This window comes from Perca fluviatilis, chromosome 20, assembly GCF_010015445.1.
Source record: "Perca fluviatilis chromosome 20, GENO_Pfluv_1.0, whole genome shotgun sequence".
Taxonomy (NCBI): domain Eukaryota; kingdom Metazoa; phylum Chordata; class Actinopteri; order Perciformes; family Percidae; genus Perca; species Perca fluviatilis.
In genome coordinates, this window is record NC_053131.1 from 11,182,434 (window position 1) to 11,254,522 (window position 72,089).

At 40.1% G+C, this 72,089-nt stretch overlaps 2 protein-coding genes and 1 long non-coding RNA gene across 4 annotated transcripts in view; 2 read left to right on the forward strand and 1 right to left on the reverse strand.

Annotated features, from left to right (window-relative positions):
- Window positions 1-1,042: 1,042 nt before the first annotated feature.
- Window positions 1,043-15,783, reverse strand: LOC120548860. Of its 2 annotated transcripts, none has more exons than XR_005637292.1 (3): window positions 15,712-15,783; window positions 11,274-11,446; window positions 1,043-1,126 (listed from the first exon to the last, which is right to left on the reverse strand). It is a non-coding gene; the product is annotated as an uncharacterized LOC120548860 (long non-coding RNA). The 2 variants fall into 2 exon arrangements; XR_005637291.1 differs by lacking the exon at window positions 1,043-1,126 and adding an exon at window positions 8,430-8,489.
- Window positions 15,784-17,122: 1,339 nt separating this feature from the next.
- tmx1 (thioredoxin-related transmembrane protein 1) lies at window positions 17,123-25,863 on the forward strand. Its single transcript, XM_039786434.1, has 8 exons — window positions 17,123-17,499; window positions 17,929-18,044; window positions 19,172-19,217; window positions 19,970-20,098; window positions 20,528-20,573; window positions 21,764-21,865; window positions 21,988-22,054; window positions 22,211-25,863. Exons 1-8 carry the CDS (start codon window positions 17,294-17,296, stop codon window positions 22,456-22,458), a joined length of 960 nt encoding a protein of 319 aa, XP_039642368.1. The 5' UTR covers window positions 17,123-17,293; the 3' UTR covers window positions 22,459-25,863.
- A 44,252-nt stretch (window positions 25,864-70,115) lies between these two features.
- Window positions 70,116-72,089, forward strand: part of frmd6 (FERM domain containing 6) — a 31,365-nt gene continuing 29,391 nt past the window's right edge. Inside the window, exon 1 of the mRNA XM_039786412.1 lies at window positions 70,116-70,283. The gene's annotated coding sequence lies outside the window, so the exon portion shown is untranslated. The remainder of the gene's footprint in view (window positions 70,284-72,089) is intronic.

Sequence of the window (72,089 nt, forward strand, 5' to 3'; positions counted from 1 at the left end):
AGAACCCTCCCACTGTACTGCAGGGAGATACTGGAGAACAAGAAATAACAAGTATATTCCTCTAATGGCTATTGATGGGGGTTTATTTTCAATGGGAGAAAACTATTGTCATTCATATGACTGTATACAACTGTTTACTTTATGTTTATTTAAAGTTATTTTAGACTCAACTTCTTGTCTTTATTGAGACAGAAAAGTGTAAAGGAAAAGTTTATTTATAAAGTCCATTCTTACTTGCGCACATAAATTCCTAGATAGTATACTGTATATGTATGTGTACATTGTCCTTCAGCATCAAAAAGCAAAGTGATTTGGCAAAAGCTACCTAGACAACACAGTCCATCATGGTTTTAAGTTGATATTCAAAACTTTTACAGTTAAGGTTCGTGTGTCTGTGATCTGAACTACGATTGCAGCAGATTGCAGCAAAGGGAGAAAAGAGAAAAATGACAGACTGCAGCAGCTTCATGTTGGCTTTCATGTTGGCTTTGGCTCAACCATTGCTTTCTTTTTGTTGTACTGAATGAAGGTGAAGTGTAGATTGCAGGGAGACGCTGCATGTCCAGTAAAAAGAAAAGAATAGAAGTATTAAACCAACACAGTGTATGTTTCTTATGTTGTGATAATAATATTAAGACCCCAAGGCTGAGAAGAAATGATTGAAAATTGGTTAAAAACTACAGCACTGCCCACAATCTTCAGTAAATTCCTAAAAACATAAATGTTACTTGTGCTCCAAAACTGTAAATGGTTAAGTAGACCAGTATAATTTATGTTTCTTTTTCAAGAAAATGGTATTTCAGGCTGTCTGAAAAAATCATGGCATCATAGCATATTTTATTTACAATAGCATCACAGAGGGTACTTCAGCTGGATTTTATTTGATTTTTTTCAAAAATAATCATCCCCAAACAAACGACTTTTGTGTTGGCGAAATTTGAAATGTTTGTTATTTTGAGCAGACAAATGAAAGTACACACACACACACACAAACACCCACACATACACATACACACACACTTGTGTGAGACGGGGTACCTCAGGCGGGGTTTAAACCTGTGTCTCGACATCACTGGCCGGTGTCCTTTACCACTGGTCCATCTCCAGCGCCAGCATCTTCACCAACCTGCAGAGAAAGGTTTACAGACTGAATCAGAATTACACTGAAACATGTTCCCACTGACAAACTGGCAAAGTCTAATTCTTCTCTGTGTGAGTTCATCTCACAGACTCCTGACAGAAAGTTGTGAGTTAAATCCCACCTGCATTGTTTGTTTTTCTTCTGTCAACTCTCAGAGATCTATTACATAAAGGTGAGATCATGAGGTCATGTCTGATTTAATCCATTTTAATGAAGGTGAAAGTTTTATGGTGGCTTTGATACTATCTAGTACATCTTAAGTGGATTGTTGTAAAAAAAAACTTAAACCATGCAGATAATCCATTAAAATACCCTTACCAGTAAATATATGATTGTCATTTTGAATTTTGAATTGAAAGCCAGAAAAACTAGTCTTTGACGGTAAACCTGAATATAATGCATAAATGTATCCCTTAATTAATCTCAAAATTGACAAACTCAAACACTCCTGATTCCGGAAAAATCAGCAGGTTGAGAAAGAGCTTCACAGTCTGAAGGTGTTGTGTTGGAATTCCACCTAGGATTTCCTTCCGTCAGCCCCCAGAGGGCTGCTTCAGAAAAAGCGTGACAAGAAGCCTGTCTTGAGCTAAGGTCAGAGGTGACGAAAGAAAGGTGTGTCTGAAGCATTCTATGGTCTAAAGTCATCCCTTGGTTGGTATCTGTTAGCTGCCGCCTTGGCATCTACTTTTGTTAGAATGGGGAAGTACTTTTATTTAGCTTATTGTATGCGATCTACCAAAACAATAGATATAGTGCACTACAGTGAGTATAGAGAATCGTCTTGTCTGTTTTGGTCTTCATAAATTATTCCTGAATCTTTATATACAAGCTCAGAATTAATTTGGAAGCCGATTGGCTCATTTCAAATCATCAAAGTCTTTATTTTGTGGGATTTTTTGAAAATTCTTTGGAGGGAAATATATGTGCAATTTTCTTCCATAAAGCCAGTGTCTGAAGAAGTGGGTGGACATGTTTCCGGCAGAAAAAGGGCTCCTAACCGCTGCACCACAGACTATAGCTTTGATCATTCAATGAGGCATCTTCATGAATCAGTGAATTATTTAATGTGAATGCATTTGGCATCTTCACAGCAACGTTAACGCTCAGTATACTAAGAGGTACGTTATCAAAAGAGAAACCTTTTACGTCACATGCGAAAGAGGAGTCTGTTTCATGTTTATTTTTGTAAAGGAATAGGATCTACTCATGTACTTTGCTCTGGGCAGGAAGCTTGTTACGTAAATCTATATTTTTAAGGGTTCTGATGAGTGTGTGTCTGTGTGGGTGTCTGTCCGTGAATGATACGCCATTGTGTGCCTCCCACCTCTTGCTATTCATTCGTTTCCTCGCATTTTTTTTGTCCTGTCCTCCCACAGCTTCCGACAATCCTTCCTGCCTCTCAGACACCAGTAGCGCCCTGTGTGAGCATCATTTGAGACATGAATGATTTTACTTACATGGGCATTGAGAAATCTTAGCAACAAGGGAATCCACCTTATGTAAACGTCTCCTGTTATGGATGAATATGAGCAGGATTGAGGCCTGCAGATTGTACAAACAGCGTAGGTTGTTGCGTCTGTGTTTACCCAACAGTGAGAGCATAGAGATCTGAAAAAGCAGTATTTTTAATGGTGCTACTCAGATCGTTTACTTAAAGGGATAGTTTAGATCTTTTGAAGTGGGATTGTATGAGGTATATATTTATAGTCAGTGTATTAGCGATACTAGATGACGGTCGGAACACCCCCAGTTTAGAGAAACAAACCAGAGTACTGACACGGGAGCTTAAAGGACCACACCGACTTATTGGGACTTAAGTCTGGAGCTTATTCACCGTATCCCCCAGAGTTAGATAAGTCCATACATACCCTTCTCATCTCCACCACTAGCCTAGCTTAGCACAGATCCTGGAGGTAACCGGTAACATTTTCCTATTTACATGTAGTGATTTGTATAGTCACAGGGTGTACAAATAACAAGGTCATATGAGACACAGCCATCTTCTAACCGTATACAAACTGGGAACTATATTCTCAGAAGGCGAAGCACTGCTACTTCTGCTACTTGGGCGGAGTGATTTGCACCCGTGGTGAGGAGCAGAGAGTAACATCAGTGCTTTTCAGGTGTTGCGCTAATCACTCCGCCCAAGTAGCAGAAGTAGCAGTGCTTCGCCTTCTGAGAATATAGTTCCCAGTATGTATACGGTTAGAAGATGGCTGTGTCTCACGTGACCTTGTTATTTGTACACACTGTGACTATACAAATCACAACATGTAAATAGGAACATGATGGCGTTATTTTGTCACTTATTGGGAGCAGTAGGCTAGATGGAGCCGGTTACCTCCAGGATCTGTGCTAAAGTAGGCTAGTCGTAAGACAGAGTTACGACACACATGGAGATGAGAAGGGTACGTATGGACTTATCTAACTCTGGGGGATATGGTGAATAAGCTAAAGTCCCAATAAGTCGGTGTGTTCCTTTAACAATGTAATGCTGTGGACGGGGGCGGCAGCTAAACGTATTTTAGCCACCTAAAAAAAGACCACCTAAAAAACACAATATCAGTTTAAGTGTACGCTTTATTTAGAATATTTTCACCGCTTTATCTTGCCTTCAGGCAGCCCTTTCCTTTGGCACTACATTTTCTCAATCGTAGAACTTACGTATTTCTACGCATAAGCACAACCGTGCTGCAAACTGTATTACATTTGGTTCAGACTCTATGCGGTTTATAGAATAAACAAATACAAGAATATAAAAACGAGTGATTAGGACAGGGACGACGAAATGACGTTCACTGTGGAGACAAGAGATGCCTTTACGAGCCAGAGTGTACGGAAGAAGAAAATCCGAACTATAGGTTTAAGCTTTAACTTAATTTCCCTCTGAAATGTAGTACAAGTAAATAGTAGCATAAAATGAAAATGTAATTACTATTACTTGAGTAAATGTACTTCATATTTTCCACCATTGATTACTCCTGAAATATGAACTTTGAAGTCACTGCACTGCAGGATCTGGAAGATATCATCCACGAATTCAATTTTGCTCAAGGAATGCAGAGCCTGTGCGCACAGATCCAGGTATAAATGTCTGACCAATCAAATAACCTGACAGACTTTAGGAGCAGAAATGTAATTAAATCAATAGACTAGAATCTAGTCTAAATCATGCACCGCGGCCTTTGTCCTGGTGTACACACACATTACAGTAATCCTTCACAGACACATAGCAGCATCTTTTTGTAAACTGATTTTGAAGGAGACCGAGTTTGTCAGCTCCATTATGCCTCGACAGATCAAACAGTCTTCTGTGTGTTTCAGATGTCTCGCCATTAAATATGCCATTAGCAGCAAATGAGATACCAGAAGATGTCATTTGTTTCGCTGTTTATTAATGTCGCACATGTTTAACAACCTCTCGTCTTCACCTTTAGATCTGCACAGAGGAGTGCCAGCGTTAATGTGAGCATGTGTGCACGTTAATGGCCTCGTGTTACTGCATTTCAACTGAAGGTTAAGCGAGGGCAGGGAGCTGTGTTCCTTCATATTTGGATGAGGGTGAATCATCTGCATTGAGTCACAAAACAGAGAGTTTTTGTTGTAGTCATTGCTGCTTAGAAATTAGATTTAAAATTAGTTATTTTATGTTTCCTCTGGGGATCACAGAGTATTCAGGAAAAAAAACAGCTTTTTACTAAAATATGAGGCTGTGAAATGGTGGGGAGAGTTGAAGCATGGCACGTTCACAATAAACCCTACTGTGTATGCGCTGAACTCTACTGTGTATGCCAGAAAGCAGCGGGGGAGTGGTAATGTTTTTATGATGTTTTTTTTTTTAAATGGTTCTTGTTTCTTGTTCTGTGCAATCCTTTGAGAGAATCTAAATGTTGTTTTAGACAGAAAGAGAATACAAAATATCAAAAGACTAAGGGCTAGATTTACTAACACTAGCGCAGTTTGCGCTGCGTCCGTTTATGCGAGTTCGGTAATAGCGCACGCTATGCTTCCACATTTTGCGTAGCATTTATCAACCCTGACACCCATCAGGCAAGCAGCGTCTTTCTCCGCCCACTATACCGTAAATTGCGCTGTAGCAAAGCGGTACTTGTGCTATGATATGGCTGAGTGCAGACTGCGATATTCCCACTGCTGATGCTATGACTGTTTGAAATGATCCTGATGCCAATATTTGTAATGTAGGGAGGAATTTAACAACTGGTGGAATGGGATGTGAACGCTGAGTGGGAGATTCAATTTCATCTTTGATTTCTTCCAGTAACTCTAATATTGCATGGCTGCTTGATCCGTAACGCTAAATGATGTTGTGTTCACTGACAAAGTGTGATTCTTGTGTTTAAAAATATTTTCAGTCTCGCCTATGTCTTTGTCTTGCTCAAATTACTGTTGCCATTTGACCAGCGGCATAAAGGTCTACGAGGAAACTCGATTGCTGCTGGTTTAAAGAGGCGGAGAATTTCCCCCGCAGAATAGAGGCGCGCTCTTACTGACAGTCTTTGTAAATACCACGGAATATATAATTAGGGGCACTTTGCGCTTATCCTCCCACCTTTTTGGGTGGAACTCCCACTTTCCCCACGACCCTCCCACGAACGCATATTGAAAGCGCAACTTGTCTCTTCTCGCTCATGTGGCAGACAATCTGCGATTTTACCCAAGTGCGCCCTGTTTGTAAATAGCCCGCATCGGTTACGTCCGTCTTTGCGACCAATTAGCGCCTGGAAACAGGCGCAAATGGCTTGATAAATCTAGCCCTAAGAGTCTACAGCTGTGCTTGCAGCTCTGTGAGGCTATACGTAGACACAGTGGTGCTTTGAGCTAAATGCTAACAGCAGCATGCTAACATGCTCACAGCGGCATCGCTCATATGCTGATGTTTAGCCGGTAGTATTTACCAGGTTCAACATTTTGCGTGTTAGCATTTGCTAATTAGCACTAAGTGATGGTAATGACATGTAGCTTTGCAGGTATTTGGTCATAAACCAAAGTATTGGGCAAATTACATTTTTGACCTGCTGGTGGCACTAGAGAAAAGAGTAAGGGATCACCAAAGTTATAACAATCCCCCCTGAGGGGGACATGAATGTCGGTACCAAATTGAATGCCAATCGATCTAATAGTTGTTATAAGATATTTGGACCAAAGTGCAGACCATCCTTTCAACCATAACGCTAGCGTGGCTAAAGTGGCTACAGTTTCTACACTGTCCATGGATGTAACCACCCCTTTAAATGTAAGCTGAGAGTCTGCACTTGTTTCATTCTAAAATGACTGTGCAGGCACAGAGCCAACGCAATAAATAGTCAGTTTTGATTGCATGAGGATGCTCTGACAGCTTCTATAGCACAGTGGAGGTTTGTCATTCTTTATGCACAAACTTAATAATATAAACTTACTGTGGGTTGTAAACACAAACTGGCTTGTATTCGTACAAACAACAATGCCATCTCTAATTTGGCTGTTTGTACAAAATATGTTGATTTTTCCTTCATGCTGCAGAGTTTACTACACTGTGCACTTCCTAACCTGTTAATCATAACGAGCTGAGCCGATTCTTGGCTGCACTTTTGGTTTTACTCCAGCGTGGAAGTCAAGGAATTGAAAATGTTGAACAATAGGATGGACTGTTTAGAATAAAGTCTTTTGTTCCAAATGAATCCAGGCCTTCTTCCTCACATGCAAATCCAATTAGAGGAACCAGAGGAGTTGGCTTCCCCCTGCTGCTGCCTGACACATTTACAGAGCCTTATAAAGAGGCATCCCAGGCAGCACACTATTAACCACTCCTGAACTAATCGACAGCATGTCAAACCCCAGTGAACCTGTCCCTGATGGTTTGCAAAAACCAAACAGAATATGCAAACAAATGTAATTGTATGTTCTCCATTAAATGAATAGACACCACTGCAGATTTTCTTTAAAGGTCCAATGACATGGTGCTCTTTGGATGCTTTTATATAGACCTTAGTGGTCCCCTAATACTGTATCTGAAGTCTCTTTTATATAGACCTTAGTGGTCCCCTAATACTGTATCTGAAGTCTCTTTTATATAGACCTTAGTGGTCCCCTAATACTGTATCTGAAGTCTCTTTTATATAGACCTTAGTGGTCCCCTAATACTGTATCTGAAGTCTCTTTTATATAGACCTTAGTGGTCCCCTAATACTGTATCTGAAGTCTCTTTTATATAGACCTTAGTGGTCCGCTAATACTGTATCTGAAGTCTCTTTCCCGAAATTCAGCCTTGATGCAGAATTACAGCCACTAGAGCCAGTCCTTAGGATGTGCCATTTCTGTGTCTGTAGCTATTGAGGAGGAGAGAGAGGGGGGCAAGGTGGAGGGTGGGGGTGTGGCTTTGACCAACTGCCACTTTGCTCGTTTGAGAGCCATGAGGTCTCTCTCTCATGGGTGGGACAAATTTTCTGGGCGGGCAAAGCAGAGAAAGGGGAGGTAACCTTGCTCCTTATGACCTCATAAGGAGAAGATTCCAGATCAGCCCATCTGAGCTTTCATTTTCTCAAAGGCAGAGCAGGATACCCAGGGCTCGGTTTACATCTATCGCCATTTCTAGCCACTGGGGGGCAATAGGCAGGCTGGGGGAACGCATATTAATGTTAAAAAACCTCATAAAGTGACATTTTCATGCCATGGGACCTTTTAAAGTGCTCATATTATGCTTTTTCCCTTATTGTGTCATATATCTTTTTTGTGCACGTTATAGGTTTACAAAGTTAAAAAGCCCAAAGTCCACCCCAAAGGGACTTACCATCTCCAACAGAAAACACTGTTCACAAACTGCTCCAAACAGCTCTATTGTAGTCCAGCCTTCACTTCAGAGACAAACGTGCGTCACTTTGTAACACACGTTATAATGCTCGCCTAGCTGCTAGCATGGTACACCCTCATACTCTGCTTCTGACTGGCTAGTAGTCCTTACCTAGCTACTGCACATGTGCAACTCCCAACAAAGATGGAATAGAAATGAGATGCCTCACTCTGTAGCTAAAACAGAGAGCTCAACACACAGGGTGAAAAGAGGAGCTGCAGCAATGTGCAGTACAACAAAAATAATGGTGTTTTTTGAAAATTAAACCATGTAAACCTATTCTGATATAACCTCTAAATACAATTTTGAATCTGAAAATGAACATAATATCAGCACTTTAAAGTCCGCACACTCACAGTCTACACACAGTAAAATAAAACAAACACAAGCAGAGCAACAGATAAAGTCATTCTCATTTAAATATCGCTGACCTCTTGTGCTCCCCTGCTAGACATGTCTGTAAGGTGTTCTTCAGCACTGCGTGGGCTCTGTGTCCCCCAACTATAGCAGAAACATAATTGCAGAGAGACATTAAGGAGGTCTTATTTTAAAAGTCTGCTAATGGAAAGAACTGTGAAAATTAAGCTGGCATCAAAAATGGGATCACAGATGATTCAAGCTGTCAAACATAATGGAATAAAAGTTCATCCAGTCCAAAGAACCCTTGATGAATTAATCTTGAGGCACTGATACATTTCATTACTTTTGAAGCAGTAATTTATGCCCTTCCACGGCCTTAGTGGAAGTCATGTCAATAAAGATTAGGACTCTTAAATCTGAAAACTGTTTCTTCCATGATGAATCAAGGTGTCTGATCGTAAGCTGAGCTCAGCAGAAACAGCCATGCTTCCCCGGCCCAGTGACCCACTGTCCGACTGATCCACTTTCAACCGCACCTCCTCCTCTTATGTCACTCAATGCATCACCCCTTCCTTTCCTCTCCCTTGCACGCCACACTGCGACACAGCAGAAACCTCAGAGCACTGCAGTGACAAGCTGGGAGAATCACTGGACTCAGACACACACACACACACACACAAAACCACTATTTATATGATGATTAATGACATTAATGACTATGTATGGAAAATGCACACACAAAGAGAAAAACGTGAAAACAGCCTAAAGGAGATTCAATAACATGTGAGAAAGCATTTATTGGCATTTAGAAAGCAAATATTGTTGGGGAGGATTAAACTAAACCCTATTAAGGAAATCAAATTTAACACTGACCTATGTTCAGCTGCAGCGTTCTCAGCTAATATTACTGTGGCCAAAATGATGCGTGAGTAGGTGATGGATTTCTCCATCCTTGTCTCTGCCTGGGTTTCTGGCAGTGTAATATATATTTTTTCCACATATTGAACTGGAGCGTCACCATTTTGTTCGGTTCTTTAGCTCCTGAATTTATGGTCGTACATCACATTTAGGAACAGTTTCCTTACTGTTCAAGATTGGGTTGCACCAGCTATTTGTAAATCCATCCTTACGTTTGTGTGTCAAGTTGTTTCCTAAGTTCTTATAACTACTATTTAACTTCAAACAATTAAAGGCAGACTTATAAAACTAACTTCCTGTCATATTTGCTGAAACTGACCCTATGTTCCAGTAAAACTACAAGAAGCAGGTCATTTAAAGCTCCTCTGGCACCACCTACAGCCTGTAGTGCGATTTGCAAAAATCCACAGCTCCCTGTTCAGATGCACCAATCAGGGCCGGGGGGGTGCTCAGGCACACGTATTCATTCTCCCTTGTGGGGGGAGGGGCTTACGAGAGCGTTTAGGGCTTTAGCAGAAAGGGGGGAGGGACTGAGAAGTTGTCGATGTTCACATTTTTTGGCTAAGTCCTGGATCTTCACAATCCTACCTACGGCACCTTTAATTTACTAAACTGTGTTGCACCATTAAAACTTAAGGTATGTTTTAGCTAGTAAAGACTTTGGGGTTGAAAGCACATCAATAATTCTCATCCATTTTTTAAGACCTTTTGCAGTTGGAAAAATGTGATTAACTGTCACAAATCCAACACTTAACTTATTAATTAAACATGTACACATTTGCTGCATTTAAGAGCATTTTTAGGGGTGTTGGCATTGATGAATTCTACATTTTGCTGCATCTGAGCAAAGATTGTTTTTCAGAGAAATGTTTGGTAATTAGCTGTGTCTATCTAAGTGCCTATCTGAGGAGCGTAATTAATGCATTCGATCAGGAAATAAACTATTTATCATCGAGTGTGCAACACATCGAAATGTGGCATATGGGTTGAATCCAAAATCGTCCCCTCAGGTGACTCCGACATGAAAACTAATGACAACCCAGTGGCACCTTTAAGAGGGCTGAGGGAGGAGAGAGACTCATTAATCAATGGCCAGAGGGTTCAATAGCTTGACACTCTGACACTTCTGCAGGCTGCCGAGCTGAAGACTGCAGATACTGTTTGTACTGACTTCACAAATGAGAAAAGGCATTTTGTTGCAGAATCCCTAATGTGGTTTGGGGATGCCGAGTGATTTATAGTCTTTTAGGAGACGAGGGGAGGCAATTACTGTAGTTTGGCTTTTACACTAGAGACAAAACTCATAACAGTGTAATAAAAGGAGAGAAGATTGGTAGAAAGCAATAAAATACTAAATATTTCTGTTAAGATCAACTTTTTTCATCCTTACTCCCATTTTACACATGGCTCACTAATGGTACAGTACATAAACAAATGAGAGACTAATCATTTAGTGTCTGGAGCTTTTTAGAAGCTTAAGATTTTGATGGCTTTTTAAAGCAAGTCATAATAAAACCAGAGACATTTCACGGCATGAATTAACCTCATATATGGAAAACAAAATCTTGCTTGCAAAGTTTGCCAAAACCCTTAAAAGGACATTTTAAACTTCAAACTGAATCTGGATTTACTCTTAAAGAGTTTGGATTTAAATAATTATTAAGTGGTTAGCAAGGTCCAGGTGTCCTTGCTTTAATTGAAACTGTCCCAGAAAAGACTTCAAATAAATTAACACCTTAAAATGCATTCCTCAACAAGACATATTGTCACATAATTAATACCAAATGTATTTATCCATTATATATCCATATATTTAGTACACTAAATGATGTTGGTATGATGTTGTGTGTTACAGCAACAGCTGGAGTGTAACCACGCTGCCTGAAGCTTGTAATGTGTGAGCAGTTGGCAGTGAATCCCTCCAGAGAGTGTGAACCACAGGAAGTCCTCATTGTAAGAATAAGTAAGATGTATGAGAGGAAAAAGGGGGAAAAAATGAAATCTCACAGGTAATGAGGACTGCTCCAGTGGCTCCAGATGTTGATGGGAATCCTGGAACAGCTGATATTTAGTTGTAATTGCCACACTTGGCTTTTCTGCTCTCAGGTGCATCTGGTGTTGTTCGTCGCTCCACTGGGAAACATCTTGTCTGTGTCACACAGCTTCCTCACCTGATTCTGCTGGCACAACACCATTTTAAAGAGAAGATATCATACATCGAGTTCATAGCTTTTACACTGAAAACAACTGCCGGCTGCTGGGGGAAACAAGGTTGACGAGAGCATCTTATCACTTGGTTACCACAAAAAAATGGAAGGAAAGAACAATAAACTGCACAGGATTTGAGAAAGAGTGAGATAACTACAGTATGTGTGTCTGAGGGAGATATTATGGGACAGAAGAAGTGGACAACCCAGAGAAAGTGATTGTAAAGTGTTGTGTTGTGCAGCCACTGTTGGAGAGACTCCACTGTGATTGGAGTACATGCTCCACCTCCTCACTCCCACGCTGTACCACTTCTCACTCATCACTCTTGAAATTTCCATCAGCTGTCACATGGATAATAACTGTGTGACAATAAAGCAGTACATCAAATGAAAACTGCCCACTGATGGCCTTCAGATTCATGCAGAGATACAGCTGTAGGCCTACAGTGAGTAAGTGTGTTGGGTCTCTCAGATGTGGTGACGTAAGTTACCTTGAAAAAATTGAAAAAGAAAAGATGACAGAATGAAAAGATGTATGGCTTCAGGAAAAACTCATTAACATTTACACCTGCTTGTGCTGCAAAGAGGGTAGTTTTTATAGGCACTTAAGTTACTTCTTTTACATTCAACATTTACATCACATTCAGATTACATGTTGAAGTGTTTTGCTCGCTTCGATGAGCATCTTTTACGGCCTGCAACTTTACTATTTTTGGTTTGCAATAGAAACGTTACAATTGGCCAAATAAAATCAACAAATGACGCTTTAATAAGGTAGAAGTCTCACTTTCAAGGCACTTACATTGTCGCAAATTAACTCCCCTACAGTATAATAAATGTGCACACCATCCTTGTTAGAGAGCTGAATCCTTTTACATAAAGTATCAATAATTCAACATCCAGGTTTCCCACAGTGAATAGGTCACACCAGCTGCTCGTACTCTTATGCAACCCATATGAATACACAACACTAAATTATCTTTTCACTTGGGAGAGACCCATATAGGATCTTGCTTTAAAGGCAAATCAATACTGATTCTTTAAAGAGCACAAAAGCACTGCTGTACTGCTCTGTTTGGGGTGAGACTTCCAAGCATTCTGGCTCACAGCTTAATCAGGGAAGTCACCACAGGTGTGTTGCCAAAGACCTCCAATAGAAAACGACCCTGCTGTGGCATTGATGAGGTGCAGCAATCTACACAAACCCTTGCTATACTTTGTGCTTCTACAATAATTACCCTGATGGATTTTATTTTGCAGTAATTATTGTATATCTCAATAATGATCCCACTTATGGCTACACACCAAAGCACAACTTATATAAACTTATAAAGTGGACATTGGATTTAATTCACTGGACTCATTTCTTGGACTTATTCTACTGAACATCTTGTGTTGGATTTGCTATATTAGTATTGGGCCAACTGTAGTGTAATCCTATTGATATATATTGCAATTCCGTTGTTATATTTTCTACCTCCAGCTGTCCGAGGAGAAGGGGTCTTTCTTTAAATTTGTCTTTTAGGAAAACTTTAGTGGAATGTTTTTTGTTGCACCAGCAACTAGTTTCAAACTAGAAATTTGCTAAATTGGGTTGCACCATTAAAACCTAAGAAATTTCTTCGCAAAGACGTAAAAAATGTGTAAATAGGTTGCTACAAAAAATCTGTAGTTCTGCACAATCAAAAGCAATAAAATATGTAAACGGTAAATCCTTGTAGCACTGTGAACTGCAACAGAAACTTTTAATATAACAATTTTAAGGGCAAATCACTTCCTTACTTGCCAATTTAAATTGACAAATTTGTTAGCAACCTAACACTTCTTTTATCAGCTGATTAGCTAGCTACGTAGCAGTTGGAACTAATTTCTGCATAAAAAGTTTGTGTGGGCAACTCGTTTAAATGTAGTGGTGCGAGGATCTCCACTCCATAAACACTTGGGTAATAACTAGGCTAAGTTGGAACTGAAGCACAGCTGGTGCAACCTGCTCCTGGAATGTCCAATTACTGACTAGGCTATACCATGCTATCTACATCAGCACCTGGACTTTAATAGTGTCATGATTGTACTTGTTTAAATACTTCTTTCTTCTAATAACACTAGAAACTGAGGTTCAAAGTTCAGTCTTGACCTTAGAAACAGCAGCTGACAATACAAGGTCCATATAGTGGGTTAAGTAATGTATAAACTCATGCTCACAGAAAAATTGTTAAACATTACTGTCTCTAACTGGCATCCGCAGGCTGCACTGAACCAGAGCAGTAACCATGGCAACAATCAGCCTCTGGCCAGCCATCAACAGTTTAATCAGCAGCAAATTAAATGTAAAATTAGAAAAATCTTCCACAGCCAAGTGCATGTTTGTTGGTGGGAGTAACATCTCATCACAACAGATAAACTCTTAACACAAGCCCACATGAAGGCACCATCAGTGAGATAAGTCAGTACCAATGTAAAGTTAGTGCAGGACTGTGAATGTTTTTGCCGAATTTCATGGCAATAAACGCAATGGTTATCGAGAATTTTTTCTTTGGACTCAAGTGTTGGACGACCAATCGACCAATGAACATCTAACTATAAAATTGAGGAACCTCTGTGTGAGCGTGTGTGTGTATGTGTGTCTTTCAAGTATCTCAAGAAGCGTTCATGCGATCTACTTCACACTTGGCTTCCTGGGTACCCAGCAAACTTGGGGTTTGGAATTTGGAGCAGTTTGGAACAGCGTTGGATATTAGCCTAATAAACTGTAAATAAAACTAAACGCTGTCATAACGCTTGCTCTTCTGTGTCTACCCTTCACAGTAAAAGCCCAGCTTAAATTCAGTCAGAGCATTACGCTAAGAGGAAACCAGGCCCCCCCCCCCCTCCCACATATAGCGCTCAGCCATTTTTGCTGATCGGTTCTCATAGCGAGACGGATAGGTGGCGCATGGCGCACCGCCATGAGTCCATGAGGCAAATGTCTGCAATAACTCCACATTTTAATTGTAATAATTTGTGAGTAAAATCTGAATCTGCAAAGTAACCAGTAACATTTCTTCGTCAAGTAAATAGTATTACAATGTCTTCCTCTGAAGAAGAAGTACACAGTAAGTCAGTGGTATACAGTGGGGTTGCATATTAAGTACTTTGGGGTCATTCAGTAAGTAATTTTGGGGTTAAAATGGTTCTGGAGAAAGCAACGAGCAGCAGTACCACAGGCCAAGTAATCGTACCGTTCCAAACAGGCACGTCTTGAACGAGCACAGCACTAGTGGCTACAAAAGAGAGAAAATGCCACAGTTTTCCTGCCTCCAGCCAGCAGCAGCCCAAGCCCTGTAATGGAGTTTGAAAGAACAACACAAAAACAGCACTACAACTCCCCAATCTGCCACTTATTTTCCTCACTGCCACATTAAGGTGAAGGAGGAGAGCAGATGACTGCCGAGCAGGAGGGAGATTCATTTTGCTCTGTAAGTGGAGCAGAGCTGATGGCTGGAGAAAGGGTGCGAGGGTAGGGGCACAAAAGGATGTCATCTGGAGGGTATTTTTAGAGCGTGAGGTGCACTGATAACTGGCTCCCACTGCAATCTGCCTGCAGGTTCCCAGCAATAATAACTGCTCTCATTCTGCAGATTCACTCAGACTGAAACCTTCTCATGCAGGGAAACACAGGCAGGGATGATTGACTCTCTCACTCTCTTACACACATACTATCTTGCACAAAAATATGAAAGTTTATAAGTGACCGAACTAAGTGAGCACAAAAAAAAAAAAAACGTTATGCTGTCAATCTGCAGGTCAAGATTTGAGAGTGAAGGACAGATTTGTAGGTTCAGAACATGTGGGTGTCAAATGTTGTCCTGCTCTGTGCTCAGATTGAAATCTGCTGCCAGTATTTTCTCCATAAAAGACCCTAAGATACCCTGAGACCTCCCACAGAAGAAGAGTATTGAGGTTTCCAGTCAGTTTTAGTTTCAGCCACCAGTTATGTGCATGATCTTTAGTCTGTGTGTCTGGGATCACCCTCAGGGACATGTCTTAGCTTTTTTTTCCGGTAAATGACTGAGTAATTCTACTTCTTTGGAACTCTAAAATTATTCTAATAAAACTTTTTTTTGGTTGAACGGGTTACAAGTGGTAGACATTTGCAACCAATGAGAGGTGTTGCAAGTATACATGGTTTGGTTTAAAGGGGTCACAAGCCAGAAAGATTGGGAACAACTGGGTTAAAGGATAGGTTATGATTCACATACCATGCTATGAAGGTTGAAAGGGTTGCTGTGGTCATTCTTCCACTGTAGCCACCAAGTGATCCTTCCCTCCCTACAAAAAAATGGAGGACAAAATTCAGTCATCATTCTGTACAAAATGCATTCAAAGCTAACATGAGGCTTCAAAAAGCTAACTCAGACTGCTGTATTAAGATAGAAATAACAAACAAAAATAACCTATCCTTTAAGATCTTGTATAGTCTATCTGGTAAAAGCACAACTAGAACCACTGCTCCTTCACATTTTAAGAGTACAAGTGGTTCAGGCATCCAGAAATGTGACAGGAAATGAATGGATCGAAGTACCAGCCTGGAACAGGACATTTAAAAATCTGGCAGTGAGGGTTTTTACTTAACAGTTGAAATTAAACAAAAACAAATGAAAATGCTGAATGAAAAAAACTGAAAATACCGCTTGACATTACTTAGAAGGCAAGGTCTTAACAGGATTGCATTTCACCTCCGGGTCAAATCTAATGGATTTAACTCTGCTCTCAGTGGGGTTTTGCATCATATGCAGATGGAAAATGCAAAACACTTTGATCATGCAGCTTTGAAGATACTGAACGAAGAACACAGTTCCTTTTTGATCAAAACATTGATTATTTGCTATCAGAATTCATCAGGTGCATAAACCAATTAATCTGCACTTCGAAAACATTGATTTACGGATCAATTAAAGCTCAAAATTGATTTTCAGTTACAGCTTCTCAGTGTAGATTTGGTGATTTTCTCTGTTTCATTGTGACCTCAATATCTTTAGGTTTTGGACTGTTGATTGGATTAAAATAAAAGACATTTAAAGAAGCTCAGAACTGGCATCAACCTATTTTTTTTTTTTGTTCCAGACATATTCTTGTTTCTCACATATACTATATATACACTTTCACTACAGCATGCTAGGTGAATATACCTGGATATATACAGTCTGATCCATGGTCCACAACATTTATTTGACAGTTTTAGCGACTAGTTACTTTGCAGATTTAGAAGATTAAATCAACTAATAACAAAAAGAAAAAAACTAAAACAATAACATAATGTACAAATCGGCCACATATTGAGTTACTTTACTTTTGGCACTTCATAATTCTGATACTTTTGTACTTTACGAGTTTGAATATTTTTACACTATATTATTGCTACTCTTCCATCACTGTCCACATAGAAATCATATCTACCTCCTTTCTGAGTTATTTTAGAGACAATAACACCACCTGCTGGTCATAAACGTTTACAATAAATGAGAATGAAATAAAGTAATGCTTATTCTTATTTAAAAGACGTAACAAGCTGCTTTACTTTACTGCATTTGGTTCGTTGTAGACGTCTGCTGTTATCTACTTGCCCTCCTTTATGCTAACATTTGCACTGCTAACGTTGCTTCCTTTGTTGTTTTACGACTAAGCAAACAACACCTGATGACTGCTCATTTTATCTGTATTTTTCTAAAGATAGTTTCAGACTTTCACATGACATGTATGTATAGAACACACCGCCCACCTCTCGGACGTTAGGGCGCACAACGGAAGTGAGCGGGTTGTCTCAAACAGATCAGACACGACATGGCGTGTTTGCTAGCGAGCAGTAGCAACATAGGCTCAACAATGTTTTTTTTAACACGGCAAAGAAATCAACGCTCGTGGATATGCTGCTTGTTTCTGGTGATTTATTTAACGTCGCTACCCGTTTCGGCAAAGCGGGACGGCCTCAGAGAAGTGACTGACGGAACCTGGGAGGAAATCCTGACAGGAGAATGGATGATTGAATTGTCAGTGCCTTGCTAACAGCTACTGCTAACAGCTAACCGGCTAGCTAGCTTGTCAGTTACTTAGCTAGCTAGCTATTTTGAGTTCATAGAAACGGGGCATGGTTTCCGGTGTCATATGCAAGCCTGAATGTTCTGTCTTATCTGATTAGTATTGTAACAGTCTCCATTTAGTCCTGACAAGTTGCTAAAGTGTCCTTAACTAACGTAGCTAAGCTAACAACTGCAATCTTTATTCAACGTTAGCTAGCTAACCAGCTTACCACAGAGTTGAATGCTAGCCATTTGGCTATGTAACACGCAAATAAAGTACACACTCCGGTCAACAGTACATTTCAGCTTGTACTCAGTGATGATCTACCGTTACACTTTGATGCAAGTGATTGTGCAGTTTATCAGAGGCTTTGATTGTGAAACTTGATACCCCTTCAGCTACGCACCCTGGTGTCCAGCATGCCAGCAGCTCCAGCCGGCGTGGAAGGAGTTCGCGGACTGGGGAGAGGACATGGGGGTCAACATAGCCAAGGTGGACGTCACCGAACAACCCGGTAGGCTTGAATGACCTTTGCCAGCTGGCAGCTCATTGTGACTCCTACATGCATAACAAAACAGAGCTGTCAAGCCAGTGCAGCATGTCCTATATAGCAGGACAAAATAGCTGAAACATCTAACAACAGCTCTGCAGTAAACAGCCTTCAGTTAAGGTTGAGGCAAAGGTAAGACATTACTCCTTGTAATAACATACAACTGGATAATATAGGCGGTGTTTCTAGCTCTTGGTCCACTCAATTATTGTTGATGATCAGCATAGACAGAAATATTATAAACACCTCTTTGTATTTGTCAACATAATTCAACAGCACTACAAACTATAGCCTCCAAAATGACCTTAAAGTTGAGTCAACACCTTAGCTAAAACAGTAAGCAAAAAATCGTTCTGGAAAATCTACAGAGATTAATCAGTCAGGAAAGCCCAGCAAATTGAAGGCCTGACTAATCAGGTTTCTAGTTTCAAACATCCAATATTGCTATATAACAGTCCTGCTCATTGGTTTTGCAACATTGTCCACATTGATCAAAAACCAACCAGAACTATCAAGGACAGTTACCACTGACTTGATAGTATGGCAAAATGTCAAAAAATGTGTATAATGTCAGTATGGGTCAGGTGTTACTGGCCATTTCATGTGAGTTTTGCCGGCAACATAAGGCCACTAATTGAGGTACAAAGACGGCAGATAGTTGGTACCAGATGTGTAGATGCATCACTTTACATCACTGCAAAATTGTGATTCATTTGACAAGTTGAATCGTCTAAAAATTCCTGCCAGCATGCATGTTCATAGAAAACTGCACTAGTAAAAAAGGAACACATGCACACTCTCAAAATGCTGGTTATTTATAACACAACAAATTACAACCTGAAAAATGACACTTAAGATCTGTATGAGCTTTAACAACGTGGTATTAAACTAATGGATTCTTTATTTCACTGTATTATGTGTTAATGTTTTTCCCAGCACTGTATGCAATTTAAGTAATCATGTTAGCAAGTGGTGCAGTGGAGCTGCTATCAAACATTAATTTGGCCCCTCTGTTAATTCCTTTCAGTATAGTTATGAGTCACACTGTTCCTTCCTGCTCACTGACAGTACTGTTTCTTCTGTTCTGTAAGGTCTGAGTGGGCGATTCATCATTACTTCACTTCCTACTATTTACCAGTAAGTTGAGTTCTAAGTTATTCTGCGGTTTTTATTGCTTCCTCTTGATTGTGGCTGCTTGTGATGTGTGTAATGCTAACGTGCATTATCTTGAAAGAAAATAACCTAGTGGGTTTAACTAAGTTTAGTATCTCATGTGCTTTTAGCTCATCAGATCTCTGTTCTCCTTCTATAATGTCACATTAACATTTTGAAAAGACTATATCTCGGTGTTTGCATAATTTCTTTAATATAATCATCAGTAAGGGGGGGATAAACAAACTTTTTTTTTCTTTGAGAAATACAGTATGTGTTTCTGAAATGTGCATGGATTTAAACCATTGAATCACTTTTAGTCAATACCATCAAAAGCCTTTACATCAAATTTTGCATTGGCAGAGTTTTATTTTTGATTGTTGAAGTAAGTTTTGGTCTTAAAAATGCATATTCAAGTCAAAACCCCCACATTAACAAGTGTCAGATTGGGGCGATATACTTTGCAAAATTCACAGTTGTTCCCTAATTCATATAATGCTTCATTGCGGATAAAAATCGCACAGATATTTTTGCAGTTATACCACTGGCCTGTCTCCCATTTGCTGTATTATTTTTTTAGGCTGCCATTCAAAATTAACTGTCACTGCCACACTGTCAGGATCACAGCCGCTAAATGCATAATTTTTTTTTGAAAATGTGTCAGTCCATGAGACTTTTCTCACTGAAAATGTGGGTCAAAACACTGCACTGTTCCTAAACCTTTGTATCTGTGTCAGCTGTAAGGACGGCGTCTTCAGGAAGTACCAGGGAGCTCGCACTAAAGACGACTTCCTCAGCTTTGTCGATGAGCAGAAATGGAGAGCAGTCGAGCCAATTTCCTCTTGGTTCGGGCCATCTTCATTTCTGTGAGTATTTACAGCTTTACACAATGATGATCATGATAAAGTGTGAGGATGTGGTTACATAGGGCTGATTTTTCATTTCCCTACAAGCATTATGGCATATATTATACATCAATACCAAAAGATGCTGTTGTGGTTATTGTAAAATGTATTTTAATTTAGATTATTGCCCAGCCCTAAGGGCAGCGATAACAAAACAACTGGAATTTTGCATCACAGTGGCTATCCAGTGCTTTGTATCATTGCTGTACCTCTTTAGTTAAAATATCAGTAAAACAACATCAGATACCCGTTAGCTCTATTCTTAGTCTTTTCTGTTGGTTTAAATTAAGAACCACAAACAACCCCTTTTTTATGTTCAGGCTTTGTAGTGATGTTACAGTTTGACAAATCCGTGTTAAATCATACTGTCGTTTGCTCCTCTTTTGGCAGAATGAATTCAATGTCTGCTTTGTTCAAGCTCTCCATGTTTATCCGGGTAAGTGAGGATTTCACTCTTTGGTAGTGCTGTAGGTGTTGTGTGTGTGTGTATATATATATATATATATATATATATATATATATATATATGAAGGGGTTTATTTCATTTCCCACAATCTATTCAAAGAAGAATGTGCTGCTCAGTGTGAAATTGAATGAGGGGAACCAGGCTGTCTTTTTACGTGGCAAACCTATTGGGTGTAAAATCAAACCAACGACAAATCCAGTTGCACAGGATACACGGCTGACACATTAGACACAGAAACCTACCTCTTCGGGTAGATAACTTGTTATTTCCATTGTTAAAGGTTAAGGATGGCATTGCTTTTTAGATTTTTCTTTTATTGTCAACAAATCCCATGAAAAGGCCAAACATCAGTAGTGTCATGCTACGTTTACACGTGGCCTGCTATTTTCATAAAATAAAAAATAACAATGTGCACAGCTTTCAGTTTTCAGAAAAGTGATTGTTTACATGTACCCGTGTATATATGCCGTCAAGAGCATGCCAAAACTGTAGGTGGCAGTGTAACGAGAAGCTCAAGCCCACGTCAGCCAATCGGAGTCCCAAAAATGGCAACAACAGCAACCAATCACTTCCTCTCTCTTCTCTTCCAAACTTCCTGGGCTGCCTAAAGCTCCGTTTGTCTCAGTTTACATGCAAAAGTACAAACAAAGTTTTCCAAAATCTCCACTCAGGCCGGAGGTTTTAGAAAGACTCGTTTTCAGAGGCGAATTCTCGTGTGTAAACGAAGGGAAATATCTCAGTTTTTCAAAATAACCATGTACGTGTAAACATGGCCTTAGTCTCGCAATGCTTTGTCTTCCCCTGCCTGCCTGTGGCTCTCAGCACCAAGCCCATTAAAACAGAAGGCTTTAAAAACCTGTTCATAACTAAATAGTTTCATTTTTCTTTCAGCAAACATTACTCAAAACAGGAGCTAATTATTGGGGACTATTTTCAGCTGCAGATGAATACACATTTGCTGAGTTAGTATTTCTGGCAGCTGGATAGTGCATGTAAGATTGAGTCAAAGTACACTACAGTGCCCTTGTTTTTCATAATGACTTATGATATAATGACTGACACAATGACTTATTGATGTACTTTGTAGTATATTTTGGCTATTGACGTTGACGTCCATTTACAGCCTCAAGTAAAAATGTTTTTGTGTGTGTGTTTTCCAGCGTTGTCATAACTACATGACAGAGCAGCTGGGGATTCCTGTTTGGGGGTCTTATGTTATCTTTGGCTTGGCCACCCTGTTCTCTGGCCTTGCATTGGGACTGGTGAGTACTTGTGCAGCACTTCTTTATGATTTTTAATAACCGTGAAGTTATAGTGAACGCTCTGACAAGAACGAATGCCCGCGTTGCCAGTGAATTAATGGTTTATTGTTTTGTCTTTGCAGTTACTGGTGTTCATAGCAGATTTTGCCTTCCCCTCACGACGCTTCTCTTCTTCAGATTACTACCAGAGTGAGTTTCATATGAGATCATACTAAATGCTGCTTTTCCTATACAATTATCTTACATACATAAATGACAGAAACCGTAGCACAGATCGATTTCAAATGTACTGGTAATCAGGTTTTGTTTGTAACTTGGCTCCTGTTCAAAACTGTTATTCTGCAGAAAAACAGACCATGGAGCAGGCGAGGTTAATCCAACGGCAAGAGGACGAACACGAGGCTGACGGCGAGGAAGACGACGACGAAGAGGAAGAAGAGGACGATCAGGATGACGTCTGGAGGAGGAGGAGGAGAGGGTCCCCAGAGGGCCACCCAGAACCTAGGGGACAGGGTTTCTCTGATGAAGCTCTGAGGAAGAGGGTGGTGGCCAACCGCGAGGAGGTCGACGACGACGACGAGGAGGACGCCTAAAGAGTCCCACGGTTCCTACTCCTTTTTAGAGAAGAGCGTCATGGCGTCGGCCGAGTCGGAGGAGCTTTGGTCCCGAGCTGCAGTGTTTACAGCTAACCTCCCCTTCTCCTCCTCCTCCTCCTCCTCCTCCTCCTCCTCCTCCAGGCCCCCAGAAACGCCTCGCTTCTATTCTTCTCCCTCCCTTGTTTTTTAACGGGAGCGCTTGAGACTCTCTCTGTCTGAGCAGCAGGCTCCACCTGGAAAAAAAAAAGAAAAAAGAAAAAACACTGCTGACACCTGTTTCCACTTGTGGAGACAAATCGCCTGGCTGAGGTTTAGGTATGAAGTGCAGTAGAGCTGGATTTTGCAACATTGTTTATGCTATGCATCGTTATTTTTTTTTTTAAAGTGTGTTTATTATGTTTGTTTGAGAATCATTATACCAAGCTTACGTTTGAAGTTTCTTTAGCTAAATTTTATTACTACTCAGCTTATGTACATAAGGTATGTATTTTACAAACCCTGACGGTTTGACCCAACCAAAACTCACTCCTCATTTTTAGTGTACTATGGAGGAAAGAGGGGGGGGGGGGGGAGAAATGGCTCCAAAGTGTTCAAATCCTGAAGATTTCATGCCTAGTTGATTAGGCGACAACCGTGGTTATCGTGGCAACAACAAGCTCACTTCTTGTTTGATCACTTACTGTAATATTTACTGATCTCCTGCTGAAAAATGATGGTTGTATTGTAGACCTATTTTCCCTGAAACAGCTGTCAGTGCTAACCTCGACAAATACATCCCGTTTCCTGTAACGCCTTCACAATAAAGCCACTCTGTGTTTCACCAGTTGAATGCTTTTAATGTGAAGCAGCAGTAGGAAATGTTTTGATGCTAGCAGCAACTTAATACACCTCTGATACTGTGTAAGGAGAATCGAGAGTGAACAGTGAGGCTGATATCAATAAAGGCAATTTAAATCTAGCGTGGAAATGGCGGACTACTCCACAAACAGTGGAAACTATAGAGAGCCTGCATGATAGGAGGAAAATCTGCGCCGTACGATAACCTTTATCAACATTGCGATGGCGACATGACTTGCGATAAACAGTTATTGAAGTATGCATATTAGCTCTACGTTTCCTATGTCAGCCTGGTTGTCTTTAAATTCAGAACCGGATTTGGAATTGAATATTTTAATTAAAACTAGGCTAAATGTTTGTAGAGCAGCAACAGTATTGTTTACAACAGCAAAGTCACGTTAACACTTTACTTAAAGGTATCTACATAAGAGTGACATGACACTGTCATGAACACGTGACACTGTCATGACACATGAACTCTAACTCTAACCTTAACCCTAACCATAACTTGTCATGACAAAAAACGAATGACACTTATTCAAAGAAGAGTTATGTCATAAACGTTTATGACTTGTTTATAATGTTTATGACACGTTCATGACAGTGTCATGTCACTCTTGTATAGATGCCTCCCTTCAAGTAAAGGGTAACCAAAGTCACTGTATGTAATCATTGAAATCTCACTGCAAACAATCTAAAAAATGTCAATAAAATAAATAATATTCCGGACATCAAAATACTGAGTGAAGTTTAGAAAGAATGAAGATTTTCGAGATTTATTTGTCACGGACAGTATCAGTCAGTATTAGTCATTCATCCTGTCCTCTGTCCTCCCTCTCCTGAGGCACCATCACCGCATATTAATTAGCCATGTGGGTTTATCTGAAAGAGTAGGGGCTGGTTTGTCTCGGTCAGCAGCTAAGTTTACAAGAATTTGCCAAATTTTAAGATACGTGGCAAACTAAGATAAACGGACTTAAAACGGCTTTTGTTTTTGCTTGTCACAATTCGCTATTGTAAGACGTAACGGCAGTGGATGAGAGACTGCGAGAGAGATTAATATCTTGTTTTCTACATGTTTTTGCTTGTTGAACAGGTGTGTTGATAAAGTAAAGCTTTAGCTCAAGCTTCAGCTTGAGCTATCTTCACTTTACTTCCCGGTCTCCTCTGCGGCCTCTCTGACCTGCTGCCCGCTGACTTAGCTCTGTGTGTGTTTGTGTGTGTTAGCCTATGTGTGGAGGAGTTCGGCCCCGACGCAGAGGAGAGGCTGCAGCGTGATGACAAATCCTACAATTTTTAGCCCCTGGGCCCGTTTAATACAGGGTTTTGGTACTCCTCCATAAATAAAAAAAGTTTTTTCTTATTCCCCTGCGTTTCAGGCAATCTTTTGCTGTGTTTGCCGTGCATGTTCATATTGCGATGACGATGAAAATACGATTTATCGGTCAGCACTAATCGAGAAGTCTTGACTGAATGTAAATACATTGAATTGTTATTGCAGAAAAAAAATAGCCAACAATTTCATGAAAATTGTGAGGATTATACCTTTAAATCTCAGCCCGATCGTTTTCCCTCAGTCTGTGTAAAGTGTGTATTCTCTTGGTACAGGTATGTTATGGGGCAGGAACCCTTCATATGGCCAAAATGTAGACTTTGTTGCACTGCCCGTTTGCAGAAACGCTAGGTAGATGCTGATTTTTAAAAAGGAAATATATACACTCCAAATACAGTAAATGGCGCGGTGAATGTTGTTCTGTAGATAGTACCGGTATATGTCCCCATAATGTATCATGCAATCAACCAATGGGATGCGTTATTTAATTTTGTGTTACTAATGTTTACTTGTGATTCTAATTATTAAAGGACATTTGCTTAAAGAACCCATATGTGTTATCAACCTGTCAGCAGGTCTACAGAACAGTATTTGCATGCCGTATTAAAGAGAGGAACAACTAAATATGGAGAGAAGTCTGGCATATCTGTCCTAGCGCTACTCTGCTTTGTGGAACAGTAAGAGGACCAGAAGGAAGCGGTCTGCTCGACAAAGGGAGACATAATACACCCCACTGTAATCTTGTTTTTAACCACTTTTTATTGGACAAATTAAACATGAACTTCTGATGTTAAATGAGTGCTATTTTGTGTACTTGAATTTGTCATTGAAATTTTGAACAAATTGGAACTTTTATGTGTATGTGTTTTTATGTGTGAGATATTATTGCCACTATTCATTTCAGTCTTGTAAAGGTGTGTGTGTGTGTGTGTGTGTGTGTGTGTGTGTGTGTGTGTGTGTGTGTGTGTGTGTGTGTGTGTGTGTGTGTGTGTGTGTGTGTGTGTGTGTGTGTGTGTGTGTGTGTGTGCGCGTGTGCGTATTTCTGTTGTTTTGATTAGGCTAATATAATAATGACTGGTATAAATGTTTATTTTATCATTCATTTTGGTGATGGTTGTAATTTTTTACCCAACCTTTATTAACAGCTTGTAGCATTCACACTTTACTCTGAGCTGGCTGTGCTCCTTTTATTGTTTAAACATTTCTTTTAAATAAAGGGTTAACTCTGAAAACAACTTTTTTTTTTTTTGCTTCCAATAGTCAACTGGCACAAATATGAACCTCCATGATTTATATTCACTGGTGATGCACAAAGGAAATAGAAGAGTTGCTCACAGCTGGAAAAAATTTAAATTGCAGACGGTTCCGAGAAACATCCTGAAAAATAAACAAGTATGAAATATTTGGAGCAACCGTTGCCAAACACTTCACTATGAAGATTAGTACATGCTGTAGCAGTGGTGGAATAATTTTTCAGGTTCTTTACTGGATAAAAGGACCAATACAACAATGTGAAAATACTCAATTACAAGCAAAAGTCCCATTCAAAATCCTATTTAAGTGAAAGCACAGAAGTATTATCAGAAAAGGTACTTAAAGAATCAAAATATAAGTACTTATTCTGCAGAAAAGTGTCCCTCGTGACTGATATATTATTAAATATGATATTGTTAGATTGTACCTAATACTGACGCATCACTGTGTATCTTACTGTAGTAGCTACTGAGGTGGAGCTATTGAACTACTTTGTATACAGTTCAGTAGTTTAGTTCAGTGGTTCCAAACCTTGGGGTCGGGCCACTCCCAAGGTCACAAACAATATCTGAGGGGCCAGCAGATGGTTAATGGTGCAGGAAAAAAACAAAAACAAAGTTCTTCCACAAAAATGTGTATTTATTGCCTCAAACAGTTATTTAAAGGTGAACTATGCCATTTTTTTAGCTTAATTTACCTTAACTGAACAGCTTCGGAGTCATTGGAATGGTTATATGACTTTTTTCGGGTTGAATGGTGGTCGTCTTACCCCTAGCGCCTGTGAGTGGAAAAACCACCATTGCAACTTTCGGCCGGCAAGCCACCGGCCTCAGCGTCAGGAAGTATCGCGTGATATCAGGTCTCGCGATGTAACGAATTGCTTCACGGCACTGCACGCATACACGCCCCCATCCAGGAACCGGCTAGTAAGAACAAGGTAGGGATGGAGTTTTTCACACTATCGTCATGGCTGAGCCAGCCAAAAAGAAGCAGAAAGCTAGGAAAGCATTGTCGGAGGAACAGAGAAAGAGGAAATGGTAGACTGACCGAGCAAGGAGTCAGACACGAGTAAACATAGGAGCTGCCAAATATCTATTCCGAAGCTGTAGGGAGAGCTCTATAGAGAAACCTGCGAGCAAAAGGCGGAAAAACATCAAAGAAATGGCCCAAACTGCATAGCGCCCCTTTAAAATAAACTATCTGAGAAGATTAGAGGGAAACTCATATCTGAAACTTGACAAGAAGGCCCAGCTTGACAAAGTAGTTGGGAACCACTGGTTTAATCTTTAACAGTGCATTGTAACTCAAAATACAGAGGACCATCTATTTGGAACAATCTACAGGCATCACTACAATCATCATCTACATTGTCATTGTTCAAAAAACATTTGAAAAGGTCACTAATCAACAGTGACTTTTAAGTCATCCCATTTTTTTTTTACACTTTTTCTAATTTTCTGCTTAGTGTAACTAGTGTTACTTAGAAGGGTTTTGTCTTTATAAGCCTTTTCTTGGCCTATAATCTCCCTTAAACAATATTATACCTTGTATCAAGCCTTTTAATGTGTGAATAGACTAAACTAAATGTGTACAGTTACTGTATACCCCTGCATATAGTGTATGCTTCATAGCGTTTGCATTATACAGTGCAGTATGCTGTGCAGTCTGCACCACATCCTGCAGCCAGAGAATACACCACATTGTTGAGCACACTCAGATTTTGTTTATTAGCATGATATTTAAGTTGTAAGCAGGTTGAACAAGGTGTACAATGTAAGTATGATGATCATGGTTTGTGCATTTCTGCGTAGCATAGTCTTATCACTGAAAAACAAATTGGAGAAATACAAAATAAATGGAAATGCGTTACTAAGAGCTCCGGTCTGTGCCAGCAGGCGTCACTGTTGCACTCATTTTGGAATATGTTCACCCTACTGTATAAACCAAGGCACATTTATTTGTGTAGCACCTTTCAACAACAAGGCAATTCAAAGTGCTTTACAATGGACATAAAAGGCATTAGGAAAAGGAACACAGAAAACAATATAAAAAAGATAAATAGAAGATAAAAAAGAATAAAACAGGTACAGTTCGGGGGCTACCAGTATGACACAGCACTACACTTTAGGGAGCATGTGACAGGAAATTTACCATGGCACTTAATGTTTTAGCCAATGTTATTAGCTACAGTTCACAACATTTCCCTCCATTTGTTCTCCTGTGGCTTCCAATTTCCTGTGTGGGAGTTACTGTACATCCACCCTCTTTAAGAGTGGTGTTACTCCCCCTGGATTAAGCGGGAGCCGGTCTCTAGAGTAGATCTCTAATCAGTCATTGCAGCTCGAGTGGCCTTCTGCACATGCCCTGTTTACCAGGGTTTAATCTCTCCGAGGGAAGAGGAGGAGGTGGAAGGTGTTTGGAGGGATTCCCCCTGCTGTAGCGGCCCGCTGCAGGCCCTTCTGATGTTTAAGTGCAGTGAGATTGTAGTGTGTGTGTGTGTGTGTGTGTGTGTGTGTGTGTGTGTGTGTGTGTGTGTGTGTGTGTGTGTGTGTGTGTGTGTGTGTGTGTGTGTGTGTGTGTGTGTGTATGTGCGCATGCAAGCAGATGCTTGATAAAAAGCTGCCCTGGCTTTGATTTATCAGGCACATACAGTACAGATTCCTCTGCACTGGATGGGCAGTCTGCAATGTAAAGTGAACGCAGATGGCACCGCTGCTGCTTTAGTGCTTTCTGTTCTTGTTCATTTAGCTCGCTCTGGTCGATGTGCTTTTCTATTGTCCTTGTTTTCACTTTAACAGGAACGTTTTAAAAGTTTTCAGCAATGGAGGAAGGCAGCCATTCCCTGTTAAAACACAATTAAGCCTCTTTTATATTATATGTCTCCTCCCTGTTAGCCATGCCAATAGTCTGGATCAATGGAAGTACATTTCCAGGATAATTGCCTGACATTCAGCGTGTCCCTCACTTTCCGCTCTCTGTGCCGTTCTCAAACTCCCTTCACTACGGGAAATAACAACAAACTTCAAGCTTGCAAGCTACACGCTAGAAATGGCAAGTTTTGAAGAAGATTTGGATAGTGCAATAAGGCAGGCCTGCTTGGTTCTTTCGGGGAATGATTGTAAAGATTTACAAATAATATGTTTATTGCATTTACTCTCTAACTGGGATGTTTGGGACTGATTGGTGGGGATTTGCCATGGACAGAATACACACGGTTCACTGGTAAAAGCAAATTAGGTTCACTTCATTTAATATTGTATGTGGCACCTTCCCCCAACCCCCGCCAGTAGAGCGTGCATCCCATGTAGTCTGAGTCCTTGGCAGTGTCCGGGGTATGAATCCGACACATGTCCCTTTGCTGCATGGCCTCCACTTTCCTGTTTTTAAGCTATCCTATCAAATAAAATCCAAAAACTTATTTATATATATATATATATATATATATATATATATATATATATATATATATATATATATATATATATATATATATATATATATATATATTGTATGTGGTGTTTTATTTTCCCCAAGGTTATTTTGCAGAGCCAACATCGCTGCATCCAGAGCTTAGCACAGCCCAAGACGATTGTGATTGGTTTAAAGAAATGCAAACAACCCAGAACGTTTTTCTTTCTCCTATCCCAGAATGTATGTGTGGTGTAGCCAGACCTTACTCCACAGCGCTGTGGAGATAGGTCCGGCAATGCGAGACAAGCCATGCTAGTAGCGTGGCTGTATGTCGGTTGGTCATAATTGGTCCACCACTTTCCTTCAGACTGAAATAGCTCAACAAGTATTTGATGGATTGCCATAAAGTTTTGTATCGACATTAATGTTCCCAAACGATGAATCCTACTGATTTTGGTGATCTCCTGACTTTAACTCTAGCGCCACCGTGAGGTTGACCTTGCTGGTTCAGAGTGAAATAGGTTGACAAGACTTGGATCAACTGCCATAAAATTTGCTTAAGATATTCAACGTCTCTGTAGGATGAATTCTAAGGACTTTGATGATCACTAAGTGTGTGTTTGTTAGCATGTTAGCTCAAGTTAGCATTCAGCAGAGTACTGTACAGTCTCACAGAGTTGCTAGCATGGCTGTTTGGTTGAAAATGAAATTTGTAAAGGTTGTTATGTTGAAATACAACCTACATTAAATGTATGACTGACTTACACAAAGAAGAGTAACATTTAAAAAACCTTTATTAACAAATATTCAAAGATCAAGTTTAGGCACAGCCACCACCACTGCTGCACTAAACCGAGCTGTCTCTATCAACTATACATTTTTGTGCTGCTGCAGATCCGTCTCAAGCCAACTGGCACGCCATCTTGCAGCGTGCAGTGCTGGATTTCATTATTTACCTTCACTCACCTTCCTGTCTGTGTCCACATCAATCATGTGCTGTCGTTCTGACTCTCAAAATGGAAAAATGTTGCTGCACGCTGACAGTTCACTATTTACAATCATTTGTTGGGATCAGAGAAAGTGTGATTGATCACACTTGTAGTCCAAATACATGTTATCCTTTTTTTTTTGTCATTACAAACTCATGCTGTGCAGCTAAACATTGTTTAAACCCACAGAATGTTATATTAAATCCTAGTTTCCAAAGTTTCCAATTATGTCAGGCTGAATTTTGGGAAAACGTGTACAAAATGATGAACAAGATGAATAGATGAATATTTTTGTTTGATGGGATGGTGCCTTGGGTTTGAATATTTCCCTTGGTGGCTTGAGTTTCAAGATACAGAATATATAGCCTATGATGCTGTCAGACAATGTGAATATGATTTATTTTTGAACCACTTTTAAGCTACATGCTGGGAAGAGGAGCAACCATATGTCAAGGAGATAAGATTTATTTGAGGCCTGTGAGATGGAGATATTTCACACCAAGATGAAGAACAATCCGACTACAGAGATGTCTACAGAGGAACTCGATGACAATTCCAGGTATAAATTCCACAGTCAGGAGTTAAAGTATTCAGTATTCTTTACAAGTAAAAGTAGCGATACTGCTATGTAAAAACACTGTGTTATAGGGGGGTGCTCCTTTTCTGCTCACATTCACCCAGCGTACCTGTGCAGGTGTAACCAGTCAACTCAAAACACCTGCGTGGCTATGCAGGTCCTTTAATCTCTTACAATGCATCATAACTGATAAACCGTTCAAATGTTTTGCATGTAAAATAAGGTAACCAGTAACTATAGCTGTAAGTAAAAAGTACAATATTTATCTCTCAATTGTAGCTGTTAATTCCCCTTGTTGATTCTTTAACAATGCATTGTATTTTATATTCTTATTCAATGTTTTTGTAATATAAAATGTAACAATATCTAAAACATATATCTCTGAATGTAGAAAAGAAGGATAAAGTGATATAAAATGGAAATACCAAATACCTTCAAACTGTACCAAAGTCCAGTACTTGAATGGATGTACAGTACTTGGTTACTGTCCACCACTGTCTGTGGTAAAGAAATGACCTGAGAGTCTCTTTATCTGCTGTCATGGCTTCAACCTAAGTCACTTTTTCCACCTTAGTTTTGGGCAGCTAGCTTTCCCACACTCCCTCCACTCTGCTTCCACACTCAAAATCCATCTGATTCTCAACGTAAATCAATTCAATTTCCATTTTGGCAACTCCCATTTTTCATTGAATCTCATAAATATAATGGCAGCATACTCCAACAAATGATGAATTATATCAACTTGATTGGCAAAGTGTCTTTTCTGCCTGAAAATGTAATTATGTGAGAAATGAGCCGTCTTCAGTATGCAGGACGAGGCAGAGGCAGTTCTGGATTGAGGTCTTTCTTTTGGATTGAAATCCCCGGGCCAGTGGCCAGGAGGGTTTTTGCTCAAACCACAAAAATCCATGAGAAAAACAAGGCAGTGTTATATGATCCTGCCTCGCTCACTGAGCTACTGGACGCCAGAGAGGTGCGAGTGTGAGCGCTCAACAAGGCAGCACTTGTTCTCTGAGCTGCTGTGTCCCCTCAGTGTCCTTCATGTGGTTAGACCATTAAAACCTACAGAGGAGATGAAGACATGGAGATTCTTCTGTTTGGGCTTGTAATTATGATTTATTCCTCAATCTGAAATGCTGTGCAAGATAATCAGGAGACTGACACAATGGATTTTGTTCCGTCCGTTCATTCTTTCTAAAACTTGCCTTCTCATGTACAAAACCTCACAACAGTTAGCAGATCAGTCCAGTTGGTCTCACATTAAGTATCCACAATAATGCTATAGCAACTGTCTGAAGTCAAAACCTGAAAAAAAACAATCCTATAACATGCAAAAAAAGTCTAAATATATACATTGCTATAACCATTTTGTTAATTTTAACATTTTATGTGAATCTATACATGGCGTAAATGCTTATTTTTTTGCAAAATATGTGAATTTTGTGCAGATTTAATGATATAAATGGAATAGAAAATGCAGGAGAAAGTGAAACAGCAAAAACATTCAAAACAAATTAAATACAAATGTTTTTTTAACACTATTTGGCACAAGTATGCATTTCTCCAAAACTGAGTTTTCTTTGATAAATTGTGTTTTTAAAATCCTTTTTCCTTTGATTTTTTTTTTTACACATTTTTCAAAAATCAATCAGTCAAACAAAGACTGTATGCCCTCCCACTGGAAATACATTAATCTAATTGAGTCACATTCAAATAGATGCTGAATTTAAGTGTATTTCTATTTTTATTTTTTTCCTGACCAAATTGTAAACCTTTATTTATTTATTCCCCTTCATGACTAATTTGGTAGTCTGGAGCACAGGCGCCATATTGCAGCTGTAATACCTCTTTCTTCATTCAGCCCACATGTGTCCATTGTACCGTTACACGTCCATCAGACAGTAAGGTTGTTCAGTGACTAATTGTTTCTCCACTACTGTATGATTACAGTCCACCAAAATGATTTTTTCTTTTTTCTTACGCAAACACGGCCCTCTGCTCTCCCGTATTTACATCTCTGAGCTGTGTGTCACTTCCTCTCAGGTTAGATAATCACATGGTGGCTCAAACAGAAATCATGAATCAACACAAAGGTTTGTTGTTGTGTCTCGCCTCCAGTCTCCAGCAGGTATATTTTCACGAAACCGTTGCAGTCATGCCAGAGAGAAAACCCACCCTCACCCTTGTCTTCGCCTGGATGCAAAGATCTTTCTTTCCCTGTAGGCAGGTTACTAAAATAGCAGCACATGCTCCCTGAAGTATAAACACAGGGAAATATACTGGCTGGGTTTGCAGTCTGCCGGCCAGTTCAGGATAAGGGCTGAAGCAGAGAAAGATCCCAGCAGGGCAACGCAGAAAAAATACCCACTGAAGTCTATTTAAAGAAATATTTAAATGTAATTGACACCGATTACTGACTCATGCAAGAAGGAAATTCCACAAAAACAGTTGCTCCTAAAAGCAAAAGCAAAAGTTTACCTCTGGTTTAATAAAACCCTCTAAGACTGCCAGCTTTGAAAAGAAAATGAATTCATGATAACTGCATGTTTAAACTATAAAAGGGGCTTTCACAGCTTGCTTAATCATCACCTGCTCATAAATAAAGCCTAATAAATACATTCGTTATCGTTAGAGGTACATCACACTTGGAAAACTTTTTGTAAGAGATGTAAAATGGATGAACGTCAATGTTAATTTAAGTGCGGAGGTGTTGGTGAACTCCTTTATGTGCCTTGAGGTTTGCGTCGGTGTGAAGACAGAGATCCTGTGGTCAGGAGGAGGTCAATGTTTGCTCAAATCTCCAAAACTTTAAACTGAACTCAATGAGCCGTGCAGCTGTTTCCATGGATCTGACCGTTTGAGGCGAAACACACATCTGGTCCTCTTGGTTCATCTGAAAAGTCCCTAAACTAACACATGAAACACACCCAAACATTATCACAGGTCTGGGAGTTTGGGAGTGTGTGTTTAGGCATTTTGCGTTCCAGTTTTGTACGTATAAATCACTTCACAGGAAAAGGACAAAAGGGAAAGGGAAGGGTTTGCCATTTGTCTGAGCCTCAAATGTGACGGGTAATAACTTCATGCTGCAAGTTAATCCTTGTGTACATCTGCACCGCACTGTAGTTTGTCTGTCATGCTGTGAGCTCCAGTGGTGGAAAAAGTACTCAGATTCTTAAAGGAATACGCCACCGTTTGTTGAAAAAGGGTTATTCACCGTCTCCTCTATATTTATATAGGTGGGCAAATGCATTTTTGTATCAGTGCATGTATTGTCTTAGTCCGGCGCCGCCGCTAGCTTAGCTTAGCGTAATGAATGGAATCCTTTGTTGCCGTTTAGCATGTCGTGAGTAAAAGTGACCCAACAACAACAAAAGCAAAACCTAATTACTTCTTGTGGCCTGCGTGTTCACAACGAGTACAAATAGCAATGCAGATTAAGATTAGATGATTTCCTAGGCAGATATTGATTTGGGACTATATTGGGTGGAAGTAGGCTACAGCCGAAGCACTGCTACTCGGGCACAGATATATCGGCAGTGGCGTATTCCTTTAAGTAAGTAAAAGTACCAATACTCTATTACTTAAACATATAAAAGTAGTTTCAGCCAAATGTACTTTAAGTATCAAACTCGTTCTGCAGAAAAATGGTCCCAAGAACTTTTCTCTAATCTTTGCTTCTATTGTGCAATTTTTGGATAGATTTACCTCTGTGGGGCTCCAATAGTTAATTAAAATGAAATCAATTGTAAGTAAAAAAAGAATTAATTGGCAAAGTGCTTGTAACTGTAGCTCTCAGAGTAAAAAGTACAACAATTCTCTCTGAAATGTAGTGGAGTAAAAAGCATACAATGGAAATAGTCCAAAAGTACAATTGTACAATTGTACTTATGTACAGCACTTGAGTAAATGTACTTAGTTACTTTCCATCACTGGTGAGGTCCTCTCATGTCTGAGGAGCTGATGTAGAGACTGACACTGCGTCAGTCTGACAGAAGCTGCATGGCCGAGCCGTAAAAGCTGATATGTGAGGCTGACTACAAACAGCCAGATAAAACCGGGTCAAAGCCTGTTTCTCTGCTGTAGCTCAGGGCTAATATGTTTCCTTTCAGGGTAAGTTTATATGTGTTCGTTAGGCTGTGGAAAGCAGGTCATCATGTGGTAATCAACACAAACTTACTTCACTGCTGCAGAAACAAAATGTCAGAGTATGGATATTTGTTATTTATAAGCATGAATGAGATCGTTCCGAGAAAGTCTTTCCTGGCTGGTGAAGCATACCTTTGAGTCTACATTCTCACTGTATACTGCGGTTACATAATCAGGGGAACGGCAATGGTGATGCCCCAAAGCGCTTTGTGTAAACGGCATGCGTGGTATTATAGTTGCACAGTCAGAGGTGGCATCAAAGCGTTTCCTCTAACCGGTGGGGACAGCTTGTTTTGGCCTTTTGCCGGTACCATTAAATTTACGTCTGCATCTGAGGGCAACTGCTGAGCAGCATCTCCGCTGCAAACATGAATTACAGCGACACAACAATGGAATATGAGACTGCATCAACCATTTAAACAAGCAAAATCCACCAAAAACACAATGTCATTATAGGAAAAGATTGACCAGAAAGTCTACATTCCCCAACAAAGCACCTCCAACCATTGTTGGGAATATACAATAAATTAAAACAGACCAACCAAAATCCATATCTGAAACACATCAGATATGCTGTTCTCATGAAAGGTTATTTAAATTTGATGAGAAGCGGGCAACCATCAGGACATGGATATAAGCTTTAATGAGTACTTCAGCGATTTAGTGTTGCACTTTCATTAAGTTGTGATACTTCATGAAAGAAAAAGAAAAAAAGATAAAAACAAGAATCCATGAAGCAGAGTCTGAGTAATCCTGACTTGTAGTCCCAGCTATAGGAGTACAGTAACTGTTCAAGCTTCCAAAGCCCTGGGTCCTCCACTGCCCATAATGCAACTCTGCGGTGTTTTTTTGGGTCACCCCAGAAAATGGCAAAGATGCTAAACTAATCTGTGCTTTGTGAAAAAGCTATGTGGTTCAAGAAGCTTGGTGATGAATTACAGGGCTAGTTAGCTAGTTAGCTTGTTGGCTAATGGCTAACGACAAAGACTTTTGGTACACTTCACATGTTAATCCATATATATATATATATATATATATATATATATATATATATATATATATATATATATATATATATATATATATATATATATTAGCATCTAGACATCTATAACCATTTAGATGTATTTTAATTAATTCAAAATTGACTTTGCTGCCAGGATCTTTTAGTATGTCCAAACTGGCAACCTTCCAGGTATAAAACCTCCTCTGTAACCTACTGCTGCAACAAATATCAATCAGGCAGGTGCACAGAGCATTTTTCTAACAATCCATGTCTCTTTAGGTGATGTTCAAAGAATGAAAGAGTATAACAACATCTCCATTATCCTCTTATCCAACATGTGGAACAGCCAAATCTTCTGAACCCAACCTCATCGAGGTGGCCTGGACACTTGCCCTAACCCTTCACAACATCCTTCCTGGTGCAGCTCCTACTTCCTGTTTATATTTGAGACAAAGTGTCAGGAAAAGGGCTCAAGGAGGCGCAGAGCAGGATTATGACTCCGGTGTTTCTCTGGAGAGCTGCAGCTGTTGGGGGAGGAGGAGGAGGAGGAGGAGGAGGAGGAGGAGGAGGAGGAGGAGGAGGAGGAGGAGGAGGAGGAGGAGGAGGAGGACAGACTATTATACTATTTCTGTTCAGTCCCGACATCCTCGCAGAAAGAAGACACTTCCATCACCGTGAGCTAATTACAAGGTTTATATGACAGGGGAACAATTACTGAACTTTATCAGCACTGTGTCCCAAAGGCCTTTTAATTGCAGGGCTCGGGTGTTTGTCAACATGTATTTTTAGGGGAAGGCTCAGGAATAATGGAGGGGTTCATGTGACTCTATAGGATGTTTAAATCCATAACCTGTCGACCCCCTACGCATCAGAAGTCACTGTTTGTGTCTTGTTGCGTCTTTATAGAGATGATTTAGCAGATAGTCAGCAGGGTGAGGTCAGATAATGTAATTATGTTATTAAGCGTTGAGGCGCTCATGCATAAAGAGTGCTTTGCTTCTGGTGAACCAGAGACACTTGACGTCGGGTCACTTGACAGCAACACAAACTGCTGTCAGCTGTCAAAAATCTGAATGATTTACAGCGTAACATACACCATCACTTACTTACCTTTAGCTCACGAATGCATTGTATAATTTTTTTTTTAAAAGGGCTAAATCATTTCCTAGGCTTTTTAGATTACACATAGAAAAAGGGGTGTAAAGTTTGTGGCGTCTAGTGGCATTTAAAAAAAGTGGTGTCTGCACAACTTAAAACGCAACATCCTCCAAAAAGTCAATGAGTAATTGTGTTAAATAATTGTGATTCCATCCCCAAAAAAATTGGGATTATGATTTTTTTTCCATAACCGAGCAGCCCAGGAAAGTTGGAGTCCACAGAAGAAGAAAAGCACACCAGGAATCACTCGTCCCTGACCACGAGGGAGGACAGATTTTATGAGCTCCTGATTAGAATTCAGAGGACGAACACGAGTCTTAACTCACCTCAGTAATGAACTCATCAGAGGCTGCACTCATGTTTCATGTTGTCTGGACTCTGCTGCAAGCGGCCTGTGGTCAGCTTATGAATATTAAAATGAACTCATTGTCTTTTGACATGTTCATTACTTTTCCACCTATCAAGTATGGATTGAACCCTGCGCGAACACGAGAATATATCACGCCGTCGTCTTTAAATCTTTCGAGTCATGTTTGCCTCCTGAAGGACGCCTCGTCTCTCAGTTAATAAGTCAGTACATGTATCAAACTGACCGGTGTTACACAGCCTGACGTCCTCTGGAGGATATTACTGTAATGTTCAGGTTAGAGAGCTACTCAATAACGTTCAGAAAGACGAGCAGTGGTGGAAGAAGTATTCACATTCTTTAAAGGAAAGAAAAGGCTACAACAATGCAAAAATACTCTATTACAAGTAAAAGTCCTGCATTTTAAATCCTACTTAAGTACAAAAGTATCATCTGTGAAATGTACTTAAAGTATCAAAATTAAAACTACGTTTTGCAGTAAAACTTTAGTCCAGTGCTTCCCAAGGGGGTCAGGCCCCTCCAAAGGGTCACAAGATAAATCTGAGGGGTCATGAGATGATTAGTCTTGCATTGCTAGACCTATCTCCATAGCATTGTGGAGTAAGGTCTGGCTACACCACAGATGCATTCAGGGATATGAGAAGAAAACATTGTGGGTTGCTATCATTTCTTTAAACCAATCAAAATGGTCTTGGGCGGCACTAAGCTCCGGACGCAGAGACACTTTGGCTCTGCAAAATAGTCTCGGGAAGGAACTTGTTTTGGTGGAACATTTGCACCCCGCAAAAGAAAACGCCACATAAAATATTAAATGAAGTCAACTGTTGACACAATACAGCAACGTGAGCTATTTAAATTAGCTGATACATGGTTAAACCTCATTTGCTCTTACCAGTGTATCGCCGTGTGTACTTTGTCCACAGCAATCCCGCCAATCGATCCCAAAACGTCCCAGTTAGAGAGGAAATGCCGTAAACATATTCTTTGTAAATCTTTACAACCATTCCCCGAAAGAACCAAGCAGGCCTGCCTTGTTGCATTATCCAAATTTTCTTCGAAACTTGCCATTTTCAGCGTGTAGCCCGCTAGCTCGAAGGTTGTTGTTGTTTCCTGAATCAAACGGAGTTAGACAACGGCAACACATCCGGCATCTGAGCCACACAGCGAGTTTTCAATTTTGGGATTATTTTCTAATCTTTGATTTTTAGTGAAATGTTGGATCATCTGAACAGTTATTGAAATGAAACCATCTGAGAAGTTTAGAGGGGGAAATGTGTCTTTGGTGGACCTGCTAACAACCGATAATCTGAAACATGAAGAGGAAGAAACACTGGTTTGATCTTTAATGAAGTATTGTATTTTATAAGCTTATCATGAGTAACTAGTAATTCCAACTGTTTAATGAAGTGGAGTACAAAGTATTAGGCCTATGTGGCATGAAATGAAGTAAGTAAAGTAGTACCTAAAGAACAGTATTTGAGTAAATGTACTTGGTTGCTTTCCACCACTGATGACAATGAAATGTGCTGCTCCAGGAAGATACTTCATCCATACATTATGGATTATATAACACTCTAGGATACTGTACAGTCTGTGCTTATAGAAGAGAGATGGAAGTACACAGTGTGACTGCCAGGAAAGAACTCTCTATTTTTTAAAGTTTGCAAGAAATGAGTCAAATTTTATAACATAGAGGCTTCCTGGCTGAACTTGGCAGAAACCTTCAGTGCAGCAACTGATCAAAGTGCTCACATGACTCTCACAATCATCTGTTTACTCTTCTAGTTGTTAGTCTTTGTGCATGTCTTGTGGTCAACTCAGTGATTTATGACGTTAAGTTAAACAGCTTCTAAATGCTCACACTCCCATCTGCTGCTTTCATCTCTCACCACAGCGACTGTTCTTTATTTTTGTTTATCACCACCACCTTTTCTGGTTTCCTTAGATTACAGTTTTACTCTTTAATCTTCTACACTGGTGCAAAGTGCAAATAAACACGCAACACAATCCCACACAATTATAAATTGTATAAGGTGATGTTTTTGGTGCAATTTTTCCCCTTTAATCCCTTTTAAACCTACACCATTTGATTTTTTTGGCCACTTGGGGTAAGTGCATCAAGCTGTAAGCACTGGTATATTATCAACTTATATAGTTGATATGGTGAACATGTTAGTGGTTCTCCTTTTAGCTCTGTTTTGGTCTCCACCAACTCCTGATGGCAATATCGGACTCTTTCGCTGCTAAATGCTCCACTATGCTCACCAGCTAGTCGCTAACTATGTCTGCTGTTTGGTGATGAGCAGGTAGTGTACATCAGGTTTTTAGAGCTTTTTCCCTGAAAACAGCTGCCTGCGTGTCTCAACTGTTCCTGCAGAGACTTTTTCTTTCTCTGTTGTCATTCATGAGCTGCAGCCATGCTGCTTCAAAGGTTTTGCACACAGAGATTATGAAATGTGACACCAACACGTTGTCTGTGCTGCAGGCACACTTGACACTGATTCAACTGTGCAGCACATCAAAAGAGTCCAGTTTTGTCATCCTGTGAAGTTCACAGACTGTCCCTTTAAATTCCAGGGACTGTTCGCTTAAAAAAATAAATAAATAAATAAATAAAAAGAGCTAGTCAGAGGGTGATAAAACTCTGCTATGATGTTTGCTGATGTCTGGTTTATAAGGTGGATTTCTCAGATCCTGTGTGTTATGTAAAACTTGTGCTTTTCAACTTTCATTCATTTACACTCACATTTATTTATGGACACATAAAACGTTGCATTTCTTCTCTTATAAAATTGTTCCAGACAGAGGTGGAAGCGTAATATAAAATGTTTCACAGCAGTTTAAAATAAAAATAGTTTTAGTGGTTTTTAGCTGTGCTAGTGGCGTGGCTCTCGGGATGGAAATGTCGTTAGGTCGGTACACCACTTTAGTCCAGACTTAAACAACTATTGGATGGATTGTGATGGACAGGCATTCATGGACCCCGGAGGATGAATCAAAATGACATAATCCTGTTTATTTATTTTTTTATTTTAGCGCCACACAGAGGTTGACATTTGTGGCATTTAGTGAAATATCTTAACAAATGTAAAAACTTTGCTGATCCCTTAACTTTTCCTCTATAGCGCCAACATTGTACCTGCTAAACATCAGCATGTAAATGTCATTGTTAGCATGTTAGCATGCTGGTGTTAGCATTGAGCTCAAAGCACCGCTGTGCAATAGTACAGCCTCACAGAGCTGCTAGCATGGCTGTAGATTCTTAGTCTTGTTTGTCTGTGATGCAAGGTGATCAAATCTGAAATCAGCTCTTCTCTTCCTTAGTTACATTCAGATCTAATTCCACTCTGAGTCGCTGTTTTTTATTTTGAACTGAAAGAGACAACTACAAACAGACGGTGAGAAGGTGGTTTCTACAGCTGAAATGGATTTGTCTTTCACTCCCATGAAAGACAAATCAAGCATCTTATCCATTCTCCAGCTGAGGTGCCTGGAGATGCACTTAAAGAAGACTGACCCCCCCCCCCCATCACCACCACTGAAAAGACTAAAGGGAATTTCACAGGTGCCCGAATTCCTTAACTCCCAGGGGGCAACTCCAGTCCGTCTGGACCATGACATTCCTCCTGCAGCATGTGTGGAAGATTCATTTCTCCTGACTAAAGGCGCTTGCCTCCAGCCCTCTGATACCACAACTGACTCCACAGCAGCCAGGAAGGGTCAGTCACAAGGTGAGAGGTCGAGTCTCAGGCAGTGGAGGTCGGGAGTGTTCGCGCCACGATGATTATTGTTCGTCTCCTTGAAGAATTCCCTTCCTGCCGGATGGAAAGAGCTATTCACTTCTGATTATCTTTCGTTTTAATGCCAGAATCTGTTGTCGCTACTGTTCTGTCGATTGTTTCTTTATTGGATTAAATATATTGTCTAAAGCAGCTACTGAAAGTATATGACTTGTGTGTGTTTGTATACATTGTGATGATGTAAAAGATTTGTTGACATTCATAATGCTGGTGAAATGTAACAGCTAAACAAACCTGTAGGCCAACGTTTTCTAAACTAAGCAACACATATAAGCTTTCCAAAGTAGACATAAAAACATGGCAAAAAAATAAATAATCTTAACTCAAGGTCCACTTACTAGCTTTTTCCAGAGCTTTCAACTGCAGCTGACGTAGCAAAAGTAGCAATGATGCTGCAGGTTTAATCTTAAAAATGTATTTAAAAGTATGTTATACTATATTTAACTTAATTCTATTTTCACATACAGATTAAGTTTTTACTGCCTTTTTATGTAATTCAATAATAAATACATTTACATTTGGTTTTGGGCTTGAAAACTCTCTTGTCAAAGGATACTTGATTATGAATTATATATAAATTGTATCTTTGTACTTTTTTGTCATCTGTTTTGGATGTAAAGTGTATTTTAGCACTGTAGCCTCCTTACCTAGTTTAACTTTAATTGTATGCTGTGCATACTGCAATTTCAGACTGTGTAATGCAATTTAGTCTCACTTCAGAATAGTGTATGTGGAGCTTGTGATCACATGATTTGAGTGCTCGATATCACACCTGCAACTTGTTCTCCTGACTGACATGCAGGCCTGATGAAGGCTACACGCATGCCCTTCAACTTGCAGGAAACGTTTTTAGTTGGTCCAGAGGTGAGTTTTTTGGAAAATGAAATCAAATGTAACCATTACCCCATTTGCATTATTGATGTATTGAAATACTTACGTATATAAAATATTGGCAAAAAGGCAAATGAGTAAATCAAGCTCAAAGAACATCATGTGAAGACATCCATCAAACTTGAATCCTGACGAATAACAGCCTGAATCTTTCAGAACCATCTGATTATGTTCTCACACTGGCGTCTGTTTATTGTTCTCTTTCAACATACTTGGAATTTAACTACCACAGTAACACAATAACAGCTTAAATTTGAGCTTTTCACGCCACAAATATCGAGACGTTTTTCACCTTTTGGTTATCATTTTGGAGCATACAGAGCAGATTGGATTGCAGAGATTTCACGCTCTACATGGAGACACATTCCTGCATGTCAGCTTAGATCCAGCCCTCTAATTGCAGGACAGGCCGTAACCTGTTCACTGTTCCCCTGACATCCTGCTCCCTCGCTCACAGCACCGTAACCCAATCACTCACCTATGCTCTTTCTCTTTTTACTGGTCATACTAAACTGGCCTTGGTCCACACACAAAAAAAAAAAAAAAATCAATTATGAAATGCATAAATTCCTCTTTTCGTTATATTTGATCTTGGCTAGTTCTTCAGCATATCAATGTTTTTTTTCTTTTTTTTTTACTTCACAGAGACAGAACCTCAGACTACGTTGTAGGTTTGGCAGAGCGCCTGCGTTCCCTCCTTCTGTAAAAGTCACCTTGCAGGTCCAGACATGTCAAGCCAATATACAGGTTAAACAGAGCGCTGCGTTTGAAAGATGCGCTTTGACAATAGAATGAGTGTTTGAATGACAAATATCAGTCTTATTGTATGTGTGTGAATGACCATTTGCTCTATTTGCAGTTCTCACGTCTTTGCACAAGCATGTTCAGGTACGTTGATCTTAAGCATAGCCTGGGTCTACCCTCATACCACAAGAATGTTCTTCCAAGTTAAGAAACAATTTTGTTTTAGGAGGAGTGTAAATTAGGCATCCACCGCTCCGTCCTACCCTGAGTAATTTGGCATCACTTCAGCAGAGATTGTTATCCCATCAAAATGCTTCATTAGTGGAATAAACAAGTAAAAGATTCCAATTACAGGACGTCTTTTTTTTAAACATTGCATCTGAATAATGCTATAAAAATATACTATTCAGAAAACAGTGTAAACATCATATCAACACAAAAAAATAAAAGGGAAATCTTCCTTTCCAAACCTCTGATTAGTTTTTACCAATGTCAAATGTTTATGTGGAGTTTCCCTACATTCCCACATTAAATGACATGTTGGAAATGAGTGCAAATTTAAACACATCATCTACTTTAACAGCCAGTTATTTTGAGAAAAGGAATCTGGTTCGGTCTCTGCGGGCGACCAAAAACCTACCAAAGCCTCAGCATGCACAACAGATGCATGAGATGTTTGGGGCGCCAAATGACTCTTGTTATTTTTGTTGTTCTGTGGTCCGTGCCAGCGCTTTGAAACGATACTTTTTAGGTTTATTTGAAGATTTCTACGCCAATCAGTTAGGGCTGAGCTTTATCAGAGCACAGTGGTATGTTAAAAAGGCTAATTGTTTTGGCATCACATTTGAATTTTGGCCCTTTAGCTCATTGGCTGTTGACAGACATATTGGCTGTGGTAGGGAACAAACTGATGACCCCTCTTGATGTGGGCCGATGTACAGTATCGGCCCTGCCGCAGCTTTAGGATTTAACGTGAACGTTGTTATTGGTGGTCTGTCTCCTAAACATGAGGGGAGGACATGATGAGGACAAATGGAGGACAGTGAGAAAAAATAAGGGAGGCTCACATTCTTTTACTGCATTTCCAGCTTGGCGTATAGGACTCTCTAGTTGACACCAGATACACCATCAAAAGCTGATTTCCCACATTAACCATAACCATACTTTTTCCTTTCCTTTCATTTCTTTGGTGTCAAACTTCTAACACATTTTACACTTCCTGGAAACTCTTAAAGCTGCTCAATTGTCACATGTCATTCAGATGTCTCTTTCCGTTTGGAAATCTCTGTACATTATACACAAGTTCAGTCTAAGTCTGAGTCTGTTTAGTGAAAACAAGCCTTGGTGACTTTGCCGAACAGTGGCTAATGTGGCTACAGATGCACAGCACAATACAAGCACAGCAGTGTGAAATAAACTTAACTAGATGTACTTACGAGTAGATTTATTAATTTTTAACGGGGCTGTTTCGTTCACCCGTGACTAGCGAACCACCAATCATCGGTACTGTTGGTTCTGTATTTTTTAATACCTCACCCCTTAGTTATACAGAATAAGATATTACAGAGCCAAGATGAAACTGACAGAAGGGCAGGATTACGAAAAAAAGATACAATTACAAATCCGTCTGCTACTTCAGCACCACGGACAGCGCCATGGATTTCTCACTACAGAGCACAGTTACGTAGCCTAGAAATCTAGACGCACCCTAGCGGCAGCAAATGTAATTTGCAGCCAGGGTCAGTCTAGCAACTCTCCGTTGGCTTGCGAGCTGGAAAAACCAAATTCTGATCAGGCCAATCACATCGTGTATAGAGTCGGTGGGCGGGCTTAACATAAGGACGGCAGAGTTGCGACGGTTCCGCGGGAATTCCCTGCTACTTGAAAACAAAGAAGATGGCTGCTGCTGCTGGCGAACAGCGGCCTTTCGAATCGGCTTTGGCCGCGACTCTGGAAGACTCGGAGTTAAAGGGATATGCCACCGTTTGTTGAAATAGGGCTTATCACGGTCTCCCCTAGCTGTAGATAGATGGACCAATGCATTTTTTGTGCATGCATTGTTTTAGTCTGGTGCAACACCGGCAGCGCCGCCGCTAGTTAGCTTAGCGTAGTGAATGGAATCCTATGTTGCCAGTTAGCATGTTGTGAGTAAAATTGAGCCAACAAAAGACAAAAAAACAACCTAATTACTTGCACTGAGACAAAAAATGCGTTGGCCCACCTATCTACAGCCAGGGTAGACCGTGATAAGCCCTATTTCAACAAACGGTGGTGTATTCCTTTAAGCACTGAACTCATTCTTATAAAAGGAAGATGTGTTTGGAGTTTTGACAACCAGATATGGAAAAAGTTTAATCTATCAGCTAGCGTTGCTCTGGTTGGCTATGAGTGCAGAAGGAATTTGAAAGACAACCCCGCAACAATCTCGCCACTCGGATTGAGCCCTGCCAATGGTGAGTTCCCAGACCCAACATCTTGATGTGGGTCTGGCTTGTCAGGCTACAGTTACGTGGCTACTGATATTTCAGAGCCATGGTTGGGGCTGTAGATTCCGATTTGCACCTCTAACTTAAATCTCAGTCTGATATCAGAATCAGGCGGATAGATTAACATATTCTACTAAACAACCCCACAGTTCCATCCATCTGTTCCATATGATTTGAATGTAGCATAAATACGAAACAGAAAAAAACACACATCATAAACTCCAAGAGAGCAGACCATAGCTTATGTATGTGATGCACAGCCTTATGTGAGAGTGTGCATAATAAGTAAGAGTAAGTAGGAGTCACAAGGTTTGGCCTATACTGAGGACAAATTTTTCATCATTTACTGTACCATGACAAAGCTAAAGTATTTATTTATTTATTTATTTATTTTTACTGTAACTCAAATGGAATTCTTTACCACAAGCAATGATCTGCTTCATTTTGAGCCTAATAGATAGTCTATGGGTTTTGAGGCTGTGGTTTGACCTGTGGAAAGTGCTGCGTATGTAGTTAACATCAGCATGCGAGTATGCTGCTCTCCAAACCACTGGTTGTGTAAGAGCAGGCTCGGAGCTGCGGCTCTAAGACTCAATTTAGAGGCAATGGAAGCGGTTTCCTCCCAGAGAACGAGGGTGGATCCAGTCATGTCTGTACAAACTATATGCTTCATCCTGGGAACAGAAAAATATTACAGAACAGAAAAAAACGAGCCTGATTCCACCCAATTTGCATCATCTAATAACGCAAGTCTGAAACCATAATGCTTGTCAGATGAATAAATGATGCTGCGGAATGTGAAAATCTGTTGTTTTCAGTGAAAATATACATGGGCCATGGAGACTAATCCCACAAAGTTGTTGCCTCTCCAAACTTCCCCAGCCCAAGTTTTGAGTTACAACAAAAGCATGTTTCCCCTGCCAAGAGACCCTTCAAGGTTTTCATCTCAAAATTTATGGACTGACATTAGTGCCTCAGGTTCACAGTCTTACAAAATATCAAGGGCCTTGTTGTCTCCTTTCACAAATCTAGATTTCGAACTACTACTAACCCTGTCCCAGAAATTACATTTATAATACGAGGAAACGTTTACTGCCTGGATTATATACATAATAAACAAGTTTTTTCAAGTCCAGAAGGTCTAAGTGCAACTCCACGGTCTTTCCCTTACCTTAACCAAGTACTTTTGAGTTGACTAAACATTAGATTAGATTAGATTCAACTTTATTGTTATCGTGCAGTGTACAAGTACAAAGACGGCGAAATGCAGTTTGCATCTAACCAGAAGTGCAAAAAAAAGCATACAAGTATAGACAGGTGGTGCATAGGCAGGACAAGAAATATATTGCAGTGTTATAAGAGCAGAATAAATATGGCTATGTAATATGAACAATATATGAACAACATGTACATATATGTGCAATGTAGTAGCAGTGACATTATACTAGTAGTAAGAATAATATAGAGATAGATATATGCAGTGTATTAACAGAATATATAATAAGAGAAACAGTATAAATATGGATATACTGAATGAACCATATAGACAGATATGTACAGTATGTACAGCTATGTGCAGTGTGGTAACATAAGAGTAGTAAGAATAAGTGTATGTGCAGATGAATAGTATGAAGAGCAGTAGAATATGGCTATGTATAGGTGTAATTACAGTATGTACATCTGTAAATAAATAAATAAATAGAACAGTATGGGTGGGGTAGAGTTGTACAAATTGTCCGAGGGGGCCTTAGTAGGTTAAATTGTCACCGGACTGCCAGAGCTAGAGTTGGGTAGGGTGACAGCCGCGAGAAAAGCTTCCTCTGAACCTGCTGGTTTCCGGGGCGGAGACCTGTAACGCCTTCCAGAGGGAAGTGGGGTGAACAGGCTGTGGTTGGGGTGAGAACAGTCTTTGATGATGCTGCGCGCCTTACCCAAGCATCGCTTGCCCTGGATGGTCTCGATGGAGGGGAGTGAGGAACCGATGATGCGTTGGGTAGTTTTCACCGCCCTCTGCAGTGCTTTCCGGTCATGGGCAGAGCAGTTGCCATACCAAACTGTGACACATTTGGTGAGGATGCTCTCGATTGTGCAGCAGTAGAAGTTCACCAGGATCTGAGGAGACAGGTGGTCCTTCTTGAGTCTCCTCAAAAAGAAGAGATGCTGGTGAGCCTTCCTGATCAGGGTGGAGGTGTTGAGGGTCCAAGAGAGGTCCTCAGAGATGTGAACACCCAGGAACTTTAAGCAGGTAACACTCTCCACCTCAGTCCCGTTGATGAGGATGGGGGTTGTGTGTGCCAGCTTTAGACTTCCTGAAGTCCACAATGAGCTCTTTGGTCTTCTTGGTGTTGAGAGCCAGGTTGTTTTGTCAGTGCACCACGAGGATAGGTGCTGGACCTCCTCCCTGTAGGCCGTCTCATTGTTGTTGCTGATGAGACCAATCACCGTAGTGTCGTCTGCAAACTTTATAATGGTGTTAGAGCCACGTACAGGTGTGCAGTCATAGGTGAAGAGGGAGTAAACATGCCCATAAACCATAAACATGTAATGCAATGCTTCAGTTGTCATAAGCAGATATTGTATGGAAAAGACATGCATGGCTGTAGACTCTTGTTTCTTTATTATTTGTGCTTTCACTGTGGACGCAGGTTGTAATCTGAGTTTGTCATCCAACAAATATGCTGGTCGGTGTCAAGAAAATGTATTAAGCCACAGCTCAGGCCACTTAAAAGCCTATTTATGCACTTCTACTTGACTAACAGACCTCGTAGTCACCACCTCACTTCAAAGACACCATTTCAGTCGCTCACAGCATTAATATTCTCTAAATGAAATGCATACATTGCTTAATAAAGGATCTCAGGATAGGAATAGTTGCTCCTGTGAGGCACAGGAAGAGACCTGTTTTGCTAAGGCCTAAAGCTGGAGCTGGTTTTCCTCGGTGATGCTGGGGATCAGCCCAACCCAGAGCGGGATCACAGCGCTCTCCGGTTCATAACTGGAGGAACATCTGGTTCTGTTTAGGCGCACTATTTATTCCACGCGTCATTCCAAGGGCTGTTTGTAATGCGTTCCTGTGTCCGTAGAGTCAGCGAGGTCCCAAAGATGGGAGTTCAGCCATGAGATAGCAAAATTGAAGCAGGATTGTCCCTGAGCCCTTGGTTGAAATGGATTTAATCTTCCCTGTCCTTGACCGCCGGTTAAAGCGCTTGTCCATTCTAACCTCAGTCTTGCACTTTCTTCTTATTGTTTTGTGGCTGTGTTGAGCATAAAGGCAGGTGGTTTACTGTTACTCTGCAGTTAGACAGGGAATTTCCTCATTCAGCCAAGCAATTGGGACCACTAGAGCATAACACTACCATTTAAAAGCAGGCCTTTGTTTTAGGAGGAGAAAATTGCACCGTTAAAGCCCTGAAATAGAAAGTGGAGGCCATGACACATCCGTTGCTCAAAGCCTATTTTCTGTTGCTCCAAAACAATAAAGCAGAGCTGTTCGTTTTATTTTTAAGAGAGGTGACTGAAGTGTCGACAGAGAAGCCATCATCATTCCCAATGCTATTACCACCATATTCATCACCGCCATGATTATTTCCAGCTCCACCTCCAGGCCTAACCATATTCCCAGTCCCCCTGTGCCTCCAGCTCCACTCAGCACTCCCGGTCTACCAGTTTCCTGGCCCAGTTTATCACGACTACCACACTGATCTCCCTGACAATTAGCAGGAAGGTGATGACCTCAGCCGGCTTCAGATCAGGCTTTGTGACCTGCGGGCCGATTATCAGCATGTTATTCGTGGAAAAGCTGCAAACATATCTACAGGCGAGGATTGTTTACAGAACCCGGCGGCCTCCACATTTGGTGCCAGACTGGCTGAAGAAAAAAAAACACAACAGGCAGACATCTAGTGTTGCCTGAAGCAAACAAACACTACTCTTTACCACATACTGAGTTGTTGTGATTGAATGGAACAGCAACAGTAGCTAAACTGATTAATTATTAACGGCTCTGTAATTTTGAAATAATCTTCTAAGAAGTTTCCTGGACAGGACGACGTAATCTGGCATATATGATTGCTGGCATAACCTAAAGAGTCTTCTAGTCAACGCATCAGCTAAACACACAAAAATATATTTTTTCTACAGGAAAGCATACAATTTCATATATATAAAAGTGTCCAGTTCTTTTAAGGAAATTCTTCTGGTATTTAACTACAAATTCAACACATCTATCTTTCCTTCTTTTTGACCTTTCTTGTCACGCCTTTCCTTTTCCTTTTCTTCTTTAACTGATCTGAAATCATGGAAATCCAAAACGAAAAGCTAAATGTCACTCCTCTTCACAATGAGTACTTCTACTTTGATACTTCAGTACACGTTACTGCTGAAACGTGTATACTTTTATATTTTGAATGTGTGACTTTTATTTGTAATGTCTTTCACTCTTGTTAAAGGTTAGCACATAAATGGAAGTAGGTTTTAAGAAACATAGCTAGTGTTGAGCAATGAGGCATTACAGTACAGTAGGTATGTTGTTTTTTTAAGACAAAAGGCTTTCATTAATACGCACACTGCACGCTGGTATAAAAAAAAAAAAAGAGTCTGGCAGCCAGTGGGAATCAGTTTTCAGTCGGGACAGGCAGCCTGATGTGGTTGTGTGGAGGGAGGAGTTGGTCTGCAGGTGCTTTGAAGCCGACTGGCTGGCAGTTAGGGGGGCTCAGGGTTTGATCACTGAAGTATTATATTGATGGTGGGAGGGGGGGGAGGGGGGGGGGGGGGGGTAGCGGCCGGCTAAAGGCACAGCACGAGATCACACAGCAACAGCCGGAAGTGAAGTAGCTCAGAGAGGAAACAAGTCACCAGTTAATCATTGCCTAATGTGTCTAAAGAGGAGAAACTACAACAGGTTGTGTGTGTGTGTGTGTGTGTGTGTGTGTGTGTGTGTGTGTGTGTGTGTGTGTGTGTGTGTGTGTGTGTGTGTGTGTGTGTGTGTGTGTGTGTGTGTGTGTGTGTGTGTGTGGGGGGTCCATCTAATGACACAGTGTTGTGTAAGTTATTTCAGGTGTTTAGATTCACTACTGGTTAAATTCAACATGGGAAAAAATGTACCAAAAAAGCCTCTGAAGTCATTTACTTTTGGACAAGAAGAATAAATAGTAAAATATAACCAAAAATCTAATTGTAAATGGTAAATACAAAGACTACTAATCCTTGTGTATTCTGATGGTGAAATTAAACATTGTCACACAGGTAACTGCAAAAATAAAGAAGATTTGACCTCAATTCTTCCAGGATTAGTAAAGTGACAATGATGTTGCAGCAGATGCAAATTGTCAATAATCAACCCATTCACACAGAGATTATCCTTTCCTATTGGCTTATGATTTTTTTTTTTTAACATTACTTACTGGGACATTTAAGTGGAAAAACTTCCACTGACATAATTTGCATTTCATTTAAAAAAAAATAATTCTATAACCTATTCTATAGTTTAAAACAAGATTGCAGTCACAATCTTGCTGCAGCTGCTGCTAATTAATAACACTCATTAACCCATTCACACTGAGATCATCCTTTCTTCTGGCTTATAAAGATGTTTTTTCAAACCTGGCCGAGCCGTTTGTTCCACGTCATTAACATGAAAAAAGGAAACGTCTTTGAACCAGACATCCTAACAGAAACAACAGGTATGGTTCACAGCGCGCACCACACAAGGTGGGTGGCGCTCCCACGGGTTACTGTTCTCCTTAATTAGCCCATTACTGGATGACAGAGAAACAGGCTGACCTGCAGGGGATTAATAGCCCACAAAATTCCCTTTGTTGATCTTTGTATCCCACCAACAACCATCCTGCCAGATACCGTAAAGCACATTTACGATGGAGGACAAAGCTGTAAAAAATAAGCCTTTAAAATGAAACAAACAGTTAACCACTGTAATTACAGCCTGCCACACATTCATACTGGGCTCAGTTTAGATGCTTGTATGATTGATCAGCGGGCAAGCACACACAAGAACAAGGCAGGTAAACATCCTCATGACCCTGCATTGTCATAATGTTGAGAAGAATACGACGCAGGAGTAACTGATTCAAGTTAAGTAGAACAAGGAGGAGTTGTCTTGTCATGTTGATGTAAGTCAGTGGAAAGACACTCAAAGCTTCATCGCTGAGCCAGAAAACACGGAGAGCCAATCATGAGCTAGGAACTCCAGCTCGGTGATAAACACCTGACGAGCCTGCAGCGCCGACTCAGTGCCAGGATGCTGTTGCCAATCACGTACAGGGAATGTACCCGCAGGTGTGGTTTTTTTTTTCTTCTATTTTGAAACCGGGCCCTTCCTTCAGTGTTTTGCTTCATCATAACTCGTGTCGTGTGCCAGGGTTATCCAAAAGTTTAGAATTGTCCTAATGGGAAAGATGAGGATTTACAACTGTAATCAACTCCATTTTGGGGACTCTTAGAAAGTCTTAATGTCTGAGATTATTGCTCAAAATATGGCTCTTAGTACAGGGTTCTCAGGGTTTTTACCTGAGACGTTGATTGTGTTTCATGTGCAGTCCTGCTCTTTGTGGCTAAGCTTTGTTTAAACTCACAGGACTTCTTGTCAACTTTCCATAGTCTGTAAAGTGACCAAATGTCAGACTGAATCACAGGAAAATGTGTAAAGAAATAATACTAAAGAAATACAATACGATACGATATATTTGCCCCAATGATGCAGCCACAGAAAATCCAAATTATTTTCTACAGATATACCTTCAATAAAGCACAGAATGAACAAATAATAATAATATACTATATATGTAATGTCGATATAGTCTGGAATTTTTTTTTTTATTAATAATAAATAAAATGATAATATGCATGTGTAAAGGCTTGTAGTGATGAAACCACAGACAATTATCACACACCTCTGCAGTTCCCCTCTGACCTTTGAGGCATCTTTTAGCTAACTGTTTTAGTTTTACAGCCCACAACTTTCCAGTCCCATTGCTCTCATTACTGTCATATTCAGACCCATTAGGCACTTGTGTTCAGCTAAAAAGATTTTAGAAAAACTAAGTTAGCAGGTGAACACAGTGGGGCATTTAGCAGCTAAAGAGCCAGATATTTCCCTCAGGAGTTGGTGGAGACCTACACTGAGCTTAAAGGAGAGTGAATATTAGACTAACATTTGTCAGGTGGCCAGAAACATAACTTAAAATTAATGCTAGCGTTGCTAATGTGTTTGCTGGATGAACAGTTAATGCAGGTGTAAAGTTACTTATTTAGACATGGAAAATTGAGTTTAGGAGCTTTTGACCATTATTTGCATGTTTTAAAAATCAGGAATTGACATGGACTGAATAGTAGACGATACATGCTTAATTTCAACATTTTTGTTATGAGGATATGTAACTTATGCTATGAAAAGACTGCAAGACAGTTTCCTTCCCCAGGAGTTTTTGGAAAGTTGGAGCTAATCTGCAGGACGACAATATGTCTTCCTGATAGATTTTAAAACATAAGCAGTTTGTGGCTGATATACAGCGTGTTATGGATGTTATTTAGACAGAGACAAGCAGCTGCTGTGCTGGGCGAGCCTCCTGCTGGCTCCACTGAGGGAGGCAGAGTCACAGCATGAGTCACACACAACGCTCATTTCATTCACTTGTATCATTATTGAATCATAACTCTTCACTTTGCTCATTACGTCTGACAAGCAGCCAGGAAACTTCCACTCATGAGTTTCTTAATCGGGCTCTGTTGTCATAAGCGGCTCCTCTCTGGTCTTCCGAAGCCTGTTGCTCATTTGTACGAAGCACAAAACATCTTGGATCAAGTCGATCAATGCGACGGTCTTCAGATGTGACATGACATTGAGTTTCTTTCAAAAAGGCCTCTTGTAAACAGGGTAAAAAAGAGGGTAAGATCTCATGCAATGGTGTGGAAAATGAAGTCCGGATTTATTTCTGAGGTACTTTAAACAAACATCAAGAAGGGTTTTACAAAGAACAAAAGCTACAAAAAAAACCACAAGACAGAACTGGCACATCAAAAACTCTCTAGTAGGATGACCCTGTGTGTGTGTGTGTGTGTGTGTGTGTGTGTGTGTGTGTGTGTGTGTGTGTGTGTGTGTGTGTGTGTGTGTGTGTGTGTGTGTGTGTGTGTGTGTGTGTGTGTGTGTGTGTGTGTGTGTGTATGTGTCTAAAAAAAAAAACAATCTTTTCCCATCATTAGCTCCAGCTTTTTGTACTAATGGAGGCAACCGGTCATGGAAATGCTGATTAAACAGGGATTTCTATTTGCGAGGGTAATGACAGGTGAAATTACTGACGGCGACATCATCCCACGTAGAAACACAGTTCATCTGGAACAAAGAAAAGTCAGCTGTTTCCCTTCCTTTGTCTCCTCAGTGTCTCCTCCATTTTTTTTTTTTCCGAAAGGCTGAAGAGGCATCTGAAAGCTGACAATGAATAATTTAAAAAAGCGATTTCCTGATTCTAGTAATTTCATTGTTTGATGGCATTTACTGCATATGAACGCAATTATCTGCCCACGCTGAACCGTATATAAAACAAATTGAGGCACCAAAACAGGATGATGAATAGTTTTATTTGCTCAAGAATGTCAAGCTGGCAAAACAGAGAATCATTGTTGGAGAAAATATTTAAAAAAAAAGTTATGCAGAAGAAGAAGTTGAAGTCAGCTCTAAAGTACTCAGCTCAAACAGACAAAGCTGTTGAACCGCTCCAAGCAGAATCACTTAACTCTGCAATTAGCAAGTGCAGTGTTTGGCTGAACAGTGGAGACCCAGTCTGGCTCGTTGCATACAAAGTGCCTGTTTATGCTACATTCTGTTCCTACAAAAATCCCCTTTTCATTGTTTGCTCTATGTGCATTAGCTGTTGTAACAATAGCGACAAGCCATTGTCAGCCAGTTTCTCTCATTAAACTAAAAAAAAACTAACTATGGCTAGAGTGGAATAAACACTGGCGTACAGACAGACTCGGCTCTCTCGTGTTCATTTCCACCTGAGAATGATTTTGAGACCACCGGTGCAACAAAGCTAAATGTTGCTTCATGCCATTTGTTTAAATGTCCCATGACATGGTGCTCTTTGGATGCTTTTATATTCGACCTTAGTGGTCCCCTAATTCTGTATCTGAAGTCTCTTTTATATAGGCCTTAGTGGTCCCCTAATACTATATCTGAAGTTTCTTTTATATAGACCTTAGTGGTCCCCTAATACTGTATCTGAAGTCTCTTTTATATAGACCTTAGTGGTCCCCTAATACTGTATCTGAAGTCTCTTTTATATAGACCTTAGTGGTCCCCTAATACTGTATCTGAAGTCTCTTTTATATAGACCTTAGTGGTCCCCTAATACTGTATCTGAAGTCTCTTTTATATAGACCTTAGTGGTCCCCTAATACTGTATCTGAAGTCTCTTTTATATAGACCTTAGTGGTCCCCTAATACTGTATCTGAAGTCTCTTTTATATAGACCTCAGTGGTCCCCTAATACTGTATCTGAAGTCTCTTTTATATAGACCTCAGTGGTCCCCTAATACTGTATCTGAAGTCTCTTTTATATAGACCTCAGTGGTCCCCTAATACTGTATCTGAAGTCTCTTTTATATAGGCCTTAGTGGTCCCCTAATACTGTATCTGAAGTCTCTTTTATATAGACCTCAGTGGTCCCCTAATACTGTATCTGAAGTCTCTTTTATATAGACCTCAGTGGTCCCCTAATACTGTATCTGAAGTCTCTTTTATATAGGCCTTAGTGGTCCCCTAATACTGTATCTGAAGTCTCTTTTATATAGGCCTTAGTGGTCCCCTAATACTGTATCTGAAGTCTCTTTTATATAGGCCTTAGTGGTCCCCTAATACTGTATCTGAAGTCTCTTTTATATAGACCTTAGTGGTCCCCTAATACTGTATCTGAAGTCTCTTTTATATAGACCTTAGTGGTCCCCTAATACTGTATCTGAAGTCTCTTTTATATAGGCCTTAGTGGTCCCCTAATACTGTATCTGAAGTCTCTTTTATATAGACCTTAGTGGTCCCCTAATACTGTATCTGAAGTCTCTTTTATATAGACCTTAGTGGTCCCCTAATACTGTATCTGAAGTCTCTTTTATATAGACCTTAGTGGTCCCCTAATACTGTATCTGAAGTCTCTTTTATATAGACCTTAGTGGTCCCCTAATACTGTATCTGAAGTCTCTTTTATATAGACCTTAGTGGTCCCCTAATACTGTATCTTAAGTCTCTTTTATATAGACCTTAGTGGTCCCCTAATACTGTATCTGAAGTCTCTTTTATATAGACCTTAGTGGTCCCCTAATACTGTATCTGAAGTCTCTTTTATATAGACCTTAGTGGTCCCCTAATACTGTATCTGAAGTCTCTTTTATATAGACCTTAGTGGTCCCCTAATACTGTATCTGAAGTCTCTTTTATATAGACCTTAGTGGTCCCCTAATACTGTATCTGAAGTCTCTTTTATATAGACCTTAGTGGTCTCCTAATACTGTATCTGAAGTCTCTTTTATATAGACCTTAGTGGTCCCCTAATACTGTATCTGAAGTCTCTTTTATATAGGCCTTAGTGGTCCCCTAATACTGTATCTGAAGTCTCTTTCCCAGAAATTCAGCCTTGGTGCAGAATTACAGCCACTAGAGCCAGTCCCACAATGACCAGGATGTGCCATTTCTGTGTCTGTAGCTATTGGGGAGGAGGGGGGGGGGCAAGGTGGAGGGTGGGGGTGTGGCCTTGACCAACTGCCACTTTGCTGGTTTGAAACCTCATAAAGTAGTACAGTGTACTATGTGGGATTCACTTAAAAATTCACTATAAATTATAGTAGCCCTGTTAATGAAGGAGCATGTCACCCAGTGCAACGGTGTGGCTCACTGATTTGTTTTTACTAGCGGCATGGTCAAGACAGAAATATCTCAACTTCTATTGAATGGATTGCCACAAACAGACAGTCATGATCCCCAGAGGATGACGCCTACTGAATTTCATAGCACCAATAGCAGGCTCATATTTGTGATTTTGAGATAAATGGCAATAAACTGCCGTTCAATTTGGTACAGACATTTCTGTTCCCCAAACAATGAATTGTAATGATCCAGTGATAATGACTCCACATTTGTTTATATGTCCCAATCTATCTTCTGGTCAACATTTGAATGTGTCCTATACTTTATGACCAAATATCTGCAAAACTAATAGCCTAACATTCCCATCAGCCTTAGCAAATGTTAGAATACTATCACCCTCAATTAAGAGTGAACATGTTAACATTGTCTGCTATGATATCAAAGCACCTTTCAAAACTAACAAGCATAAATTAAAACAGCGCAATTGATAATAAAGTTAGTCATGCTCAGATGACCTGTGCATCGCCGTTGAGCTTATGTAACATCGCACTCAAGTGAGTGAAACTTTACCTGAAGGGAAAAAAACAGGCTTAAAGCTGCGCGAGACGCACGATCAAAGCTTTGGCCATTCTGGTATTTCATTGCTTCAGTCAATGTTGAGATTACTGTCTGCTTTCAAGACAGCCACGGAGCAAGTGAAGCCGTTAACTGGGACTGAACTCTCTTTGCAGTTATGTTGAATTATAACGGAGAGAGTGGCAGATCTCAGAAGCGCAGAGAGACAATAACAGAGGTCCACAGTTCATCCAACAGCATCTTGGGCTGTGTTACGGACAGGACGCCACCGCAGAGGGCCAATATCTCACCAGTCCCAGTGGGAGATGATGTAATCAGATGGTGATGTAATTGTCGGGCAGTAGGGTGCGGGCAAGGGGGGGTGGCCCACAGTGTAAACGTTAACCCCCGCCACCACTCCCTGATGTCAGATATGAATGACCCTGCTCTCTGTCAATGTCACATCTCCCTACAATTACTGACTGTAACAAACCATCAAGTCTGTACCTCCCTGAGTGTTTAGTCAGTAAGTATGGATGACCTGGTGTCTGAAACAAGCACTGCTTGTCCATCACAGTCATGTGTCCTTGCGCAAGACAATACGTATTATTTCATCCAGTGGCAATTACCCCAGATTACATTGCCAGTGAAATGTAAAATCCACTAAATGTTGCAGAGATTTTGAATCTTTCATCGACCTAGTTTGACACATATCAGGTGTAATTAATTACATTAACTGTGGCCCCATTCCAATTCCAAAGTATATAAGGGTTAGGGTTAGGGTTAAAAACGTAAAATGATAATTTGAAAATGTAAAGTTCAATGTAAAAAGTCAAATTTAAAATGCAAAGCTTAAATGTAAATGCTCAAACTGAAATATCTGAAATCTTTTATTGAATGACAGCGTGTAAAACACAAGTCATTAAATAGTCATGAATGGTGATTGTCATTGAATTATATGCCAATTTTGTTCTATCGTTGTTGACATGTTCTGCCATATGTATGTATTTATTGTTGAGTTTTGTGTATTTGTATAAATGTATGGGCAGTCCAAACAAGCTAAATATATAAAATGCTGTGGTACTTGGCATTAGTCAATTATATATATTGTTGCTTTAGAAAATAAAAATGATATAAAATAAATAATACGTATGATTAAAGGATCATACTGTTAGCTTTGCATGTCTACCCCCAATAACTTGAAATCACAATATAGGCCTACTGAACTAACTCACTTTTTTTTATACATAATTTCCCTAAATCCAGGCAGCCATTGATTCTCATTTATTTTTTAACACAGAATGGAAATGGAGATAATTGGAATTTCTTTCTCTCATCATTTGGATAAATTAGTTATTTTTACATTTTGCTTTGATATTTAAATTTTTTTTTTCTGTTTCTCAAATGTGACATATCGGAGGCCCCTTGAACACACCAAGAAGAATGACTTTTCAAAACAGTCCCTGCTCACAACTGCATTATCGTACACAATAAAACAGACAAAATGTAATGAATTACATGTCTTAATAATGTTTCAAAATTTAATTTCATGCTTAACTTACATTAAACGAAAAGAATGCTTGCCTGGAAGGAAGGAAATCAGTCTGAAAATGCAATTTGTTGCTAATTAAAGTATGGAAACGCAGCAGGGTGATTTGCTGGTTAGCTGTACTCATTCACCTCAGTGCTAAATCAGTTTGTTGTCCTTTTTATGTCCTACACAGTGTTCCTCTCATTATTGCTGTTACATGAAAAAAAATAGTACAAACCTTTAAACTTTTGAGTGCACAGAAGGACCAATGTGCCTCTCTCGCACAAGCCCAAGGGCTTTAAAACATTTCATTCAGGCTGCTATTTTTAGCTTCTCTCTTGACAGTGTGGGACGTATTTAGAGGGATGCATAAGATGCAAACATTGAGCCTTTGTGTGAGCCGATGATGCAGGCAGAACAGGACGGTCCCTTCACTCAATACGTCCCTCGTAGACGAAAAGAGCCTGACCTCTCAGCTCCTGTCCCCCCAGTGCTAAATCAATGTCTCGACAGAGAACATGCACGCTATGTTTCTGTTCCACCAGGGAAAGAGAGGTTTAGTCATTTTACCTTTGAATATTTGAAACAGAGAATGCCCAAGACATGAGGCAAGACGCGTAGATTGGTCACTACAAAATCATGTGCATGAGTGCTTTCTTTTATTTGTGACCTGATGATGTATGCCGTGACGGTTGCGTTCAGGTCAATTCAGATTTGTATTGTCCCACAATATGGAATTACTTTTAACATAACATAAGAACACAATCAGACAATTGGCCATTTGCTCGCAGCTAAGCAAGGTGCTCAAGTAGGAGTGATACATAGCATTCAAAGTGTTTGGAGGTTGGTGTATTTTATTTTGATGTCTGTGCAGGCAACCAAGAGTATATTAAAAGGTTCATATAGAGTTGTGAATCCAGTATCTCTAAGAATAGCACTGACTGAGTCAGAGGATTAAACGCAAAAACATTTCCACTTAGGTGTCATATGAACATGGCAAGTAGCACCCTTAAATATAGCGAAATTAACATTAGGATTTAAGAGTTGTCTCTTATCAGTTATTATGCTGATTCATTGTCTAATCCTTGAAAACCTCACCCACCCGCTGTCAGTAAATTTAATCCAGCTGGCACAGCCGCTATCTCTGCCTGTAGAGACACAACACACAGGGGAGTCAAACGTGTGGAAGGACAGTTAGTGCGTCTATATCGCTAGTATTTCTGACAGGGAATGGTGTGGAAGCTTTCCCAGCCTTGACGACATGCATCAACAGGATTTATAATCCTGCATGCAGACACTCCGGGCATCATATCTTTCTTCATTCTAGCAACAAAAAACAACAACACCTGTCGGGTCAGTCTTCTCACTTGGGATTTGTGTTTGCACTCGCTGGTATTGCCTGTTTCGGTTTCGACTGTCAGAGAGAGTTTGGGGAATGTAAGTTTTAAGTTTCTGGACTTTGGACGAGGTGCCCGAAACCCAAACACCTCTCCAGTGCGGGCAAATATTTGCCTTTGCCCCTTTCCTTTTCCTCTACGCAGCACAGTATAGTCCCTCTATAGGCTTTTTTGTCTTTTTAACATGTCCTCTATTTTATCCTGTTTTGTCTTGTAGTGTAGATTGTGTTATACTCAAGCTTTTGGTTTACAGGATACAGTCAAGGACTCTGATTTAAAATCGGCACAGATAATAAAAGCCAGGCTGCTCAAGGATGTTGTGCCCTGAGAGACACCTGGCATCTTTTGTCGTTGTCCCGTGACCCTGCGCTCTCTGCTCAGCATAAGTGACTTATGATACGAAGACGACAGGATTTAAGCTTCTCTTTTGACATTGTGCATATAATGTCAGCTTTGCCAGATGGTCTACTGCTGCGTAAAAACAACAGGACAGATGGAAGCCAAAGGAGACAGATTCACACCAGATCTGATGGTTGTAGTGTAACGTGAACAGAAAAAAAGTACACAGTCTGTTCTTTTCATCTTGGATCTGAACACATGCTTCAGATCACTGTCACCTTTACTCTGTTCTTTTGACCAGGATTAGTAAAGAAATCTTTGAATGAATAGATAAGCACTTAGATTTAACCACTGAAAGCAAACGTCAGAGATAGCTTCAGGGTCATGCTCAATGAAATGGCTTTGGCAGTTTTCATAACCTGATGTATGAGTGAATTAAGTTTTCAGATTGCACACATTTCACAGTACTACACTACAAACTACTGCACCTATTGTGTCATAGTTATATATGCAACCATCGAGAATTGTCACCTGACTTTGCAGTTCCCCTCACCTCTATGGAGCATGTTAGCGTCTTACAGCTTCTTGTTTGGATTTTTTGGATTATTTGGTTTATTCTCGCTGCTCTCATTAGCGTTGTTTCCAGAAGCCGTCGGAAATCAGCAAATAAAAGCTCTGATAAACCCACTGTACACTGTCAAACGGCAAACAGACAAAGACAGCCGAGCGTCTAGCTAACTGATGAACAAAGGGGAGCATTTTAGTAGCTAAAGAGACAGATATTTCCGTCAGGAGCTGGTAGACACTATAACAGAGAATAATGGACCTACGTTGATTCAGGTGGCCAGAAACACGACTCCAAATTAATCCTCATGTTGCTACGTGTCTGGAGAGTGTGTAAATAGGTAACTGTTTGCTATATCAATTCATGTAGGTGAAAATATTGCTCAATGGTGTTTTAAGCCCCCCAATGTCTCCTTCCAGGCAGGGCTGCGACCGTTGACTTCAAGGCACCTAACCCTAACGCTAACCTTAACCTTAACCCTAACGATAACCATAACCATTACCTAATCGACTTCAAGGCAGCGCTGTGACCATTGACTTCAAGGCACCTAACCCTAACCTTAACCATAACCATAACCATTGCCTAATCGACTTCAAAGCAGCGCTGTGACCATTGACTTCAAGGCACCTAACCCTAACCTTAACCATAACCATTGCCTAATCAACTTCAAAGCAGCCCTGCGACCATTGACTTCCAGGCACCTAACCCTAACCATAACCATAACCATTGCCTAATCCTAGTGCTCCCTAGGATTAGGGTGTTGTCTGGGGCTTAAAACACCAATAAACGGAAATATTTCAATGTTGTGTTTACAGTTTGTTCTGTTCCTCTCAAGGGACAAACGCGAATTAATGAATGCTACTTTAAATTAAGATTTTTATGCTTCAGAAGACTTTTGTGAATCTTTTGTGCTCAGTTATTGCCACAGTTCTTGCAATTGGCTTGTGGTTTTGGATTAACCAGTCACGTGTAAAATAGTTTCGGTCTTGATCACTCCAGCTGATGACCCATACAAATGGCCACTGAGCCCTGCCAGACGGCAATGAGCAGAGTAAAATGCATGGACAGGGTTTGTACATTTGTTACCCAAAATCCTGGAGCTGTTAAGGTGTACATTTCAGTGAAGTCTTTTTGTCAGGATCTCCACTCTTACTTTGCACTCAACCCCCAACTCACATATTCAGAGAATGTTTTTATTGCAGTTGTAACAGGAGGGGGGGTCACGCTTCAATAGCCTGCAGATAGCACGGTGCCACACTGACCTACCCATGTTCAGCATGCAAGCGCTGTTTGTCGGAACATTAACCTGCTGTGTTGTTGTGTTGCGTGTGTTGACAATGACATGTATTCTCTGGGATGATACATTAGTTAGTGCAACATTCGTGGTGCAGATTCTGAGAGTTAACAATAGGGGGGCCGGAGCAAACATACATGCACATTCCATGCAATGGGGGTGGGGAGGAGATGGAGGAGGTGAGGGGGTTTGTTTTGTTGTCTTTCCATGGCCCCTGGCTCTGTGACCTCCACGGCCGGGAAGGATCAGTGATTACAATCAACACTAATCCCTGATACACACAACAACAGATATTCTAATCCCCGCTGTGACAATCCGCCGTAAAACCTGATGCGAGATGTTGGACAAGGTGATTTATGACTCAGGAACAACCAGTGACCTGTGGCGGGACAGACAATAACCCGCTGACTGAGAGCTTCTGATTTCACCAAAAGGTAAACATCTTAATACATGTTAATGGACTCCGGATGGGCTTCTCACTTCAGGAAGTAACAATAAACTCTAGTCTTTCAGAGAGCAGCTAATCGCCCGTAACTTGGGTAACGGTAGCTGATTAATTTAAGGGGGGGGGGGGGTTCAAGGTGTCCTGTGTTTGTGCACACAACATCAATCACAAGGCAACTGCTTGCTCAGGAGCTTTTCACTGACACACTTTAACCTTGACTGCCACTGCCCTGACAACACATCATATTAATATATGGTAGTTATTTATAGCACAACCTGTACACCAGCCCCAGGTGTGGCGAATATATATTTTGGTCTCACTTTATAAGACGTAATAAGCTGTACTTTGTATCAAATTAGACCAAAACACAAATTATACAAATAATGTGGTCTTTATTAGACAGTTAAAAAACACAGTTATACCCTAATTAGACACCATATACTTAACAGTGGGAAATAACGATGGATCTCACTCTAGACTACGGTACAGTTCTGTTCTAACGTGTCGCTAATTTCCCATTTATAAGGATGTAACTGGGAAATAAAGATTCAATGTCCTGGCGGCTTTTATAGCTATGTTACTGTGGTCCGATAGGGACATGGCATTAAATGTTCTAATATCTTAATGATATATAAGGCTATGTATAGGCTAACCACCTACAGACTCCACGGGACTCCGGAGAGCATCCAGGCTATGAGGGACTGTGTGAAACAGCAACCAGAGGTGACTTGATGTGGTTTGAAATTGACATTACATTCAACATTACTTAACAATAGTTTTCTTCTAATAAGCAACAAATGTCACTAAAAGGCTATGCCTGATATTTGGTTTCTAATTAGTGTGAAAGTTGGTACAACAGTGTCCAAGTATAGAATATTTGGGGTTTAATACGGCAATACATGCAGTTTCTAGTTACAGCATAATTTAGGTGTATGGTATATTTAGAGTACAACTGTGTTCATTTACTGTCTAATAAAGACCTCATTCTTTCTAGCTTTGGTAACCTTATTAATATAGTGTAAAATAAAGTGTGACCCATATTTACAATAACTACATGCTGCAAGGACTCATATTGGCATGGAAGACATTTATTCTCAGCCCAAGCAGAAGAGGAAATCTGGTTGTTATACCGTAAAGGACAAAGCCTCTGTTGAACTCAGCTTGAATTTAGCCGGAGGATAGCCAACAATCCATCCATTCCTTCTCTAACCTTGCGCAAAGGCACAAAAACCAACTGTGACTGACCAGCATCAAGTTACACTGAGTCCTTGATCTCTGGCTCTGGCAAATCCCAGCAAAGTTGAACCGACACTGACAGACAAAGAAAATCAATAATTGTTTACGATTGTTATAAAAAGGTCCATTAGCCATCTATCACAGTAGTTCGATACTCTCTGTCCTGATCTTTTAGTGGTCTGAGAGGCCACGCATGGGCAGAGCGCATATAAATATTATTCTCAGAACTGCATTCAGTACTGAAATTAATAATTTAGAACATATAGCCATAAGTGATCTTTATGACCGTGATGCTGTGATTGATGAAGTGTCAATCAACGTTTGATTGTTTGAAAGTGAAATCCGAGAATGTGACACTGACTCTGACTAAATGACTGGTATAAAATAAAGGCAAATGGTACAAAAGGTTGTCACATTTAGCAACATCGGATGAATAAAATACTAACTGCGATTTAAACGTATACCTGGTGGAGTTTTTTACCACTGGCAGCGCCAGAATGGATCTCTGTTTTGTTTTATTGTGCACACACATAAGAAATGCACAAGCACAGGGATGTGCCTGCAAAGACTGTGAAGAAGAAGAAGACTGCTAGCTAGAAAAGATCAGTGTAAACACTGTATGCTGCACTGTCTTTTTAGTGTTTTATGAGGATGGGAATTCATACATTAGACCTCAAGGACACACACAATTGTCTCTGGGAAATGTGGTGTAAGAACACCACTGCAATTAGTACTTGTCAGTAAAGATATCTCCAGAATTGATTATGGTTTTCTCTGATTGAAAAGCAGGTATAGTACTGGTAGTGATCTTCTGGACCTGGCTATTTATGATGAATGCAGTGTCCACAGCTGAGCTGACAAAGTGCCATGTGGCTGTGTGAATGCACAGGGGCAAGGCCAGGTATGACAGCTGGCGCTTCGATCTGGCCCGTATTGACTCACAGCTCCTAGCATGACCCTGTGTTGCTACATTAGCCACGTGGATGCCATATCAAAACAAAACAACACGCTTCTGCACTCAGAACACACACATAAAACATACTGTATACTGTAACCTGCGCATATTTCTTCAGGGCACATCGCACATATTGAGATGAAACATCCAGATGATTCTCAGTGATGACAGTCTGCAAAATAGAAGAGTAACATGTGACGCTATGAGTATGAGGCATGAAAGAGTACTTCAAAATGACACTAGTCTGTGTTTCCGTGGTTTGGATGCTAACAAAATAATGGTTGTTTTATCCTGATGTGTTAAGATTTGAGATGATGCCCTTTGAGCTCAGAATATGGACAGAAAACCTCAGTATCATGTTTCAGCACTTTCGTTGGTCTTTTTTAGAAAGACCAATGAAAGAACCCAATAAGGAAATACTCACTGTGTTGCAGATGCTAATGGGACCGTTCTGCCCAATACCAGTTCTGATATGCACTTTTTTTTTTTTTTTTTCAGCCAACAAATATTTATGGAAATGGGTGACACAAATGGCAAACTCAAAAAGCTTTCTTACTATATGTGATTACTTATGTGATTATGTGACTGTTTAATTTATAAGTAGAAGGGCACTGAGAGAGACTTCCTTTAAGGCATGCCCTTTCTCACAATTTTAATGCAGTGTGAAATTTCTCACTCATTTTTCCAATTATTCCGACACCACATGAATGCAGCACAATCTTGCAATGTTAACGAAAGTGAAAAATAATTTGCGTATCCTCCCTGGGATTTGGATCTGCTCCAAAATGAAATGGGTTCTTCTTTGGCTCATGCTACACCCTTCCACCAAGTTTCATGAAAATCGGACCAGTAGTTTGTCCGTAATCATACTGACAGACAAACCTCCAAACCTCAACAAACAAATGGACAAACAAACAGAAAAACTGACCTAATGTAACTATGTAACTAATGTACAGATAACTCTGAGAAGGTAAGTCTTTGTTAAAAACAGGTGCAAAACCCTTGAACTAGAGACCTGCCTAGGTAAAGATAACTCAAGAATAATTCTTTTTGGATATTTATTGGATAAGATTTTTTTTTAATGTTTGGCCATTGAGTTTCTTGCCCCAACAGACTTTATTTTAGTGTTGTTTTAACAGATCTTACTGTAGCAAGTGAAATACTATCATGATGACCAATAGAAATAGTGGCATAAGCAACAAACATAAGATGCAAATTGTAATAAACTAAAACTATCCTTTTCATTTTTGACCTCATAAATTGACCTCCAATACTGAAGGTAAAAACTGTACCTGTGTATCTATGAATAAAATACTGTATATTTTGTATGTAACAATATTAAAGGGATGTTTTTTCAGATGACGTCCCAAGCCTATGATGCCAACGTAATGCTACATTCCGCATCTGAGCTGCGTATATATTGCGGTATAGGCTTACATAAGCACTGTGAATGAAGCCAGTGTAGTGTTACTATTGTGTATTCTTTTCACTGTACCATCTGGTGACTTGCACTCCTCCACCCCGCCATTACTTTCTCACTTTGTTCCTTTGTTTATATATTTTCCTCTCTCTCTCTCTCTCTGTGACTGTGCAGATGTGAGTATGACTTGAATGTTTTAGCGGCAAATGCTTGGCCCTTTTGTGTCAGCAAATACAGCAGCAATTGTTTCAGCTAAACAATGAAAAAAAAACCACAAGTGCTGTTGGTGAATCACATTTTATCAACAACGAGCACAAACAATGTTAAAATGGGGGAAATTCTTTGGCCATTACTGGCATTTGCTATCAAAAGCTGCACCACAAGTTTTGTGTGTTTAATAATTAGACAATATAACAAGCTGTCCAATCTCTGCTGCACTATTTCTGCTTACAATGCTATTAACGGTGCCACAACTAATGGATTCTCAGACAGAATCTGAAGAGGGCTGTGGTACAATAATTTAGATCAATGCCCTCATCTATCTTCTTGCCTGCTGGGATCTTCTGCAGTACTGTTCTTCAGCTAACTTTATAGCGCATCAGGGCTTCAGAATTACAGCTGCACTTTCCTTAGAATATTGCCAGATGACGAAGTTCCTTCTCAAAACTTTTAAGTGATCTGTTTCAATATTGCTCTCCAATAGAATTACTGTTCTCTGGAGTACACCTTGTAGCCTTCCTTTCACCATAACACTTTGTAATTTATCTTCCAAGTAGATACCCCTCCCCTATTTCCCTGATATTTCCCTAAGGGGTGAGAATATAAAATCAAGGATATCATGCAACTGACCAGCCATCTGCCTTATTGCCTCAGAATGGATCTACATTCAAACTCATTGAAAATAAAGTACATAAAATAAACATGACCGGCAATCATACAGATACTGTAGTACTGTTTGATCTGGCACTCAAAACCGAGGAGCTTCCAGCAATCATGATCCAACATTACTCTCTAATAATGGAATGTATTCTTACATAACAGAGCACCAAATGACCACAATTAGACAACATCTGCTGCACTTTGACTGAATGCACGGCTTCTTAGATTTCATGTGGGAGCTCCAAAGAGTTTGAAAAACACATGCTTGTTGTCAGATTTAAACTGCAGCAATTTACAAGCATTCTTTTGAAGGCAAATAAGAAAATAAAAAAATATAAAAGGGCCGACAAGTTCAGTTCAAATATGCATAACTGTTGTAGTGTGCAGATCATATAAAGTTTCCAATAAATCTAAGGAAGGCATTACTTCTAACAACACCACAACACCTTCTAAATGCAATAACTGTGACTACACTACAATTAAGTTTGAACTAAAGAGATGGCAGCGTAACTCTTTCAACAACAACACTCCTGTGGCTGAATAAGAGCAGCAGTAACGTTCCAAAATCGTGTGGAAAAATTAAAACCAGAACGGTGGAGGCTGTTATAGCTTTTGGATTTGCAATGAAATGTTCAAAAACATGGGTGTAATGATTGGGTGTCCACATACTTTTGGCCATATAGTTTTAGTATTAATCACTTGGTCCAGGTGACTAAAACTATATACACTGGCTGAACCCTTATGTGCTTGATCATCTAAGTTTCTTTGAATAATACGTACAACATCCTTGCTGCTGTGTACCATAACATTTTCTCTCTGGTTGTTTAAGTTTCTGTTAATGGTTAAAAATGGTTTCTGTGTTTTAGGTTAAGTGTTACAGTGCAGCAAAACAGAAAAAAAGGTTTTGTTTTTACATTCCTTTGGGAGTTGGAGTAGCTGCATGTGTCACATTAAGTCAAGGAAAAGGGCTGATGGCAAGGACTCTCCACGATGACTGAAGTCTGGTGAGGGGAGGGGGCTACTCATCTTCCCCTGGGGAGACAGAAACACAGAGGGAGTTGTTTCAATTAGTCAGATAGTGCCGCCACCAAAAGCCCAACCTGCTCCCCGCTGCACCTCCACCACCTGCCAGAGACAGCTAATCAAATCAAGACACGGCCATGCAGACAAAGACTGGAAGCACTCTGCAGTTTTAGAGGAAGGAAGAGGGTAGGATATAAACCATGAAACATGTCAGATATGTCATATTTCGAGTGGCAATGGTTTTGGATTGTGTTTCAATACTTTTTTGTTTGTGTTTAAGAAGACAAAGGGTCTTTATATGAGCAGTCCACAAGGAACTGATGGATAGAGTGAGAGAGAGCAGAGAAAACTGCTCGGGGAACCCTAATTATGAATTAAAGTGTTTTGAATGTTGCATAATTGAAGAGGTACTGCCAGCGATAACGGGTGTCACACCTGATCCTGTATGCCACTACTAATCATACACCAAATGACAATAAGATTTACATTTTGACTCTTTTCACAGCTTCAAACATGACAGTAACCTGATCAGTTTGGTGTCTAAACCAGGGATTGCGGATTTGTGGTCTGCAGTTTTATTTTTTTTGAAGATAATGGTCTGTGGGTATAGCTTTGTTGCTCACAGGTCCCTTTCTGATGTCACTTCAAAGCTGTGTGCAATCTGGGCTAGAGGGGGTTTAGCCTGGCTTGACCAGGCACACTTCCGCACCCCTTTTTATGTTTGGCACTCCATTTCTCTCTCTGAGAAGCTGTTTTTGAGCAGAGTCTGGGCCTCCGTGCACTAATTACAGGTCACCATGTCAACTAAGAGGGTCGCTCCCCACTTTAAAACCAGTGGCTGACATTATGAAGGGGGAGGACAGGGCTTTAGGAGAAACATAAGGGTCCAGTATACAAGGAATTTATCTTAATAAACATGGAGATTTATTATCATGGCACAGCTGGTGTCCACTCAGAGCCTTTCATTTTTCCTACTTATGTAAGGTTGGCGGCGCTTTAATGTCATAGCATCCTCTGGGCTTCCCAAATTCCTAGTTCCCCTGGCGCAAGTTAGAAAGCACCATAACACAACAATGCAAAAGAAATCTTTAATGCTTGTTTATTCTAGGCCATCAATGATTCAATAGCCTTGATGTTGTAATATGCTACATAACTGTGAACTTTTGCACATTCCAGTCTCTTTTTTCAAATACTGCACAGCTCTTATCATTTTAGAAACAAATATATTTGACATATCTTTGATGTGTTTTTGTACATTTTTCAGTTTCCTATTCATGACTTATATATGCACCAAGATACAAAGGCAAATTCATTGTATGTGAAAGCCTACTTGGCAATAAACCTGATTGTGAAATAAGCCAATCAAGAATAGTAAAGATGGAGTGCATATTAATTGATACTGATTAATATCAGGCTATTTCATTTTAATGACTTTTGATTTAAAGTTAATTTGACCCTGTTACAATATTTATATACGGCATAGGCAGTTACAATTTGACTTCTCATTTAGTTCAAAAGTCATCTTATGATGCATTATGATAATTGTATGTTGTATGATATCATATAATTGGGTATTTTATAATGGGGTATCCCTCCTTTATCCTTGTGAAAATATTTATTACAGGGGTTAGGCTACTACATTTTTGATAATGGTCCTGATCAGATGGGCATATAAAAAAAACCTGCAGTGTTGGTGATCCGGACGTAAAAATAAACCGCCCTAAATCACAAAACTTTTTTGAGCGCGCTTTTAATAAATACGGGCGACGCTGTTACTATTCTCCCCGCCGACTTCCAAAATGAATGCGGCAGAGTTCCAGTCCAGCACACACAGTCGACAGGGAGGAATGGAATGAGAGGCAGCCGTGGGCGATACCAAATGTGGATTCCATTAGGGGGGTGCAAGGCAATTCTCGAGATTAGAGGGCATAAACACACACACATTAATAAGGTTAAGTATATTACTGCGTCCATTTTGTATGAAATAAAACTACTCATTTTCCGGTGACAATTTGTCTGTGCGTCGTTGATCCAAAATCTTAATTTTAATTTTATCTCGCCCCCCCCCCTTTCCCGCTTCCACCAACCGCACATGTATTCCTAGCTGCTTGTTAGAGCTCCAGCAGGGACAGAATGTGGCTCCAGACGAAGGCGGCAAGAACTATAACTCCTCTCCGAAACTTATTCAAGTCTTTACAAACTGTGGATTTCTTTTCCTTCTGTTTTTTCTTTTTTTTGTAAGAACGCCAAACTAACCCGTTCGGATTAACACTTTTTAAAAGGAATAACTTGTTTTCTCATTAAAAAGGTGAGTCTTGCTTTACTGTCGAGATGCTTTTATCCCGTTTTTAAATCCTCCACACTGGGAATCTTAACGGGTACGAGTTTTGCTAGCTAGCAGTAATTGTGACGTCATTTAAGCAATTCCAAAAAATGAAGTCGCTTTATGTAATTTTGTTTATGTATCACTTTGTAGCAGTAGCCTATTTTTGAAGTCTTTAAAGCCGTCACCAAGCAAAGTTGGGACAGAAGTTGCTTCACCAACGGTGATGCTGCCAGGATATTTTACAGGGAATGTTGCCGTGAAATATGAGAAACGTTAACGTTAACTAAGTTGAGTTGTTACTGTTAGTTGAGAGACATTCTGCCTTTACTTGATTTGACACAAACACATTCAAAGGCTAAAGTAAGATAGTTGATTAATGGGGATTTATAACTTTTTTGTTTGCCCACTTTAAAAAAAAAAATATATATATTATTACTACTATATTACATTGCACATATACTATATACAGTACCGGTAAGGTGTGCAATGTAATAGTAGTAATAATATAATATACTGTCTTACCACATCTATAACGTTACTATATTATATTTCTGGTGTAGCCTACGCTGTTTACATAACTCATATTCTAGAGTCGCTGCTATAAATCATATCATACCATGTCACTTTACCTCGTAACTGTCACTCTAACTTGTCTTAAATTGCTCTTGTATAGTTCATTTACTTTTACTCTTACTCTTTTAGTAGTTGTAATTAGGCCTTTATATTATAATTATTGTATTTCATTTTGTAGTTATCTATCTACTCATTGTTATCTTGTGCTGCTGCAACACCTGAATTTCCCCTCTGGGGACCAACAAAAACAGGTTATCTTATGTTATCTTATTTTACCGTATAACGTTAACGTTACTTCCTCACGTAACGTTACCCTTCTCGTAGGCTACTGACTTCGCCCGAAAACCAACCAGGTTTCCTTATGGAAGAGCGAAGATGTCGTGTAAAGATAGCATCATGTTACTAGTAAAGTAACGAATTCTTTGGGGAACGTAGTACAAATTCCTCCATTCTTATTGTTGTGGCATTACCATGCCAGCAATGCCCCCACACATCCACAGTACTGCAAAGTAGATATCTTAAATGGCACAAAATGACGTGTAACCCATGCTAACCAATCCTGTCTGGAGTTGCAAATTCCCCTTTTTCTTTTTTTTTCAGAACAAACTGCAAAGTTGTTTTCTTAGTACTCAGGAATGTCAACAATTTCCCCTCTGTTTAATATTAGACCAGAGAGCAATCAGGAAAAAAGAAATGGAAATCCTCACGTTTTCCTACACACCTTTAACTTAAAAACGTTTCTATAGGTTGGGTGACCCATGCTGTGCATTATCATAATAATTTCACTCTGTTTCCAGAGATGTTAGAGGTCAGCTGTTCAGCACTCCCCGGAGCTATTAGGGACCTAATAAAGGCACTATAGCAAAGAGGATGCTTTGCTATGTTTAGTTGTGTCCTGTGGGTGCTTGTTTTAACTAACTTGTAACTCATACGCCCTTAGCCATGTCATAAAGAGGTTGTTAGTGTAATATAAAACACGTTGCACAATGATGTTTGTAGGCAATTTACAAATGAAATCAAAAGTAATGGCCAGCACAGTCCGTCAGGGTATCCCCTGTAAGGATTGCTAACACTTGAAACTCATCCAGTACACATGGTAGCCTAATCATCGACCTTGTGTGGCCCATTCCCCGGCATACATTGTGTGTGAAAGACCAGCCAAGTCCCTGCTCCAGCTGTGGGGGGAAAATGAAGAAAAACAACTCATGTTTTTGT

Bases quoted from the DNA above. Each gene is read 5' to 3' on its own strand.
- tmx1 (XM_039786434.1), top strand. From the start codon at position 17,294: ATGGCGTGTTTGCTAGCGAGCAGTAGCAACATAGGCTCAACAATGTTT. The intron at 20,099-20,527 runs GTGAGTATTTAC...CTCTTTTGGCAG, and splicing joins TTCGGGCCATCTTCATTTCT to AATGAATTCAATGTCTGCTT. The intron at 21,866-21,987 runs GTGAGTACTTGT...TTGTCTTTGCAG, and splicing joins CTGGCCTTGCATTGGGACTG to TTACTGGTGTTCATAGCAGA.